The 72,089-nt window shown below is 34.6% G+C and overlaps 3 protein-coding genes and 2 non-coding genes across 5 annotated transcripts; 1 reads left to right on the top strand and 4 right to left on the bottom strand.

The window, feature by feature from the left end:
• Positions 1-22,988: 22,988 nt before the first annotated feature.
• TRNAR-ACG (transfer RNA arginine (anticodon ACG)) lies at positions 22,989-23,061 on the bottom strand. Its single transcript has one exon. It is a non-coding gene; the product is annotated as a tRNA-Arg (tRNA).
• Positions 23,062-36,159: 13,098 nt separating this feature from the next.
• Positions 36,160-36,232, bottom strand: TRNAR-ACG (transfer RNA arginine (anticodon ACG)). The gene has a single exon. It is a non-coding gene; the product is annotated as a tRNA-Arg (tRNA).
• A 7,888-nt stretch (positions 36,233-44,120) lies between these two features.
• Positions 44,121-46,962, top strand: LOC127098187 (pentatricopeptide repeat-containing protein At5g27110). The gene is made up of 2 exons (XM_051036701.1): positions 44,121-44,384; positions 44,507-46,962. Exon 2 carries the CDS (start codon positions 44,511-44,513, stop codon positions 46,602-46,604), a length of 2,094 nt encoding a protein of 697 aa, XP_050892658.1. The 5' UTR covers positions 44,121-44,384; positions 44,507-44,510; the 3' UTR covers positions 46,605-46,962.
• Positions 46,963-52,738: 5,776 nt separating this feature from the next.
• LOC127093793 (uncharacterized) lies at positions 52,739-53,572 on the bottom strand. The gene has a single exon (XM_051032694.1). It carries the CDS (start codon positions 53,570-53,572, stop codon positions 52,739-52,741), a length of 834 nt encoding a protein of 277 aa, XP_050888651.1.
• Positions 53,573-54,661: 1,089 nt separating this feature from the next.
• LOC127093791 (uncharacterized) lies at positions 54,662-55,561 on the bottom strand. Its single transcript, XM_051032693.1, has one exon. It carries the CDS (start codon positions 55,559-55,561, stop codon positions 54,662-54,664), a length of 900 nt encoding a protein of 299 aa, XP_050888650.1.
• Between the last annotated feature and the right edge of the window lie 16,528 nt (positions 55,562-72,089).

Below are 72,089 nucleotides of genomic sequence, written 5' to 3'. Positions count from 1 at the left end.
GAAACTAGCCGAAGAGAGGAACCGGAGAGAAGAAGCATCTACTTCCGCACTTGTTCAAATCGAAGAAGTGGTTGTAGAGGCTTGTAAAGGAAACATGGCGGATGACAATCGTACCGAAATGTCCGCTAATAGTCCAAGAAGGAATGCTCAATTTGCCCGTGGAGGAAGAAATACGGAGATGAAGACCGGAATCCTCCAACTTCTCTATGCAAATCCATTCACCGGAATGGATCATGAAGATCCGTACTCCCATCTCATCAAATTCTATGAGATTGCGGGTTCGACGGGAATTGATGAAGCGGGTGAAGAAGCATTATTCAAGAGGATGTTCCCACACTCCTTAGTGGGAAAGGCAAAAGAGTGGTACCTTGATCAAGCAGCAAGAGTTATGACGGATTGGAATTTGTTAGAAGAAAAGTTCTTAGAAAGATATTTCCCTCAATCCCGATTCATGGAAGCCAAAACGGCTATTGCGGTATTCACTCAAGGAAGCAACGAGTCTTTAAATGAGGCTTGGGAAAGATTCAAGTCAATGTTGAGAAAATGCAAGGGTCATGGTTTTGATGAGCTCACTCAAATCCATATTTTTCTAAATGGGCTCCAATCAACTCACAGAACACTTTTGGATGCTACCGCGGGTGGCTCTCTTATGTCAAAAACTGCGGAAGAAGCTAACGTTATTATTGACCGGATGGCACTCAATGATCGTCAAAGTCAACATGACCATAGTCCTTCACAACGTAAACCGGGAGTTCTTGAATTAAATACCAATGATGCCATCCTTGCTCAAAACAAGCTACTCTCTCAACAAGTGGAGCTTCTCACTCAACAAATGGCCAAGCTTCCACAGCAAATGAAGGAGATTCAAAGTTCTCAAGTTCGACATCAAGTAGCATGTTGCGAGTTATGCCAAGGAGATCATCCTACTGGTTTTTGACCTCCACTAGAAGAAGTGAGCTATGTGAACAATCAAAATCAAGGCTATCAAAGGAACAATCAAGGTTACCAACCAACAAGGTTCAACAATCAAAATTTTCAGCAGCAAAGTCCTTATCAACACCCCAATTCTCAAAGCCAACAATCGCAAGGAGGAAGTTCCAAGTTAGAGGATACTCTTCAACAATTCATGCAAGCTTCCATGGCAAATCAGAAGAGTAATGAAGCAGCAATCAAGAATTTGGAAAATCAAATAGGTCAACTTGCGAAACAGCTGTCGGAACAAACTGCAGGATCTTCTTTCTCCGCTAATACTCAAACTAATCCAAAGGAGCATTGCAAAGCAATTTTTACTAGAAGCGGTAGAGAGTTGACAAGTAAAAAAGGTGAGGAAATTACAGTTGAGAATGATATGGATGCTGTGCTGGAAAATGAGGATGTGGCTTGTGGGAAGAAGAAAGTGGTAGAAACTGCTCAGTTCGCGCCGCGATCTCCCTTCGCGCCGCGAAAACAGCAGAACCAACAACTGATGGAAGAGCAGCGGTGTGAAGCGGAAATGAATAAGGAAATCGAACCAAGAAATAAGAAAAAAGGAGACAAAGGAGTGAATGTCATTCCAGTTCAACATCTACCATATCCGCACGCACCATCAAAGAAGGATAACGCTAGACACTATGCACGGTTTATGGACATCTTCAAGCAGCTTCAAATCAACATTCCATTTGCTGATGCATTAGAACAAATGCCACGGTATGCCAAGTTCATGAAGGACATTCTTACAAAGAAAAGGAGACACGTGGAAGACGAGACCATACTGCTTGATGCACGGTGTAGTGCTATCATCCAAAAGACTCTCCCAAGGAAGGAGTCCGATCCGGGCCGGGTTGTTCTACCGGTGACCATTGGAAGCACATACACTGGAAATGGTTTGATTGACTTGGGCTCTAGTATAAATTTAATCCCTCTCTCCATTGTTAAAAGATTAGGGAATGTTGAGATTAAATCGACGAGAATGACTTTACAACTAGCCGACAAGTCTACCACTTTACCATACGGAATTGCTAAAGACATGTTAGTGAAGGTGGACAAATTCTTGTTTCCGGTAGATTTCGTAATAGTGGAGATGGATGAGGACCGTGATGTGCCCCTAATTCTTGGAAGACCTTTTATGAAAACAGCTCGGATGATGATTGACGTAGATGATGGACTAATGAAGGTGAGAGTGCAAGACGAAGAGGTGACCTTTAATCTTTTTAAAGCTATGAAGCATCCACATGACAAACATGATTCATTCCGAAATGATGCAATTGAAGAAAAATACCATGATGGAAAGGCCCGTCGCAAGGAGTTTCATGTCGGACAAATGGTACTGCTTTTCAAATCAAAGTTCAAGTTATTACCGGGTAAGCTGAAGCCAAAAGGGTCAGGACCGTTCGTTGTCAAGGAAGTACGGAATTATTGAGCCATTGTAATCGAGGATCCAAAGTCACAAGAGAGTTGGACCGTAAATGGTCAAAGACTCAAAGTTTACCATGGTGGCGACATAAATCGTGATGTGGATGTCGTGTCTCTATTTAAACCGGGCTAATCAGTGGACCGTCAAGCTTAAACGACGTTAAACAAAGCGCTTGTTGGGAGGCAACCCAACGTTGTAAGTTTGTATTTTAATTTTTTTCTGCTGTGTTAGTTTTTCCTGTGTTAAATTTTGAAAAAAATTGGGTTCTGGTTTTTACAGTTCGCCCCGCGAACACTGTTCGCCCCGCGAACTGAATTCACAGCTTCAGTTCGCGCCGCGAACAAAGTTCGCCCCGCGAACAGTAAATAACAGAACTAATTTTTTTTGAAATTTCCTTCAGTTCGCCCCGCGAACTGAAAAAAAAAAAACTTTTGTTTTATGTCATTTTCGTTTCATTCCTATTTTCACAAACTTAGGAGATTCTTTCAACAATCTCGTTGCTCCACTTCCAAACCTCTAAATTTCAAAACTTCTCCTCTCCATTCCATTCCTAGGAGGATTTTGTTGATTATGATAAGTGGCCTGAGGGCAGGCCAAAATTTTGGGGGGGTGCAGGAGGTGGTGTAAACCATGGCGATGAGTTGAAGGAAGATTGAGGAGTTTGTTGAATTTTAGAGTGTGTCTTGATAATTGCATGAATACTTTTTGAAATTTAAGTGTGTTTTAATCAAATATTGGTTTGCCAACATTTTTGTTTAATTGTTCTTACTCATAAGTCAAGCTTTAAGCAACCGAGAAATGATCGCAAAGAAAGAAGCATAGGACACTTCGAGTGGTGATGATAAGAATTAGTGTCGGCATTTCAAGGTACACTTTATCGCTTTTTAGGTTTAACATGAGTAGTTTGATGGTGTGTGCAAATTCCATGTCATAAATTCATTGAAGTATATGTCATTTTTGAATCAAAATAGGACTTAGCCAGTTGTGAGGAGACTTTCCATTGTACACTAAAAAGCGGGAAACCGAGCATTGTTTTAACTCATTCTTATCATGCTAAATCATGCATCAATCCATTTTTGTGTGAAATTTTTGAAAATGATAGAGGCATTGTTTGTGAGAAAAACCACTTGACCAAAAAGTTTGAATCAACTAACCTTGTGAGGAATAATCCTTAGTTAACCCCCTTTGAGCTTAATTTAGGATTCATTTGATTGATCATTGTAAAATCAATTGAAAATTATGGAATAAATGAATCCTAATTTCTTTCGTATCAGTTGAAACCTCAAACCGAGTTGTTTGCAAAATTTTGCCTTTTGCTTATGTCTAAGTAGGGAGCATTATTGAATAAATTTGGTTTTGGAATCTAAAGTTGGGGAGAGTAAAGTGAAAAGTTGATTAGAAACTTGGAAAAGTGAGTTTCTATGAAAGGGTAAAAATATGAAAAGAAACAAGAAAAAGAAATCACCCTTGAAACCATAGAGCATAGAAAAAATTAGAAAAAGAAAAGCAAAGGAAATGCTCATGGTTGTGTGGATTTGAAAAGAAAAAGAAAAAGAAAAAGATAGGGATCAAAGAAAGGGAAATTGTGTAGAGTGAATCTTTGGGAATGCTCCCTTAGGATAGGCAATTTGGTTGAATTGTCTTAATCATATCCTTTCTTGTAACCTAAGCCACATTACAACCTTTGAAAGACCTTTTGATTCTCATTTTTCACATGATTTGGTACTTGTTGTGATAACCGCATGATTTGAGTTGTTGTTGATTTAATTGCTTGGATGAGTGAAAGTAACCCTTCATGTTATTCATCATTATTATGATGTGTGTGTAAGCTTGATTCAATTTTGACATATACGGCTTTGAATTCCTTGGAATGATTTTTGCACTTTACCATTTCCCTTATTCATATTTTGTCTAGAATTGAGATAGGTGAATTGAGAAAATGCCAAACACTTTTGAACCATTTGAATGTTCTTGGTAAATCCTTGTTTCAATCTTTTGTGTCATTGCTTTGATTGTAAGGGTGGAAACTTTTGTTTAGGGACAAACAAAATGCTGAGTTGGGGAGAGTTGTTAGGGACCAATTAGTACTACTTTTTATACCATTTTATTGGTCCCTTTTACCAAGTTTTGATGTAATTACACACTTTTATTCTCACTATTTTGTATAAATGCAATTAGGTTTAATTTATTTTGTTTTGAATAGTTATTTCACATATTTGTTAGTTTTATAGAATTTTTGGATGAGAAAGCTTTGGATTGCAGCATCATAATATGGAAGATTTTGGATGAAGCTTGCAAAACAAGGAAACTGAGGCAGCTTCAGTTCGCCCCGCGAACAAAGTTCGCCCCGCGAACTGCATGACAGGACCAGTTCGCCCCGCGAACAAAGTTCGCCCCGCGAACCCTGCGAATCCAGCAAACTGATTTTTGGGTCAAAAGTGCTGTTTTGAAGGCCAGCTGGTTTTGCCATTTTGGGTCTGCCTTGGAATTGCTTTTCTACATTGGATGAGAATGACCAATTAAGGAAATGTCAACTCTTTTAGGAGAGAAAATACATTATTCTAGGGCATTCATTCATTATCATTCATAGATTGTTCTTGAGAGCTTTTGTAAGGGAGAAAAACAGAGTTTTTCTGCTTGAACTTTCTAATTTGTAACAATGATGATGAGGAGCTAAACTCCCTTTTGTCAAGATTGGAGGTAGTAGCTATTCTCATATGTTTATGTATTCCATTTGATTTATATATATGATAAAGATTGTTGATGTATTGAATACTGTTTTTGCCCTAAGTTGAAAACCAGATTTGAGTAGTTGTCGAGAGAGATTATTTGAGTCTTGACATAAAACAGATTTTCAAGTAGTGAATAAGTTGTAGAGATAGATTTATTCATTACTCTTCTTTGGTATTAAGCATTAAAGATTGCTATATTGATAGTTAGGTGGAGAGATCGTCTAAGGATTAATATAGTGATTATCACAATATCATTTAGACATAAATGACTTTGAGAGGATACTTGAACATCATCAATAATCTTGAATCTATTTATTTATCATAAGGAATCATAAGCATTTGAAATAGTGAACTCCAATCTTGCCAAGCTTTTATATTTGATTAAAACCATTTTTACTGTTTTAGTGATATTTACTCACAAGATAAATTTCCAACCAAAACAACCTTGTTACCTTCTAAACTTACAACATTTGGATTATAGAACGGCGGTAATATCAACCAATCTCTGTGGATACGATATAAAAATATTTGCCGAAGATATACTTTTCAACAATGAAGCATCTATATGGGAACTAGAATAAGAAATATCATGAGTTGGAACTGAAACAGGTTATGTGGAGTGCGGTAAGGGCTACACCAGTTGCAGGATGGGAGAGGGTAATGTTAAGGATGAAAAGCTTGAATGAAGTTTCTTGGAAGGAAATGAACGATATTCCTGCACAACATTGGAACAAGTCACATTTCAGGACTTATTCTAAATGTGACCTACAGGTAAATAACATGTGTGAGGCTTTTAACAGGGCAATTCTAGAGTATAGAGATAAATCAAATCATAACTATGTTAGAAGGGATTAAGCATTATTTAACTAAGAGGATAACTAGTCAGAAGGATGTATTGAGTAACTATAATGGTGATATTTGTCATAGAATACAGTTAGTGCTTGAAAAGAACAAGAAGATTATTGAAAGTTGGACACCTGTATGGCACGGTGATGATGAATTGGCCATATATGGTGTGACAAATAGAAACGAAACATATGTTGTTAATCTAAAACAAGAGACATGTACTTGTAGAAAATGGGATTTAATTGGAATACCATGTTGTCATGCCATCACTTGCATATGGCAAAACAAGAAACAACCAGAAGAATATGTCTCAGAATATTACAGGTTTGTGTCATAGTGTATTGGTTATTGTCATTTTGTGCATAAAATGTGTATTGATTATTGTCACTCTTTCTGCAGGAAGACTACTTTCCATAAGACATACTCACATATAATCTTCCCTGCCAATGGGCCATAATTGTGACCTCTTGATGATCAAGTAGCAACCAACCCACCAGTGATGAGAAGGCAATTATTTACCCCAAAAATATGCTCAACAAAGTCAATGATGAGCCTAGAAACCCATATGTTCTTCCTAGGAAATTATCAACTGTTATTTGCCATAAGTGTGGAGCAGTGGGTCATAATAAGAGAAGTTGTAAAGGAAAGAGGGTTGCTGACAGGGCTATCCCAAAAGGTGGAAATACAAAGAAAGCAAGGGGTGAAATGGATCAGAAGTTGGAAACTACAAGAAGGAAAAGGGTGGAAATAATAATAATAATAATAATAATAATAATAAGAAGAAGAATACATAGACAAATGCATCGGAAGTTGGAAGCTCGTCACAAGCACCTCAACCTACACAACCATCTCAACCATAATTATTTTTCACCTCATCCTGTTATGATAGTAGTTTATTTCATGTTATGATATTAGTTATCTTGATGTAATGGTTTGTACGACATTAGTTATTTTGTTGTAATGGTTGGTTTGATGTAATGGCAATGGTTATTTTGATGTATCAACAATGGTTATTTTGGGTGCATATTGGCCTGTCAAAATTATATTGGACTGTCAAATTTATATGTGCATATTGGCCTGTCAACTTTACATACTGCCTATTGGATTGTATGTGCATATTGCCTACAGGTTGTATGTTGCATAAAATTTGCTTGCTTATTGCATCCATATTGCACAAAATTTGCTTGCATGTTTCATATTGCCATTACACAAGTTTACTGTCACAATATTGGAACAAAATTTGGAAAAAATTGAAACAATATTTTTCCATTCATAATTTCTAGTTACATAGTTTACATCAGGGTTGTTTCAAAACCTCGTCAACTAAACAACAACAACACAACATGGTTGATTCAAAAACTAAAGAACATAGGGCATTCCTAATTCATTACACTTATGGTAACTAGTCATATTAACAACACAATGATCATCCCAATTATAAACTTCAACTGGATTTTCAGAAATTTGATCTTCATCTTCAATTCATCCTCTTTGTGCTTGCATTCATCGACTTTAATCTTCTCCAGACCTAATATTTCATTCAATGAAGAAATCAACTATTTTGATCTTTGAGTCATCTCCTCATCATACGAGACAAAATGATTGCACATTTTGTGTCCCTGAAGCTACAAAGAATGCAGAAGAAATAAAGTTTCAATGAATTTTGAATCTAACAAACATAAATTTGAATGAGATGAGTTGCATAACTTTAATACCTTATACATTCCACATCCATAGAAATGACTTCATGGATTAGCATCAGTCCATGATGTCATCAATGATGCATCGAGGCCACATCTACATTCGTCACTAATGAAATGAGATTTGCTGCAATTGTTTCCTTGAGAATATCAGGACATGGTTGAAGATTGAGAACGGTATGATGTAAACGATGAGGTTCTAATACATTTTTTAAGAAGGATTACGTAGAGATTTAGGATTTCATGATCTTTGCTACGAAAGAGGTGATGGAAACTTACTAAGGAAAAGGGATGAACGGATTATTTAGGATTTCATGTTCAATTTAATGTTACCATTTTTTTATAAATATATTTTATTATTTAACTTATTAAAAAACTTTTTCAAAATTAAAATAATTAACTTTATTAGTTTTTAAAATTTTATTAATGACTTCAACTATTGTGTGTCAACTCAGCTTTTTCACCTGTCAGATAGACCAAAGTCTGGAGAGATAAAAAAACTCAATCAAAATTGAATAGAGGACCAAAAGATTAAAAAATTAAATAAAAAACTAAAAAATTAAAAGAAAATATAAATTGAAAAACCAAAAATCATTTAAACCTATTTATTTTTTCTCAACGAAACGTTTAACTTTGAATGAGCGTTAGTAGTTTTCAGCATCTGATGATAGATTGGCAATTAAAATTTGCTTTATTGAGTAAAAAATCTGCAAAGGCAAAATAAAGGAAACACCTTTAATAGAAAGAAAAGGTTAAGATATGATGATTAATTGTAATCCCAACTACCACATTTTATAAACAATTTGTTATACAAACCCTACATCAGACGTGTGGTTTTAATTTGTTAATGTTGAGATACTGTCCTTAATCAGTGACTAGTGCTAGAGAAATGTACTTAACTTACCCTTCAATCATGCATATAACTTTGACATAAATGAAGTCTTGTTGTAAAAGTTTTTGAAGTTAACCAAGTTTCAATGCTAAAATGATACCGACATGACATAGAAACATTAAAATAACCCAAAAAGTTTGGTGTTTGTAATAAATATATGCGACACATTTCCTTTCAACCCAACCAAGATTTGACCAGTTGAAAACATTGAACTTTATTTCTTATGATTAATCAATCTTGTCGTTTTGTGTGTGAGGCCAACACCGATATATTATTGATACACATTCTCATGCAAAATCTGCTGGTATGATTCATTCAAATGAATGAGAATAGCCACCAACCCAAAGAATGTTATTACCTTCACAAACTAAAAGTGTGTATAAGGAATAAGCACAATAGTTGAAGGTGTTTGAACAAAAAAAATCAATTCTTAGAACCAAAATCAACAATCTCATAAAAAATTATGAGGCATTTGCACTTAAAATACTGTATAGTTTATAGTGTAATTTGATAGTAATTTATACTCCTGCTATAAAATTTAGACCAAGCTTTTTTTTGTAATATTCTGATATTTCAGTAAGTTGTGTTATTCTTTACCAAACTCTTGACCACAGTTTTGAGTGTTGTTGACACTATCTTTGCTAAGACTTGGTGGGTCAATTAGGATATTTTCACGATGACCCTACTTTTTCTTTTAGCATAATTGAAGACAAAGATATTGGAACTTGATCATATTTACATCATTCAAAATTTTCACTCTTATTTTATTCTTAATGGTAGCAAGAAAGAAAAGAAAAGGGAATTATGTACACCAAACTAAGATTTTAGAAATTTTAAGATAAAAAATATTTTAGAAAAAGTTTAAAGAGTTAAAAAATATAATTTTAAATAAATTTTTATATCGCAATATCTAGTTCTTTCGCATCAAATCAAACACTTTTTTTAAATTTTCATTCCTCTTCTTCAGTCTTTACTACCTTAGAAAAACTATATGTTACCATCTATTTAACTATGTTTTTTCTTTAATTTGCCTTCCTCTTCTTCTCTTTTCATTGTTGAATTGTAATTATTTGTGTCGAAGCAGGTTACTCAACAGAAGCAAGAAAGTGTCGAATCACCTAGTGTCTTGAGTTGTATTAGTGTGTCGAAGTGTCGAAACATATTGTTTCACACAGGATTTCAACCTAGGCATATTTTTAGCAGTGTTGACTATTTTGAGTTTTTATAGTTTTGGGTTTTGACTTAGTGATCAAGCTAACATAAATATATAAATAGAGGGAGTAACCCTTATTCTTATAATAGATTATTCATAACATTGTATTCACAAAATTTTGCAGTTGCAAAGTGAATAAGAAGTTTTTCCACGGGTTGTGGACTGAGAGAAACTCTGCAAAGTATATTCTTCTTCTCCATCATTTTTTCTTTTCTTTCTCCATTGTTCTTTTCTTTTATTGTCATTGTGTGAGTGATAACAATCTTGTTCATCAAGATTGATTGAAATTCTTCATAGGTTGTGGTGGACTTCCAACATCTGGTATCAAGAGCTCCGGCTTAAACGATTCGTGGAAAGAAAATCACCATGGTAATGAATCATCCAAACAAGTATTTTCCAGCAAATCTTTTGATTCTTAAGAACAACAATTATGAGAATCGGTGCAAGTAGATAAAGGTTGTGTTCTGTTATCAAGATCTTTGGGATCTTGTGAAGGAATGAGTAACAACGCTTGCAGAAAATGCGACAGATCAAGAAAATGCTGCACATAAAGAATTGAAGAAGAAAGATTAAAAAGCTCTCTTTATAATCCATCAATGTGTCGATGCAGATAACTTTGAAAATGTTAGTGATGTAGAGTCAGCGAAAGAAGCATGGGAAATTCTGGAGAAATCGTTTGGAGGCGCGAAGAAGGTGAAAGAGGTGAGGTTACAAACTCACAAAAGGACGTATAAATTGCTTCAGAAGAAAGACAAACAAAGCATAACTGATTTCTTCACCAAGGTTACGAAACTGGTGAATCAAATCAAGGTATGTGAAGAAGTGTTGACATCAAGATCTGTTGTTGGAAATATCTTGAGGTCGTTGGCTCAAAAGTTCAACCACGTGGTAGTAGCCATAAAAGAGTCGAAAGATTTGTCAAAACTAACTAAGGAAGAGCTTCAAGGGACGCTTGAATATCATGAACAAAGAATGGCTAAAAATGTTGCATGAAAGTTAAAGAGTGATATGACTTTGCAGGCGCAATCACCAAAAGAAAGGAAAGGCAAAAGAAGCTAGAATGATAACAAAGGAAGAGGAGGCTACAACAATTCAACTGGTCGAAATCAGCAAGAAGAAAATGGTTGAATCATAGAAAACCCTGGAACCAAGGCAACCAAAGAGATGGGGCTGCAGGTAGAGGAAGAGGTGGTGGTCAAAAGCCAGACAAGAGTCACATTCAGTGTTACAATTGTCAAAAGTATGGTCACCATTCTAGTGATTGTCTAGAAAAGAAGAAGAATCAAGAAACTTATGCAAAGCTGGTGAAACATGAAGAAGAAGATACGTTATTGATGGTTACAACAAGAGATGAAGAGAGATTCAAGGACTAGTGGTACTTGGACTCAAGATTCTCTTCACACATGTTTGAAAGGTAAGATTGGTTTGTCAACATAAAACACTCAATGAAGAACATGGTAAAATTCACAAATGACAAGACTCTAGCAGCTGAAGGTATTGGTAATGTTCTGATTATGAGGAAAGATGGAAAAAGGTCAGTAATTTCAGTTGTGTTATATATACCAGGCATGAAGAGCAATTTGCTCAGCATCGGGAAGTCAGTCGAAAAGAACTACAAGGTGTCAATCAAAGACAAGGTGATGAGAGTTCTCGACTCAAATGGAAGGTTGATCTTGAAGGCTCTAATGTCTATGAATAGAACCTTCAAGATTGAACTTAATATGATGGAGCATAAGTGCCTTGCAACAGCAGTCCATAAAGATGAATGGATATGGCATTATAGACTTGGCCATTTCAATTTCAAAGACATCAGAGATTTGAAGAGAAGAAATATGGTTTCAGGATTACCAAAAATCGACATTCCAAACGAAGTGTGTGAAGAATGTGTGCAGGTGAAGCAGCACAAGAATAACTTCAGTAAGGATGCAGGAAGCAGGTCGAAGGCAATTCTTAAAGTCATATACTCTGATGTATGTGGTCCTATCCAGGTGGACTCGATTGGAGGTAACAAATACTTTTTTTACATTCGTAGATAATTTGAGTCGAAAATTATGGGCTTACCTGATCAAGAAGAAAAATGGAGTGATCGAGGTATTTGCCAAGTTTAAATCTATGGTCGAAAGATAAAGCAGTCGAAAGATCAAGACTCTGAGGACTGGTGGTGGTGGAGAATATGTGTCGAAAGACTTCGATGCATTATGTGTGAAAGAAGGGATTATGCATGAGGTGGTGCCACCCTACACTCCACAACAGAATGGAGTCGCAGAAAGGAAGAATAAAACCATCATGAATATGGTTAGAAGTATGTTGAAAGGAAACCATCTACCCAAAGAATTATGGGGAGAAGTTGTGTCGATTACAACATATATCCTGAATAGATGTCCGACGAAGAAGCTAGAAGGAATCACGCCAGAAGAATATTGGTCTGGTGTCAACCTTAACTTAAGCCATCTGAAGGTGTTTGGATCTATAACACATAGACATGTGCCAAATAAGTTGAGAAGAAACCTTGATGACAAGTCGAGTCAGATGATCCTGATAGGATATCATTTGACTGGAGGATACAAGTTGTTCGACCTAGTGAACAAGCAAGTGGTGATCAGCAGGGACATGATCATAGATGAGCTTAAGGAATGGGATTGGACTGAGAATGTTAAGAAGGATTTAGTGAGAATCTTATGTGATGAACCAGCTATTGAAGTTGAAAGAGAAGTTCGACAATAAGTTAGAGGTGAAGTAGGCCCAAGCAGACCTCAAAGGACAAGACACATGCCTGAAAGGTTGCATAAATGTATGATTACATCAGATGATATGGTCAATGAAGAAGGTGAGCTGGTACATTATGTTTTCTATGCAGATGTCGAACCAGTCAATGCAGCGGAGGCATTGAAAGATTCTATGTGGATGAAAGCAATGAACAAAGATCTGAAGTCAATCGAAGTCAACAACACTTGGTCACTTATCGAATTGCCCCGAGACAAGAAAGCAATCAATGTAAAATGGTTATACAAGGTGAAGTTGAATCACAATGGAGAAGTGACTCGACACAAGGCGATACTTGTGGCGAAAGGATCTCTTCAGAAAGAAGGAATCGACTTCGACAAAGTTTTTGCACCTATTACTAGGATCAAAACAATCAGGTTGGTTATTGGTCTAGCAAATATAAACAATTGGCAGATGTGTCAGATGGATATGAAATATACATTCCTGAATAGCCCCTTAGAAGAAGAAGTTAATGTTACACAACCAGATGGATTTATGAAACAAGTTGAAGAAAGAAAGGTGTACATGCTGCATAAAGCCATGTATGGACTTAAACAAGCTCCAAGAGCTTGGAACAAGAAGATAGATGGTTTCTAAGGGAGAAGGAATTTGTGAAGTGAAAATCTGAACATGGAGTATATGTAAGAAGAAGAAAAAGTGAATTGCTTATTCTATGTCTCTATGTCGATGACTTGTTGATAACAGGTAGCTGCAAGAAGAAGATCGAAGACTTCAAAGGTGATCTCAATAAGGAATTCGAAATGTCAGATTTGGGTGACATTTCATATTTTCTTGGCATTGAATTCTACAAGAGTGGTAGAGGTTTGATAATGCATCAAAGAAGGCATGCAAGTGAAATACTCAAGAGATTTGAGATGCAAGATTGCAACCTAACTTCGACTCCAGTTAGGCCCAAATTACAATTGTCGAAAGATTCAGATGAAGATGATGTCGACCCAACCCAATATAGAAGACTTATTGGGTCACTTTGATACCTTTGTCACACAAGGCTCAACTTAGCATACAATGTAGGTATGGTGAGTATATTCATGCAGAAGCCAAAGGTATCACATCTAGCAGCGGCGAAGAGGATACTAAGGTATCTGAAAGGAACTTTCGACTATGGCATTTTATTTCCTGCAGCTGATGAAGGAAAAGAATACAAACTAGTGGGATACACCGACTCAAGTTGGTGTAGTGATGTTGAGGATCGAAAATCCACAGTTGGTTATGTGTTTATGCTAGATGGTGCACTAGTTGCTTGGAGTTCGAGAAAAGAGTCATTAGTGGCATTATCATCGTGTGAAGCAGAATACATAATTGCTTCCCTTTGTGCATGTCAAGCAACGTGGATGGTGAATTTGGTCGAAGAGATAACAGCGAAGAGTCATGGAGCAATTACCATGAAGATCGACAGCATGTCAGCTATCAATCTGGCGAAGAATCCGATAGCACATGGTCGAAGCAAACACATCAAAATGAGGTTCCATTATCTTCGAGAGCAGATAGAAGATGGGAAGATGAATGTGGAACATTGCCGAACTAAGAATCAGATTGCAGACATCATGACAAAGGGAGTGCAGGTTAAAGTGTTCAGAAGATTAAGAGTTATGATGGATGTAGATAGTTTAGACACAATGAATTAGGTGGTGTGTTAAATTGTAATTCCTTGTGTCGAAACAGGTTGTTCGACAGAAGCAAGGAAGTGTCGAATCACCTAGTGTCTTGAGTTGTATTAGTGTGTCGAAGTGTCGAAGCATGTTGCTTCACACATGATTTCGACTCAGGCCTATTTTTAGTAGTGTTAATTATTTTGGACTTTTATAGTTTTGGACTTTGGCTTAGTGATTAAGCTAACATAAATCTAGAAATAGAGGGAGTAACCCTTATTCTTACAATAGAGTATCCATAACATTATTCACATGATTTTGCAGTTGCAAAGTGAATAAGAAGTTTTTCCACAGATTGTGGACAGAGAGAAACTCTGCAGAATATATTCTTCTTCTCCATCGTTCTTTTTTTTCTTTCTCCATTGTTTTTTTCTTTTATTATCATTATGTGGGTGATAACAATCTTATTCATCAAGATTAATTGAAACTACTCATATGTTATAGTGGATTTTCAACATTCACTATGTTAAAAACGAGAAATGTCACTATCAATTTAAGAATGATTTTTTAAAGCATTGTTTAAAAAAATTGAAGGAGATTTAACAACGCTTTTATAAACAATGATATCGATATTTAGATGAAAATAATTTTAAAATAAATATTTTAAAAGATTTACATCGCTTTATAGAAAAAGCGTAAGTCTTATAACGGCCTTAGGTATGAAATTAGTTAGAATTACTATATAAATGAATGATCACAAGGGAAAAGGAGACACAATTTATACAATGGACATTCAATCAAGGGAGGACCGCAACTTTATTGGATCTCGTTAGACATTCAATCAAAGAACAACTGCAATTTTATCTGATCTCGCTAATAGAGTTATCATTAGTATATTTTTATGATTGCAATTTTCATCTCCCTTTCACCTAATATATATAGTCATAACACAAATGCGTTAACAAACATTTTAATTCATTGCAAAGACTTTAGAAATCAATTTTTATTGATATATCATAATTGTTATAAAAAATATGAATGTGAATTTTAAATGCAATATACTACTATTGTTTTGTACCGTGAGTGTTGATTCACATAAATCATATAAATCATAATGCTCGCTGATATACTTTGTTGATCTATAACGGGTGACCGGAAAATATATAGCTTAATTGTAATTTTGGTCGTTCTATTTTTTATTTTTTTTAATTTTTATTTTTTATTTTTTTATTTTAAAAATTATATTTTTGATCTCTCTTTTAAGTTTTAGGTTGAATTTTAATCCTCAAAAAAGATCAAAATTCTAACACAAAATTTAAAAAGGAATCAAAATCGTGATTTTTAAATTGAGGGACCAAAACCCAAAAAAATATAAAATAGGGGGACCAAAATTACAATTAAGCCAAAGTATATATATGTTTTATAGATAGTAGATAAATTAGTTGTGTGTTGTACTTAAAATATATTATTTAATAATTTATTAAAAATAATATTTTAATTTAGTGATTGAGTTTTTTTTATAAAATATGTTAATATGTTTATATTGAATTTTAATTTTATTTTAAATAAGAATATTATTTAAAACTATGAAAATTTATATTAGTGTAACTTGTAAATTTGATAAATATTTTTTGAAATTTTAATAATCTTTTGTGTCATATACAATTTAATATATTTGAAGATATATATATATATATATATATATATATATATATATATATATATATATATATATATATATATATATATATATATATATATATATATATATATATATTATCCCAACACATAAATTATATAATACTTTAATAAATTTCATGTACTAATATGAATTATTATGCTTTATTAAAAAAATCTATTATTTCTTTTGTAATTATTTCACATGACAATGACTCGATTATACTCCAATTATTTACATAATCTCATTTTTAGGATTATCCACAGTGTTACCTGTAAATCATCCACTAAAATTAGGTAAAGCAGCTATTTGTCGAGATAGCTGACCAATTTGCATCTCCAAAATTTTTATAGATGCATCATGCTTCTTACTCATTGGTCCATGCTATTTATTTACATGTTCAAAACTTCTCTAGGTGGCCTGGATGAATTTGTGGAGAGTCTCCTCAAGGGGTGAAGGTTTTCTTTGGATTGGAGCCTGTTGATTTTGCTGAACACCCTGATTAGTACTTGTATTTTGATTATTGCTCCATCTGAGGTTTGGGTGATCCTTCCATTCGGGATTGTAGATGTTAGAATACAAATTGTTTTTCTAGAATTTTTTAAATTGAGCTTCTTCACTCGAACCTTCAAAATAGAACATTCCATTTGCATATCCCTCTCCATAGAAATCACAGTTCAGTGCTTGTACCTGACTCATGTTATCTTGACTCAAGCTGCTTTCAGCTAGCCTTTTATTCAATAATTCAATTTAAGCTAAAAGTGTAGTATGAGTGTCAATAGCTAACATACTTTTTGGTGTGCTTGCAATTTCAGTTTTCAACTTATGAGGGTCTCCACAAATTCAAATCAATCAAACTAATCAGTATGAGTTTCCAACCTAAACTGAAGGAATCTCATGACAATGGAGTTTAAACTTATGAGGGTCTCCATAAATTCAAACTAATCAAATTAAGTTAGCTTACTAATGTCTTTTAAAATTGTACGATCTTGCATTTGATTCTGGTGATACAAAGTACTCTTTTCTTATGGTGTTGGTACCTGAAAGATGGTTTCATTTGGTCCAGTTCATCACATGTGTGAAAATCTAAAAAAAAGGAGAAGAATACAAGTATCTATGGGCATCAAAATTTGTTTCTAAATATGCCAAAAAGATTGATCAAGATGATACACAAAGCATGCATGCTTTTGAAGAAAAAGATTGAAGATGATATTGAAGAATTAGGGAAAATGTTCTATACAGTAAATCCTAAATAAATAAGTTTCAAATAAATATGTACTAGTGGAGCGTGTAACCGAAGAGACACAAGAGCCTCATGGAGAACGAAAGAGTTAGCATTGATGATTTTGACCTGAAAAAAGGTCCTTCTGAAATATATGATATGAAGTTATGCGAGAGGACAAGATTATGGAGAAAATAGAACTAACATGTTTTGTACGTGTTGCTTCAGATAAAATACAGACAGTATCTTGTGCTGGATTTCGTAAATGAGGATCATCTCTTCTTTCAGCTTTATCATTAGGGCATTTTTAGGTAAGTTTAGCTTGGAGTTGTCGTGTCTAATGTTTCAGTTTTTAGTTTGCAGCCATAGTGTCTGATTCTATTCTTTACCTTTGAATATCCAGAGAGGATAAATTTGTGAATTAAATAAGTGTTTAGTTGAAACCAAATGTTAGATGGTTTGGTCGAAACAAGGTTGCAGTGTGAATTTTGTTTCTCATTAAAGTCCCACATTGATTTTTTAATAAATGTAGTTAGTGTTTATATATCTCATTAATACTATTACTTACAAACTTGAATATTTGGCTAATGCAGATATGAGATTGGCTCAAGGTCCAAAGTACTTTTCAAAATTTTAATTAATTAATTTCTAAAAAGATTTAATAGTCAGTGATTCCATGTAATTAAAAATAGTTTTTAAATCCTAATCATCACTGCTATAATAGGGGACAAATTATTTAAAACGTTCAAACTAAGGTGACCAAAATTTCATTTAAACCTAATTTTTATTTGAGCACGCGAGGAATGCTATCAACACTCTCTTTTCAACACTCTAACACTCATTCTTTTATTGAATGAAATACATATGAGTTCTACCACTTTATGTGAGATCTATTTCTAAAGTGAGATATATATATATGTTTCATTCAATAAGAGAGTGAATGTTAGACAGAGTGTTAAAAAGAGAGTGTTACTAGCACTTCTCTTGAGCATATATGTCATAGAAATTAGTGTTTATTACTTTTATTTTTAACAATTGAGTGCAATAAATTGATTCACTCATAAAAATATATTTAATGACGAAAAAACAGAAGATTATATTAAAAATCTCTCTCTCTCTCTCTCTCTCTCTCTCTCTCTCTCTCTCTCTCTCTCTCTCTCTCTCTCTCTCTCTCTCTCTCTCTCTCTCTCTCTCTCTCTCTCTCTCTCTCTCTCTCTCTCTCTCTCTCTCTCTCTCTCTCTCTCTCTCTCTCTCTCTCTCTCTCTCTCTCTCTCTCTCTCTCTCTCTCTATATATATATATATATATATATATATATATATATATATATATATATATATAAAAATAAATTTCTTCGTATTTAAATCGATCACATATATTTGAAAATGCAAATATTACATATCTTCACATGTTATGTGAGCAAAAATAAACATTGTTATTCTTATTTTGATTTAAAAAAGAATTAATGTGAAACATTTAATAAAATTAAGAAATTAATATGATTATTTTTCAGTTAAGAGACTAATATAAATCCTATGTAAAAATAATGAATCAAAAGATAGTTTAGAGTAGATATTTTTCATATAAGCTAACATACTAGATAAACTCCACATACACTATCATTTACACACTCCCTTTATTGCCTACAAAATTATTCCATTTACTATTTTTTCAAAAATAAATTTAATAGGAATGAGATAAAAACAAAACAAAAAATAGTTGATAGCAAGCTCCATATCCTAAGAAAACTATCCAAAAACTTTTGTGGTTGAAATAATGTGTGTCTAAATAATAATGGTATCTTCATTATTATGATTATTATATTATTATTATTATATTATTATTATTATTATTATTGCAATTGTTAGTTAAATCACTTAAAATAATTAAATAGTTTTTAAGATCCATTAAGGATGAGTTGATATTTAAAGTGTCTTTTGTTATATATAATCTTATGGTTAAAATCTAATTTATTGGTAATTATGGAACCTTTCATCATTGGTATTTTCATCTCCTTTTTCAATGTCTCTTAAACACATAGATCGTACCTCCAAAATACATTGATAATGCCATTCAAGAAACAAACCAACATCTTGACGAACTCATTCTTAACCATAACTACAACCTTAAAATAACCATGAAAGTCAAAAATAAAAATATGGTTCAACAATTAGGTCGGTTGGATAACAATATTGATGAGCGTATGGATGTCAAATTTGTAGCACTCACATCCCTCCTGACTCAACAATTTTCAGTCATGGCGACATCTTCTTCACATAATATATTTTCAACATGTATATCTTCCTCATTATTGAACCCTCTTGGCTATGGAAATATTGTCATTAATACCTCGTTTCCATTTTTACATATACACTTACCCATACAAGAAGGTTAGCTCATTATTCTCTTAGTTACCCCACCACCACCATTCACCTACCCTCAACCCCCTCCATACCTCTCTACTCACTCAACCTTCAGAGTTGTTTTAACCACCCCTTTTTACCTACACCACCTTAATAAACTTGTGTATTCCTTATTTTCAACAAAATCATAACACCTCACATTCCTCATTTAGAACCCTGGAAATTGAGATAGATATTTTTTGAGTCTGACCCATTAGAATGGTTATGTCAACTTGAACAATTTTTTTCTTATCATAGTATATCCCTTTAGAAAATTGATTATCTATGGATACCTATTACATTAAATGGGATGCTCTTGGATGATATAAATGGATGTTTCAAAACCACCAACAATTAATGGATTGTAATACTTTTTAAAGGGTTCAAATTAAGATTTGGTCACTCAATGAAAATCAACAAGCTCAATTGTTCAAACTTTGACATAATGAGTATGTTTTAAAATACCAAACTAACTTTGAAAAATTGGATAATAAAGTATTGGGGTTACCACTAAATACAATCCTTAACTTTTTTATTCTTTGAATGAACCTAGAAATTTGAAATGATGAAAAAATTGAGGATAAGTTCTTATTCGTTGTGCTCCCTAATATCATAGCCCACCCAAGAGACTCTCTACGATATTCTAGAAAGGGTACTTATGGATTTAGAAGTTAAAGAGCATAACCCAGAATCTCTGATTTCGTAGACTAGCGCCTTATCCATTGGGCCCCAGAGTCTTCATGTTGTTTTGTATTTTTCCATACCAATATATAAGAACAAAAGTTAAATATTGAGCGGATGATTAGTTCTCAAAAATATATTTCATTTTTACTTTTTTATAAACATATTTTTGATGAAAATTCGTGCTTAAATATAATTCCTTTTCAAATGACTCTCTATATAAATATAAATATTATTTATTTGTTAAAACAATAGTGAAAGTTGAAAGGCAATTATCTTGAAGATTGAATCCAAAGTCCTTGGTTCCATAGGACCACTTATTACTCATTGTGCCACAAAGTCCTTAACAAAAAAATGCATTGTAATGGAGAATTGATGATAGGTTGACAATGACCACCATAAATGATCTTCTGGTACAGTTATGATAGTTCTTTGATGATCAGGAAGGGTACCTGCATAAAAGTTAATACTTCAACGCTCAAGTCTGTATGTGAATAATGTGGAACTTTTCAAGTATGAGTGAAAAATAGCACGGATGTGACTAATAATCACCATTATATTGAAGGGTCGGTAATAATGGTCCCAAATTTGTCTGACATGGAGCGCAAGCGATCAATGGGTGCATATAAATGATCTTGACAGAAGAAAGTGGTGTGCTTTTATGAGACACCCATAGATGGACGTCCACATGTATATTGATGATTGACATGTTTGTACCTGGAGCGATTTTATGAATTAGTCTAGTATTTATGGGTCGTTGGATAGCCCAGAAGAATTTACCATAAACTCTTTGCTATTAGCTTTGAAGCAAATATTTTTTATGTAACAACTAATGAGTCAGACCCACAAATGTGAAGTTGAGAGAAACTACACATAGAGAATGTGATTTGTGGTGCCGACACAGATGCTATGGGCGGCATTGAGGGGGAATAGTTAGCATGGTAAATTATACATAATAAATGCATATCATGTAAGTCAAATGGTTTATTGGCAATAGATTCCACATGTTACCACTTGAATGGGGGAGGAAGGCGACAATACTAGGCTAAATAAATTGTACTCAAGTGGAGTTATAGTTTAGAGAACCCATCTGATATTTTTTAAGTGAGTTGATCCTCTAATGGATCATGGATTATCAACTTGATGAATGTTGTGCTTGTAAATATGGAACTAGAAACTTATTTTCACTTTCAAAATATTACTTGTTTAACATGTTTTGAGAGAGAACTTCGCTAGGCACTTTATTTTTATTGTCAAGAGTTTTGGAATTTAGATCGCTTAGCTTGTACAACTTGCACTTTCATATGATTTCTTCAGACAACTCCCATTAAAATGCAAGTTATTGCTTTGTCATCCTTTGTTTGTCTATGAGTTTTTATTCACGTTGTAAAATGGAGAACCTAGGAAATTCATATGCAGGTATCCCTTTTATAGAATTAGTGATGGTGGTTCTAGTAGTGAATATATAATAACTAATCTTTGTAGGAAATCTCATGGATGATCCCCAAATACATAATGTTGTTAGGGTTATAGAGCTTCAACTCAAGCATAAATTATCAATGATGAAGTTAAATGGTGGCTCTGAAATTGGGTACCAATGCTGAAGAATATACTGGTCAAAATTATAAACAACTCTGTTAGGGATCAAACCCATAATATATGGTTCCATAGACCAGTGCCTTATCCATTGGGCCATAAAGTCTTCATATTGTATTGAGTTTTTATTTACGATACTATAAGAATAAAATTTAAATATTGGGAGAACAGTTAGTTCTCTAAAATATATTGTACCTGTATGTTTTTATAAACATAATTTTGATAAAACGTTGTGCTTAAATATAATTTCTTTTCAAATGACTCTATATATAAATATAAATATTTTTGTAAAACATTAGGGAAAGTTGAAAGACAATTATGTCAGAGATTGAATCCAAAGTCCTTGTTCCCATAGGCTCACTTATTATTCGTTGTGCCACAATGTCCTTAAAAAAAAGTATTGTAACAAATAATTTGTCATATGTTGATGATGGCCATCGTGAATGGTCTTGTGGTACGGTGGTGATAGTTTTTCGATGATCGAAGATGGCACCTGCATAAAAGTTAGCACTTCAATGCTTAAGTTAGTATGTGAATGATATGAGTAATGTTAACGTTCAGTGTGAGTATATGGCATGGTATATTGTCCATATTAAATGCACCTCATGTAAGTGAAATGTTATCGTGACAATATCTCCCACATTTTACCACTTGTGTGGGGGAGAAAGGCGACAACAATAGGCTAAATAAAGTATACTCAAGTGGAGTTACAATTTAGAAAATCCATCTGATATTTGAAGTGAGTTGAGCCTCTAATGTATCATGGTCGATGACCTAGCAGTTGGTGTGCCTGTGAAGATGAAACTAGAAACTTGTTTTCACTTTTAAAATATTGCTTGTTTCACATTTTTTAAGAGAGAACTTCGTTAGGCACTTTATTTTTATTATCAAGAGTTTTGGAATTTAGATCTCTTAGCCCGTACAACTTGCACTTTCATCTGATTTCTTCCGACAACTTACATTAAAATGCAAGTTATTAATTTTTCATCCTTTGTTTATTTATGAGTTTTCATTCACGTCGGAATATGGAGATCCTAGGAAATTCCTATATAGGTATCTCTTTTGTAGAATTAACAATGGTGGTTCTAGTAGTGAATCGATAGTAGCTAATCCTAGTAATAGACAACACAAATAGATATGAAATATGTGAGTGTAGGATTTAGTTTTGTCTCTTTGAACAATAAATAATATATGGTGAAAAAAAGCATCGTCATTGGCTTTGAAATTGGGTACCCAAAGAATATATTGGTTAAAATTACAAACGACTCTGCTGGGGATCGAACCCAGAGTCTCTAGTTCCGTAGACCAGCGCCTTATCCATTGGGCCACAAAGTCTTCATGTTGTATTGAGTTTTTATTTACGATACTATAAGAATAAAAGTTAAATATTGGGAAAATAATTAGCTCTCTAAAATATATTTTATCTGTACACTTTTATAAACATAATTTTGATAAAAAGTTGTGCTTAAATATAATTTATTTTCAAATGATTCTATATATAAATATAAATATTTTTTGTAAAACATTAGGGAAAGTTGAAAGACAATTATGTTGGAGATTGATTCCAAAGTCCTTGGTCTCATAGGATCGCTTATTATTCATTGTGCCACAATGTCCTTAATAAAAAATTGTATTGTAATAAATAATTTTGTCATATGTTGATGATGGACATCATGAATGGTCTTGTGGTACGGTGGTGATAGTTTTTCGGTGATCGAAGAGGGCACCTGCATAAAAGTTAACACTTCAATGCTTAAGTCAGTATGTGAATGATGTGAGAACTTTCAAGTATGAGTGAAATATAACATGGGTGTGACTTAGAGTCACCCTTGTATAGACCGGGCAATTACAAGGGTCCCTGACTTCTGCATCATGGAGCACGAGCGATTGTTGGATGCATATCAATGGTCTTAACATAAGGAACTGACATGCTTGTATGAGACACTTGTAGATGGATATTCACATGTACATCAATGATTGGCGTGTTTGTACCTATAGTGGGCTTATGGAATGGGCCAGTCTTTTTAGTTCGGTGACTTATAGTCACCCTTATATAGAAGAGAAAGTTACAACGATCCCTAATTGGTCCAACATGGAGCATGGGAAATCCCTAGATGCATACAAATGGTCTTGATGTAAGAAATGTGTGTGCTTATATGAAGTGTTTGTAGATGGATATTGTCGCTACGCAAAAAATATAGAGTCGCCACTGGATTTTATTTATTCCAAAGGAAAGGGAAAGTATCGATAAAACCCTAAAAAGGTGAAGAAAATGGTCTCGCAACCAAATCCAGGTTCAGAAGTCGGTTATGCGAGGTGAAGGTATTAACACCCCTCACATCCATTGTGCTCAATGGGAACCATCTAGGTTGTTTACGCTTGAATGAGTGTCATTATCTCAATGCTTATTCACTAAAGGGGGAAAATGATGTTTTTTATTAGTGTGCTCGCCAAGGTTTCAAACCTTTGTGCCTACGTATCCTCATCCGTGCAATAAGGAAGTCAGAGCTCTGTAGTTCATAGTAAAAATGATTGTGTGTTGGTTGTTTTTACCTTGAAAAGGGGCTTTCGAAATGATGCCTTAAGGCGCAAAAATAGTTTGATGAGTTGATATTGGTTTTTTAGGTTTTTGAGAGATATTATTTGACTTCGGATTGCACTAAAGACTATGAGTAGAGATGAATATTTCAAACTATCAAGTCAAGCATCTTATGTCCAAAATACTCATAATGAGGGTAGGAAAACTTCATTCTCGCTCCTTCTCCACCACTTAATGCTCGTGGTGCGTAATCCTAATTGCATTTTATTGTGTTTTAAATTTGATTGAGAAAATGATGCTTGACGTTGGATCAAGGGTTTGTTTTATTATTTAATACATATGGTGACTATCCTAGCTCTTAAGGTTGGCTAACAAGCAACAACGGGCAAAGGAAAGCGAGGAAAAAGTACACCAAAGTGGGTAAGGGGATACATGAGAAATATAAAGGGGTGATGCGAGAAATAAAGGGTCTCGTTGTAAGGTAGCCCAAGAGAAATCCTTGTGTGTGCATTGTGTCCTAAGCTAACAAATGGATAATGGAATTACAAAGCATGTCTCCTTAGGATAGTTCCATGAATGCTCTCTTGTAATAAAAGATTACAAGTCCATGATGCTCCAAATGCTGCATAGGCCAATCACAATAGTCCAAGGTCCAAGCAAAGGTCCTACCAAGTCCTCTACGTCCATCATCAAATCCCAAAGATTACTCTTTTTGGTCTTTTCCATTTTTTATCATGTTTTTGTTTATTTTTAGATTGGATAACAAGATAAGGCAATAACAAGAATGTATAAAGATGAGGTAAAAATGATAATGATGAAGTAAATGATAATGATGATGAATGATAGTTAGAGTTCACAAAGTAAAGAAACAAAAAGGGTTAAGATGCAATGATGTAAATGTTAGAAGTTAGCATTGCATAATGTAAGGGTTAGAAAATCAGTTAAAAAACAATCACTTAAGGATCATCCATCAACAAATCAAAGGACCCAAACACATGCTTCACCATGGGATAACATATCATCAATTCAAAGTGCCAAGAATGACTAATTAATCATTTATCTACAAGTTTGAATTGAAGAAGATTGAATCAACCAAAGGATATTCCTCTATGGATGATTTGGGATGATGAAGATTAATCAACCAAGCAATCACAAAATATGAATAAAAGTTGGAATAAAAAAAAAAGTTAGTAGGTAGAGGTTAATTTGCATTAGAGAGAGTAAGGTGCAAGCAATATTCAAATTATAATACTAAAATATAACAATAAGGTGAAATTAAAATAAAATCAACATGAAATAAATGCCAAATATATAATAATAATAATAAAATGTCAAAAATAAAATTGAAGTTAAAAGGTATGAAAAAACAAGAGTTGAAAAAATGGATAAAAGAAATTAAAATCAAACAATAAAAGAAAAGTGGAAAAAATAATAAAAATAGAACATAAAACAAACATGGGGTTGCAAAAATGGAAGGGGGGATTAAAAAGAATTTTTGCAGACCCAAGGGCGCTAGAGGCCCAAAGCCAGTGTGAGGTTATGTTGAGAACACAGATGGTCCTTCAACAGATTATATCCAATGGATCTAATATGAAAGGTCCATATGCGCTTGACCTCATACTCCTTACATCCCTCAGATCTAACTACTAAAAAATCAAACATAATGTATGGCCCATATTAAGAGGAGCACATGGTATTAGTCAACCGTGACCTCATCAAAATGGAGGGAGAAGCTCGTGAGTAACTCCGTCTTCAACCTCCCATTCCTGAAACTTCAACCTCTCCAACTCCCGGATTCACATGAAATCAAGCATGAATTTCATTCTATCCATGATCATCGTGGCAAACTCCACACTCATGAGCCATTGGTTGGCCATGGGTATGGAAAATTCAAGTCCAAATCAGATGAACATCCAACCCTAATTTGAAAATTAAATCCCAATGGTGCAATAATAGAGGTTCAAAGGTTAGGGGAAATTTTCAGCACACACGAGTAGTCTGGTAACTAGTTTTGATTGAATTGGTCACTAGTTTTGATGGAAGTTATGGAGTGATTTTTACAGGGTTTCTGTAGCTGCAAAGCTTGAAATGATGGGTGAAATAATGTTCTATTTATAGGAAAGCTCGGGGAATTTGATATGTGCCAAATTGAGTCGGGATTTGTATGAAGCATGCATGAAAAATGTGATTGCACTTGACTTGGATTGGTGAGCTGAAAATCTGAATTTCAGTGCAAATCTACTTAAAATGCATGCATATTCATTTTGAAATCCTCAGTGGTTCTCACTCTTCTATAAGATCTCTCAATTTTGTATTTTCCTCTGCATTTGTACATGTATCCGTATTACACTCAATATGTATCATTGATGAATTTATACTTTTGATGCACTTGCTTGCGCAGTTATTGGCTCAATTTGGCCTGCAGAATGACTGAAATCCATTGCTTTTAACACACACTCTCTTGATTTCATACTCATGCTTGAGCTTGGTAGCTTTACATGGCTTGGTTTCAAGTGATCAACTGATGGTTCTGCTACCGCAACTTTGATCATGGTGATCCAATCTTAGCCTTGCATCAATTCCTGACTTGGTTGGCTATGGTGTTATGCTTGCCTTAACATTACTATTCGTGTTTCCTGTTGCACCCGAGCTGCACCATTTTAACCTTCCCACGATGCTTACTTTTATGAACCACTTTTGCCTTGCCGATTTGTCTTGAAATGTTGCTTATTTGATGGCCATGATGTTCATGTTCTTTGGAATGGTGCTAATATTCTTAATGTAAGTACCATGATTAACCTTTGCTTGCATTTGAATCATAATGGTAAATTTGGATCATGCTAGATTGGACTTTGAACCATGGATGAATTTGAAATAAATGGTATGGTAGCTTAACTTGAACTTGAACCATGCCATCTTAAACCATACCTTATGAAAACTTGGGATCCATCTCATGTTGATGATGAAAGGTGAATGGCCTAACTTGAACTTACCAAAAGAGCACACTTGAATGATAATGATGCATACTTGTTCCACATTCATGACTTGAAAATGAATGATCCTTCATGACTTTAGACTTGATCCAAGAATCATACTTGAAATGGCTTTTGTATCCTCACCAAAACTAAGTTGGAAATGAATGATGTAATACTTGGCTCCATGTTAAGCAAGCTTGAATCAATCTTGGAATAAAATCTTGGCCATGGATGTATGCTTTGCCACTTTCCTGTCACTTAAGAAATGGTGAACATTTTGAATTTACTTTGACTTTTCTTTAGACCAAAGTGAATCTCTCATTCCATAATGAAAATGCTTTGATTATGAACCCATATTTAAGCACCATGACCCTTGAATTCTCATTTGGGATTGATGTAAAGAAAGTACCCCTTGATTCATCCTTTTAAACCTATATGTTTGAGCATAAAGAAAGGAAAATGCACATATTAGGTTCATAACGATTAGATGTTCAATAATACAACAAGAATGAATAAACCATAACCACATAGCAACACACAATGCTAGGTGACCTTGGTATAGCCCTTGGGAAAGCAAATCAAATAAACCTTAGTCCTCATCTTTAAATCAAACCAATGGGTAGCCATGCTTGAGGACCAATGTTAATTAAATTTCATTATGGATGGATGATAGGAATGCTATGGTAAAAATAAGGGTGTGACAACTGCCCCTATTTAATCTTCTTGGACCCGAAGGCATGAATAGCAACGACTTTCGTGTTTTTGAGGTAAAAGAGGATTAAATATTAGAATACCCGCCATTTTTAGCTGCAAAGAAAGGAATGGATGTACTGTAAGCGTATTATGGGGGTTTTGGTTCATTGTGGTGATGGAATGAAAAATAGGTTTTTGTTTATGGTTATCTGTTGGGGATTGGTTGAAGTATCTGTGGGGAATATAAGGCAATTGTGATGAAGATGTTATGATATGCAATGTATGTTATGCACCACTGAGTATTGCTTCCGCTGATAGGCTTTCCCTGCCTTAGTAATTGAGAGATTCACGTAGGATTTCAGAGATTCACAAATTTGCAAAAGGCAAACAACAAAGGTGTACCTGTAACTTGGATTCTTCTACAAAAGGCAAAGCGATGTCTTGCAAAATTCAAGCATGACTTAGTTGGGGAATAAGGTCCTTCTCATGCAAAAGGAAACTAGAACTCATTAGAAATGGGTTAAGGATAAAAGATGACCAACGACTTTACTGTGGATATGGTTTTCTCGTACAAAAGATGACAATGGCTCCTTAGCAAGAGAAATGGGAACTTCCTAACCAAAGGTTAAGAAGAAAAGATGGGCAGGTTTCTCACACAAACGGTTATGAGAACTCCTTAATAAAAGGTCAAGAATAAGGACGAAATTGAACTTCTCATACAAAAGGTTATGATAACTCCGTAACAAAAGGTCAAGAAGAAAGATGGGGATAACATTAGGGAAAGTTGAAAGACAATTATGTTGGAGATTGAATCCAAAGTCCTTGGTCCCATAGGCTCGCTTATTATTCTATGTTCCACAATGTCCTTAATAAAAATATCGTATTGTAACAAATAATTTGTCATATATTGATGATGACCGTCATGAATGGTCTTGTGGTACGGTGGTGATAGTTTTTCGGTGATCAAAGAGAGCACCTGCATAAAAGTTAATACCTCAATGCTTAAGTCAGTATGTGAATGATGTGAGAATTTTCAAGTATGAGTGAAATATAACATGGGTGTGACCTAGAGTCACCCTTGTATAGAAGGGGCAATTACAAGGGTCCCTGATTTCTCCATCATGAAGCACGAGTGATTGTTGGATTCATGTCAATGGTCTTAGCATAAGGAATTGACATGCTTGTATGAGGAACTTGTAGATGGATGTTCACATGTACATCAGTGACTGGGATGTTTGTACCTAGAGTGGGCTTATGGAATGGGCCAGTCATTTTAGTTCGGTGACTTATAGTCACCCTTATATAGAAGAGGCAGTTACAACGATCCCTAATTGGTCCAACATGGAGCATGGGAAATCCCTAGATGCATATAAATAGTCTTGATGGAAGAAATATGTGTGCTTATATGAAGTGTTTGTAGATGGATGTATGTGTGTACATCAGTGATTCATGTGCTTGTACATGGAGTGGGCTTATGGATTGGGCCAGTCTTCTGGTTCGTTAGCCAACCTAGAATAATTGTTATCTAAGTCCTTAATGTCATCTTTGAAATGATGATTGTTGATGTAAGAATTAATAAGGTGGATCCAAGAATGTAAAATTTAGAGAAACTTCTAGTTCAGATTGTGCTATGTGATTCAAGCACTTTGGGTGATGTTTTGTGGGAGTACCTGGCGTGGGAAATTGTGCGCTTTAAATGAAACTCGTGCAAGTGAAACTTTGTTATAGAAATGGCTTCCATGTGCTACCATTTGTGTAAAGGAGGAAGGCAATGCTCCTAGGATAAATCAAGTGTGCTCAAGTGGAGTTACAGTTTTGAGAATATGTCTTAGATTTGTGAAGTGAGTTTCGATCCTGTAATGGACCATGGCTGATGAACTTGGAGGTTTGCTGTGCTTTTAATGATGGAACTTGAAACACATTATCACTTTCAAAAACATATTTGTTAAATGTGGTTTGAGAGATAATTTTTCTAGGCACTTTATTTTTATTTTTGAAATTTTGGAATTTATATCGCTTAGGTTATACAACTTGCACATTCATCTAATTTCTTCAAACAACATGCATTAAAACGCAAGTTATTACATTTTTCATCCTTTTATTTATTTCTGAGTTTTCATTCACGTTGGAATATGGAGAACATAGGAAACTCATATGTAGGTATCCCTTTTGTATATTTAGTGAAGGTGGATTTAGTAATGAATCGATAATAGCTAATCCTATTGAATGACACCTTATCCAACACAAATAGATATGAAATATGTTAGGGTGGGATTTGAGTTTTTCCCATGACTTTGTATCCTCTCAAATATTGATTACCTGGGAAAAACACAATCCCTTTGAGTCAACTTGCACCACTCAATCAATCAAACATACTAAATTAAGTCATGTGTCAACCTTAATATTCTTTAAAAAAAAATTAATACGAACAAAAATTAATTTAATCTCTTCACACAAAACTCCATCAAGCCCCTCCACACAACCATGTTCATGCAATCAACATGTCGCCCTTCACACATGCATGTTTCTGCTACTAATATTTCGTCATCCTTGCCATCGTTAATCTTTGTTGCTGGTTTGTTTTTGTTCGTCATCATCAACCTGTTACATACTGCCATGGGAGTTCCTAGTATTTTTCCATGGCGAGAGTAAGGAATGAACCTCAAAGAAAGAAAGGAGTGTATTATGATATTAATAATGGATTCAAAAGTTCTTTAAGTTTGTTATGGGGTTGAAATGGGAGTGATTGAATTTATATTTTCTCTCTTTTCCATAAAAAAGTCTACAACAACACAAACTCTATTTTTTCGGTGATATTTCTATTTTGGTGTTTCCACTCTTCCTATTTTCACCATCTTCTTTATTTAAGAAATTAATTACATCTATGGTTTTTTAATCCATCAGTGTTGATTTAGATTTTTTTTTAATTTAATGTAAGAAACGGTGGATGAAGCAACAAATCAGAGAAAAAAATAGAACAATGAAGTTAGGTGGAAAAGTGGTAGCAATCATGGCGGCAATGGTGACACAAAACGACGATTGTTTGCAATGGTAAAGACAATAATTCTTTCCTAAGTTACAAAAATTTTATTTTTGTGAACTGAAAATGTATAATTTGTGTTTTTTTAATTAAAAAAAAAGAAGATAAAGACGTGACTTGATGCGAAGTGTTTGATTGATCAAATGGTGGAGGCTGACTCAAAGGTGTGGCGCCTTTTCTGGATAAAAGTTACATAAGCTTGATTCGTACAAAAGAAATCAAGTCAGTAATAATAACCTCCAATTTGATAATGAATTACTAACCCGTCAAAATTTTCCATCATAATCTTAAATAATATTCTTCTATCAAATTAGTTGACTAGAATTTAAAAATTGTTTTTAATTACGTGGAATCATTTACTAGGATAACTTATTTTTTAATACTTTTAAATATGATTTGGATGATTTATTATTTAATATTTTTTAAAAAATTAATTCATTATTTTAATTAATTATTTTTAGAAATTAATTAATTAAAATTTTGAAAAATACTTTGGGCCTTAAGCCCATCTCATTTCAGCATTAGTCTAATATTCAAGTTTATAAAGTCCATTCAAGTTTATAAGTAGTAGTATTAATGAGATATATAAACACTAATTACATTATTAAAACATTAATATGGAAATTTAATGAGAAACAAAACTCACACTACCCCTGCAACCTTATTTCAACCAAACCATGTAACATTTGGTTTCAACTAAACACTTATCTAATTCACAAATTTAACATCTTAGAGTGTCATTAGCTAAAGCCTTGCATGTGTAACAAAACTCCAACCTAAATTGAAGAAATCTCATGACAATGGAGTTTAAATTTATTAGGGTCTCCACAAATTCAGACCAATCAAATTCAATGACCTTACCGATGTCTTTTAAAATTTTATGATTTTTGTATTTGATTCCGGTGATACAAAGTACTCTCTTCTTGTGATGTCGATGTCATACCCCAATTTTGTCTGGGCATTTTAAATTTTCATAAGTTCGATTTCATTTTCAGTTTGCATTAGTTGTAGAGCATAACATGCGTTTCATCATAAATAATATCTAAAAATATCAGTCGAAATAAATTCCTGAAAATACATACAAATTGGTTAAAACATCTCTCAAGTACGTGCAAAATCAGCGGGTAAAAGGTTTCGAAATTAAACTTGCAGACGCCAGTATTATTTACCTACGGTTCGCGTAGTTTAACCTGGTGTGCTCGTTATATTTTTCGACGACTTTTTCAGTTGCATTTTAATCCGTCTGAGCCTTTTAACCGATCAAAATTTATTTCAAAATTAAAATAAACGATGTATTTTTCCAATAAGTATATTTCGTGCTGATCATTTCAGTGCATCCGATTTAATTTTTCGAGCAAATTTTCACCTGACTTTTATTCATTTCTAGTCGTTTTAATTTTATTCTTTCGCCAAAATATTCAGATTAAATAAATAGAATTTTCCATGTCCTTATTTTATTTTTATCATATTTATTTAGAGAGTTATCAATTTTATTTGATTTAATTGATTTAAATTGTTTAAATCAATTAAATCATCTAGGAGGGACATTTTAGGCATTTTTAAAGGTGGTTACAATTTATGTTTCTTTGATTTGATCCCGACCATTAAATTGGAATTAATCAAGGGCCCATATTAATGATCCATGTGACTACCTTTCATCCAATTAAAAAATAGAATTTAAACAAATAAAGAAAGAAAGAAAAATAGAAAGTAAAGAAAATATCTCCATGTGACTCCATTATGGACACACGGAAGGGCTTTTTTCAATCCTGAATAAAAATAATATCTTATTATATCCATTCATAAGGCAACAGGTGTCCATTATCAAGTGGGAGTTTCACCCAGATTTAAAAAAGGAATCTATTCCTTCGGAGACAGTTGGCGGAAAGAGAGAAAGGAAAAATACAAAAAGAGAAAAAGAGTCAATAAATCTCTCTCTCTCTCTCTCTCTCTCTCTCTCCCAACGGTTACAAGAGGAAATAAAAAAGGAAAATATAGGTTCATTAGGGACTCTCAGAAGGACTCTCTCGATTCTCCCCAAAAAAAGGAAAAGAGAACAAAAATACCCTCTCTCTAAACAAACAAAGGAAAAATAAAAGTAAAAACTCCTCTTCTTCTTTCCAAAACAAAAACGAAAACTTTTCCTCAAATCTTCCGTCCGTCACCAACATCTGCCGAAAACCACCCACGCACCATCTCCATTATCTCCACAAAACATTACCGTCTCCTTCACGAACACAACTTCCTCACCCGCCGGAAATCTCCCCAACTCACATCGCCTCCGTCCGCCGTCGCACCCTCTTCATTGTCGCATCGTCCACCGCCAAACTCACCTGACAATCACCAAACCTCCATACCACCGTCCTCCATCAAAACGCGAACAACCACACGCCTCCGTCGTGCTTCCACCACGCGCCCTTCATTCCACTCACCGTCATCTTTAAACACCCTCTCCTTCCTTTACCTTCACGGTCTGTTTTTTCAACACTCACCACTTCCGTTGCCGACGACATGATTCCGACTGTTCGCACTTCCAACCGAGGGTGGTTCTCACTAAGAGTAAAGCTTTGCATCGAGTCACTTCATTCCATCGTTTGTGCTAAGTGTGTTCCTTCCACAATGACGATTGCATCGCTACGGAATTTCTTGGCATTTGGTAATGATTTTTTGAATGGATTTTCATTCTTTGCGGTTACTGTGTCATTTTTGGGCGTTGATTATTTTGAGTAAATTAGGAATGTAAATATTAGATTTGCTTTGATAACACACTCGTTTTATTATTGTTTTTGTATATAATCAAATTGTGTTGTGTGATGACTTTATGAAACCATGAGAGAGTCAAAGAGAGGGATAAGATAAATGATGAATGTTTGATATTTGTTTTCTTTCTTTCTTCCTGCGGATTATCAAGAGTCGTTCTTGTCTGCTTCGAGTTTGTTTTGGCCATGTCTCTCCATTGTTTATATGTTAATAGATGAATTTTATGAAGAGGGATAATAAGAGAGGAAGTGAAGGAGGTAATTGTTTCCTCTAATTTTCTCTTGTATGGCTTTGGTTAATTTTTTTTTACTGTATTTCACTTTCTCTCAAGATTTTAGGTTTCCACATGTAGCTGTATCTTTGATATTTTATCATTTGAAGAGTCAAATGAGTATAAATATTGCTTAAGCCTACGTCGAGAGTAGACAAACCAACGTTTAACCGCTAGGACGCGATCTAAGCACTTGTTCATTAAAACACATCCAACTTATCAAACCTCTTTCATCTCCCCCGTGCGATCGAAACTCTTTTAAAAAAGAACATTGTTCAATCCTTTCTGACGCGCATAACAAACTAGTGCTTAAGCCTCTGTCGAGAGTAAACAAGTCAATGTTTAGCCTTTAGAACGCGATCTAAACGGTTGTTCATTAAAAGACACCAACAAACCGTAGTCTCCGAACTACGAATACTCTGATTTCCTTATTGCACTATAAGGATACGTAGGCACGAGATTGCAAGATCTTGGCGAGCAAACTAATAAAAAACCTCCCTTTTCCCCTTTTTGAAGTTTCCATCCATCTCTATTTTCAATCTTTATTCACTCTATGAAATATTAATAACAAATTTCTTCGCATTTAAATCGAACACATGTATTTAAAAATACAAATATTACATATCTTCACATGTTACGTGAGCAAAAATAAACATTGTTATTCTTATTTTGATTAAAAAAAGAATTAATGTGAAACATTTAATAAAATAAAGAAATTAATATGATTATTTTTTATTTAAGAGACTAATATAAACTCTTATGTAAAAATAATGAATCAAATGGTAGTTTATAGTAGATATTTTTTATATAAGCTAACATAGTAAACTCCAGATACACTACCATTTACACACTCCTCTTATTTCCTACAAAATTCTTCCATTTTACTATTTTCTCAAAAATAAATTTAATAGGAATGATAAAAAAAAAATAATAATAATTGATAGCAAGCTCCATATTCTAAGAAAACTATTCAAAAACCTTTGTGGTTGAAATATTGTGTGTCTAAATAATAATTGTATCTTTATTATTATTATTATTATTATTATTATTATTATTATTATTATTATTATTATTTTTATATTATATTATATTATATTATATATTATTATTATTATTATTATTATTATTATTATTATTATTATTATCATCGTTATTATTATTATTATTGCAACTGTTAGTTAAATCACTCAAAATAACTAAATAATTTTAAAAATCCATTAAGAATGACTTGATATTTAAAGTGTATTTCGTTTCATTAATGACTATGAATATTTAGAATGTTATATATATATATATATATATATATATATATATATATATATATATATATATATATATATATATATATATATATATATATATATATATATATATATATATATATATATATATATATATAATCTTATGGTTAAAAGCTAATTTATTGGTAATTGTGGAACCTTTCACCATTGGTATTTTCATCTCCTTTTTCAATGTTTCTTAAACACATAAATCGTACCCCAAAATATATTGATGATGCCATTCAAGAAACAAACAGCGTCTTGACGAACTCATTCTTAACCATAACTACAACCTTAAAATAACCATGAAAATCAAGAATAAAAATATGGTTCAACAATTAGGTCGGTTGGATAATAATAGTGATGAGCGTATGGATGTCAAATTTATAGCACTCACATCCCTCATGACTCAACAATTTTCAGTCATGGCGACATCTTCTTCACATAATATATTTTCAATATGTATATCTTCCTCGTTATTGAACCCTCTTGGTTATGGAAATATTGTCATTAATACCTCTTTTCCATAGCCTTATCTATACAAGAAGTTTAACTTATTATTCTTTTAGTTACCTCACCACCACCGTTCAGCTAACCTCAACCCTCTCCATACCGCTTTACTCACTCAACCTTAAGAGTTTTTCTAACCACCCCTTTTCACCTATACCACCTTAATAAACTCATGTATTCCCTATTTTCAACAAAATCATAACACCTCACATCCCTCACTTAGAACCTTAGAAATTGAGATCCCTTTAGAAAATCGATTATCCATGGATGCCTATTACATTAAATGGGATGCTCTTGGATGGATATAAATGGATGTTTCAAAACGTGAAAGGGTTTAAATTAAGTTTATGTGTTAAAACAATAAACGACTCTGCTGGGGATCGAACCCAGAATCTCTGGTTCCGTAGACCAACGCCTTATCCATTGGGCCACAGAGTCTTCATGTTTTTTTGAATTTTTTCATACCAATATATAAGAACAAAAGTTAAATATTGAGGGAATGATTAGTTCTCTAAAATATATTTCATTTTTACTTTTTATAAAAAAAATATTTTATGAAAAGGCGTGCTTAAATATAACTCCTTTTCAAATATCTATATATAAATATAAATATATATTTTTGTTAAAACATTAATGAAAGTTGAAAGACAACTATGTCGAATATTGAATCCAAAGTCCTTGGTTTCATAGGATGACTTATTATTCATTATGCCACAGTCCTTAATAAAAAAATTGTATTGTAATGGAGAATTGATGATAGGTTGACAATGACCACCATGAATGGTCTTCTGGTACAGTTATGATAGTTCTTCGATGATTGGGGAGAGCACCTGCATAAAAGTTAATACTTCAATGCTCAAGTCTGTATGTGAATAATGTGGAACTTTTCAAGTATGAGTGAAAAGTAGCATGGGTGTGACTAATAGTCGTCGTTATATAGAAGGGTCGGTTATAATGGTCCCATATTTGTCTGACATGGAGCGCAAGCGATCAATGGATGCATATAAATGGTCTTGACAGAAGAAACTTGTGTGCTTTTATGAGACGCCCGTAGATGGAGGTCCACATGTATATCAATGATTGATGTGTTTGTACCTGGAGCGCGTTTATGAATTAGTCCAGAATTTATGGGTCGTTGGCCAACCCAAAAGAATTTACCCTAAAGTATTTGTTATTAGCTTTGAAGCAAATATTTTTTATGTAGCAACTAATGGTTCAGACCCACAGGCACAACAGCGGGGATGAAGTTTTCGAACAATGGCTACCCAAATCTTGAGACTCACCAAACCTACATTAAGTGTTTCAAAAAAAAGTGATGCAAAGTTATGACAGGGGTACCATTCTCGTGCAAAAGGCAAAGAGGGGACTTACAACAAGTAAGCACCGTTACGTGATTTCGTGCACAAGGTAATGAAATAAACTTATAAAACGTAAGTTGTCTCAATAAAATCTTCTCCATGCAGAAGGCAGGGAGATTGGCATAAAGCAAAAAGGGGCCTACAAAAGGTAAGTGGATGAAGAAAGGTCAAAAGGTACTTGCAAAAGGCAACACGAATAGGAGATATTTCGGGAAACCTGTCGGGAATACCACTCAATAGTTTCATGATAATATTCTCCGCTGGGGAGGAAGAATGTCTCAACGGAGAATTATTTATTGCTTTCGAGAAATACGTTCATGCAGTTATGTATGTTTATTTTGCATGGCGTAATGCTCCATCTTGATGGAATATGCTATGCTTTTCATGATGCAATAATATGCAATTATTATGTATGCAAAGGTCGAGGTATGCTCGGATTTTGGGGGTTGACAAGTACGATTGGACTTTTGGTTTGGGTTTTTAGGGCAAGGATCTGACTTCCCGATGTCATGATTTTTCCAGACACTACGATGATGATCTAGCAAGATCTGGATCTTTGGGAGCGTTCAAGCTGGATTGGAGCCAACAAGCTAATTGTTGCCTATCTTGGGAGACCTCCTGGTTAGGCTGAGTCCAAGAACTCCTATGATTTTCATGACATTCCCGTGTACTAAATACATTGTTCGAAAGTCGTGGTTATCCTTCAAACACTTTTAAAAGAAGAGTAATTTCATGTTCTCTTTAAATACTTTTATTGTTGTTCCCCAAAGTTCTTAAAGCATTGTTTATTAAAAAAATTAACTCACATCTTTGCAAACAAGCAGACAAAGTAAAAATTATTGAGCATATTTGAGGAAAGTACTTTTATTGATGAAGAACCCGTAAATGGGTGATTTACAAAAGGAAGTAATTCCTTAAAGAAGTGATTGTGAAAAAATGAAAAATACAATTGCAATGACTCAAATATCCATTAAGTTCCCACTCTTCTATAATCCATATGTCCTTGGAGATCCTCTTTCTTTACCTCTAAAGAAGGTGATTAGACTAATTCTTCCCATTAGGGGTTTCCGTTGTTGTAGTGATGGATGTACAAATCCTTTGTAGATTGCAGTCTCTTGCCTTTCGAATCTCTAACTTTTGCCTAGACCACCCTTTCGGGTTTTCAATCTACCGGGATACCCAGTTTTGCCTAAGTTGCCCCTCAGGGTGATTAACTTAGCAGGTTCTTTATTTATTTTGATTTTATCCCTAATTTTTGCCTGGACCCTTCTTTTTCTAGTCCACCGGGATGCCCATTTTTTCCTAAGTCGCCCCTCAGGGTCCTCGACTTAGCAGGTCTATTAGGCGAAGTATTTTTTAACTACATCTGCATTTACCAGGGATGGGAGATCTTCACCATCCATAATTGATTGGATTAAAGCTCCTATAAAGAAGACCTTTTCACCACGTATGGACCTTCATTATTAGGTATCCATTTTCCCCATGAATCTGCATGAATCGGCAGAATCTTTCTTAATTAGGAGCACATTTTCCCCGCGCCTCTGATATAACTAACCATGGAAAATGGATGTTGAGCACTTTTCATCAATGAGATTAAGCTGATATAATCTTGCTTGTATCGACTAAGCTTCATCCAATTTGACATATGTTAATATACTTTAATAAGCAGTATTGCGTCCATGCCATACACAAGAGAGAACGAAGTTTCCCCATTGGAAGTGCGTACCCTAAAGTACGATAGCCATGAAAAGAAAAATGGAAGCATTTCATGTCAATCCTTGTAATTCTCTACCATATTTTGAACGATCTTTTTTATGTTCTTGTTGGCTGCCTCAAAAACACCATTCATCTGCGGACGATATGACGATGAATTATGGTGCTCAATCTTGAAATCTTTACACAATTCATTCATCATTTTTGTTATATGAACCAAAATAATCTCCAAAGACCAAGTCCGACATGAGAGCTTCCTAAGTCGGTCCCAGCCACGAAACAAGAGAAACCGACAAAGGTAAGCGGCCGTATATCGCTACCTTCACCAGTGGCGCACCTCCGGGAAAACCTACCCACCAAAGGTACAATCAAAAGTAAAATTTCTAAAAAGATGACTGTTTACAGAAACGAGGGTACCTCATCATCCAAAATCCTCGATCGATCGGTGCTAGGGTTTCGATACTCTAAAAATGTTAGGGGTATTTCTAACAAATTATTCCCCCTGATAATCACAACTATCGTATGACTGTTTGATGTCTCACGGATTTTGATTGATTGAGGAAGTTCATGTGACATTCTCTACTCGTCTCTATTTGAAGGGAAGAAACCGAAAATAAGAGACAGAAAAACTGTTCGATTATGTTTCATCTTTCGCATTCATATGCATATATACATATATATATGTAAAGTGTTATATAGCATATACGAATAATTACTCATTATGAATGAAATTACACAAAGTCTTGTTCCTTTGTGATTATATTTGAGTAATACAAAATCGAGGTACAACCAACATAGTTGATGCCCAAGCTAAAGATTTCAGGGATGTTGTCGAAGACGCTTTGCACGTTTGACTAAAGCAATCAATTCCCTTTGGCGTCGAGCATGCCTAAGGATTTAAAGGGTGTTGTCGATGACGCTTTACACGTCCGACTAAAGAAATAAATTTCCCTGAGCCCCGAGTGTACCTAAAGATTTCAGGGGTGATGTCGGAGACGCTTTTCACTTACAACTAAAGCAATTAATTTCCCTCAGCGTCGAGTCTGCCTAAAGATTTCAGGGGTGTTGTCAAAGACGCTTTGCACGTTCGATTAAAGGAACCAAACCCCCACAACGCCTAGCACATCTTTCGAGTTCAAGGGAGCTATTGGAAATGCTTTACACACCCGACTACAACAACCAATTCCCTCAGGGGTGCTATCGAAGACATTTTACACATCTGAATACAACATTAAAATATCCCATTGTCAAAGAACTATACGCAATCCTGTGTAGCTGGTGCCCCCCTTTGGATCAAGCCCATCCAAAGGACGTGAGTGGTGGAGTCTGAAGACGTCCACCCAGATTCGAGCTTTACCTCGGGGATATGGACGAGGATCCTCTACCTTTCGCCATGGAATGATCATCTATGATACATAACCCAGTTCAAAGCATGGATGCATCTAGTAGGTTTTATGCCACTCACATATAAGTATGATTCAAAGCATAGTTGTATTTAGTCAGGATCATGCCATATTCTTATTAATAAAATTCAAAGCACAACCACATCTAGAAGGTTCTATGCAAAATCATTACATGTGAAGTTCAAAGTGCAAACACTCGTAGTTGAACTCGTGTCTCACCATTGCGGATCCAACGTACAAACACATTCAGTTGAGCCAACACATTACTTATGAAAACATGTTTTATTATGGTTGTGACCAGTCGACCCGACGTCTTATTAAGACAACACGTACATCTTAATACAACATGCTAACAAACAAAGCAGCTAAACAGGGCCTAACAAAAACCTTATGGTTATTTACACTTTAAGAAAATATTATTTACCACTCTTTACAGCGACAAATTATAAAAACTGAAGGGTTAAAAGCAAACCCTAGTGCTCCTTGGCTTTCAGACAGATAAAAATTATGATTGATAGGGGCACAATATAAAACCAAAGCATAAGCATGCAAAAGGTAATGATAAAGATAAGTATTGTTTATAAGTCGAGGCTCAAAAGCCCGACAAAACCTTACACACACAAAAAAAAGGGGAAAGGAATATAAGGCTATTCGAAAATAGAGACGATCCTTCCATCTTAAAGTGTCTGACCCTTCTGGAACTGCTCCCTCGAAACAACTAGTGGGCGGTGTAAATGCTCCACATGTTGTAGTGCACTTTTAAACATTCTATAACCGCCCCAAGACTCGTATAAGTGAACTCTTTCAATTTTTGAGTCAGAGAGGCATTTTGAATGCGCAGGAACTTCAACTCCTTTTGGGCAGAATCAAGAGCTTTTGTCTTCCTCTCCATCTCCATCATTCTCGCCATATGCATCACCTGACTACCCACAGTACCAGGGAAGTTGAGCGAAGCCAAAACCTTGTTTACCTCTTGTAAAGAAACGGAAGCCTTTTACAGTTCTCTCAAATACGTGTCTCATTGGAAACTCAAGTTGCTCACGCTCCTCTCCAACCGACTCTTTTTGTCACGTGCTCGGTTCATCCAAAGAGCTTCCCAATGGCCAGATCCACATAGTGTTAGAGCGACGGAGGCCCTCCTAGCAGACTGTTTATTACCTCTACACATAAAAACGATTATTACTCATATAAGCGCCCAAAAAGTGGGGCAAACTAATAACAAAAGAATACAAGGAATTTTAAACTTACCAAAGGAAATTCGGCGATCCTCGCAAAAGCGAGCCCTATCAGCAATCAAACATCTATCAGACGCTTCAAACATTTTTTGTCAGCTTCAGTCAAGGGAACTACACCACTAAGATAAACTAGAAGGTTAACAAAGTCCACTAATTTCTTCTTTTGATATGAATCCTCAACACAAATATCTTCCTCTTTGTAAACGCATGTGTCTTTCTCCAACAATTAGGAGCACAAAGGTTTACACTTACCCTCTACCTCTGGCTCGGCCCCATAAATAATCGCATGAGCTAGAGATGATGAGAGGTAACCAAGAAGAACCGGTCCACAAAGGATGGTAATTCTTAAAATCCTTAAAAACTTGCATCGTCGGCACCAAGGAAACTAACTCTCGTTTCTTTGGTCGGACCGGAGTGTCGCGACGGCAGTGAAAAAGATGAAAAAACAAGGTGACATAAGGGTTCCCCTTAAGATATTCACACCAGATCTAATAGACCTTTATGTACGCCTAACCTAGTGAATTGAATTGTGAATAAGCCACCATCAAATAGTTAAAAATACCAACCTCAAATGCGCTGAAGGGTAGACGAATACCTAAGGTCGAGAAGAGGTATTGATACAGAGGGATGATATAATTACCATACTCACTGCATATTCTACCGTCTTCACCAGAGGTAGTGAGAACCCAAAATAATGATTCCCCCATATCAGAGAAAGCCCTATCCATGCTTCCCTCTTTAGTGAAAATAGAGACATATGAAGAATATATGGAACCTTCCCATAGAGACGATGGGTTCACCAAATTCCCTCTCACATTCTTCTGTGAATTCTTAGCCATGTCGCGCTAATGATCTCGAGTACAAGAAGATGAAGTTTTAGAGGGGAAAAGAGGTAATCGCTCAAGAATGAAGAGAAAATGAAGGTATAAAAGGGAAGTAACTCTAGTTATTCCTATACTTATGAACTGACACTATGGGGAAGAAATATGTCATATCAACAATTACATTTCTCGCATGTAACACGCAAGTGTTTCAGTTTCCAAGAATGATCATAATGACGCCTCCGAATAAACGTTTGACATTCCAAACAGCAGAAACATGGAAAAGGGTGACCGGTAGCCGAGGAAAAAAATTCTCCAAACCCTCACCTTAACACTCAAGCATGAGGGCTTGGGGGACAACTGTTATAGGCCAACCATATCTCCCTCGAACTGACCACCCTAAGATGAATTACCCTAGGCTAAAGCTTACCAACTGACTACACAGTCGAGTTTCCGTTGTGTCTCGTTACAGGAGATCCACACCTAAGGCGCATCTAACGATCATCCACGTTCCACGCCGGAAAGATAGCAAGGTTGTTATCCTTCTCCCTTATATATAGGGAATGACGTCATTTCAGGTAATTAGTTTCAAACGCAATTTGAATATTCTATACTCTTTCACATACTTATTTGAGCGCAAGAGTGCTAACCTTGCATGTACACTCCCGCTCCGCGGTATTTAAAACTCTACTCCGCCATAACTTCCTCATCTCACTTTATTTCTAGTTCCAGAACGGAACACTTTTGAAGAAAAAAAACCTAACTACCAATTTTTCTATGAACATCAAATTATGTGTCAATCACATTTTTTTTTAAATACTCTTAATTAAAAAATTTATAAGTCAATTTCAAAATCCAAACATGTTCATAAAAATGAGACTTAGTTGGTTTTTTACTCGATTTGAGAATTATTTTTCATTAAAATTTAACAAAATAAAAAAATTGTAAAATTCCTATTTTTTTGTTGTATGTAAATGATATGGTAATAACCACTTAAATCTAAGACATGGTATCACACCTAAGGCCTCATATTCAAACCTAAGACATGGTATCACACCTAAGGCCTCATATTCAAACCTAAGACATGGTATCACACCTAATAATTTCAGCATTTGCAAGTTGAGGCAGAACTTGTGAATAAAATTTCCATTCTTTCTAAAGTTAAGTCACTACCACCATTCTAATCACTCATTTGATATCCTAAACCACAACTGAGACCACCATTACGACACACATTTAACATTTACAATCATTATTATTAAAACACAAAATTATATCAAAGTTCTTTTGAGCTATTTTTTTAATAGGTTAATCCTTTAAAAAAAATTAACAATTAGATCATTTAAATTACCAAACATATACATTGTTATCTTTTAAAAAAAGTGAACATGCTAAATATTGATACAATTAAGTAGTATAAAAATGATGAAGTACACCTAGAAATATAATAATCACATTTTTTTAAATATTTAAATTGTGAAAATAAAAATATAAAAATCACATTAAAGGATAAAATTATTTCTAAAAAAAACTTAAAAGATCAATCTTTTAAGAAAAATAATTTAAAAGATCTCAGATGGAAATTTGACTTATTAATTATGTTATAAATTTTGATTAAGATGTATTTATTATACATATATATTTTATATATTTATATTTAAAATTAATTTTGATTTTCTTAAAAAATTCACGTTTTAAAGTAAAACTAGTTTAAAATTTTAAAATTTTAAAAATGTAAAAAACAGAAATTAATTTTAATTTTAAAAAAATTCAATGAAAATAAAAAATCCCCCAAACATAAACATATCAAAAACGAATTGCATCGCCACTGCATCCGCCGCTCAGGGCGGAAACCTAAGTAAACGCCGGTGACCAGAAGAGCTACAATCACATCCTTCCACCAATGAAACTTTCACAATAGAAACCAAATCAAGCCTTTCACAATCCATCCGATTATAAAAACCCAATTTTGAGTCTAAAACATCAAAATTCAGAAAAAGTAGAAGGATGAATGAATCTTCTATCACACTGAAATGAAAATAATTTTGCAGTTTTTAAAGGTTCAAGCTTTAAGCAGTTGTTGTGCTTTCATTGCCTACACTTGTTGAACTCCATTTCCACCTTTTGATTCTGCTACCCTTTATCCCTTCTGTATTTATTTACTGTTTCCTTTGTTGTGTAGTTGAATGGACACAAGAAAACTAATACCCCTTTTAAGGGCTTGTGTGAATTCCAAGTCACTGAAGCAAGGCAAGCTCATCCATCACAAAGTTGTAACTTTTGGTTTGCAGAATGATATTTTTGTGAGCAAGAACTTGATTAACTTATATGTTTCCTGCCATTTGCTTGATTATGCACAGAGTGTGTTTGATGCCGTTGAAAACCCTTGCGAGATATCTTTATGGAATGGCCTTATGGCAGGTTACACTAAGAATTACATGTATGTGGAAGCCTTAGGACTTTTTGATAAGTTGATGTGTTTTCCTTATCTGAAACCTGATAGTTATACTTACCCTAGTGTTCTTAAAGCCTGCGGCGGGCTTTGTAGAGTTGTCTTGGGTCAAATGGTACATACTTGTTTGATAAAAACTGGTTTGATGGTGGATATTGTAGTTGGAAGTTCTCTTGTGGGTATGTACGCCAAATGTAATTTGTTTGAGTATGCTATACAACTGTTTGATGAAATGCCTGATAAGGATGTGGCGTGCTGGAATACGGTTATTTCTTGTTATTATCAAAGCGGGAAGTTTGATGAAGCTCTAAGATACTTTGGCATGATGAGAAGATATGGATTTGAGCCGGATTCGGTTACAATCACAACTGCTATTTCATCGTGTGCTAGGCTTTTTGATTTGGAAAGAGGGAGGGAAATTCATATGGAGTTGATTAATAGTGGGTTTCAGCTGGACTCTTTTGTTAGCTCTGCTCTTGTTGACATGTATGGAAAATGCGGTCACTTAGAAATGGCTATAGAAGTTTTTGAGCAAATGCCTAAAAAGTCTGTTGTTGCTTGGAATTCCATGATTGCGGGATATGGTTTCAAAGGTGACTGCTTTTCATGCATTCAACTTTTTAAGAGAATGTACAATGAAGGAGTCAAACCCACTTTGACTACTTTGAGCAGTATAATAATGGCTTCTTCACGATCAGTGCAACTACTAGAGGGAAAGTTTGTTCATGGATATATAATACGCAACAGAATACAACCTGATATTTTTATTAACAGCTCCCTCATGGATCTATACTTCAAATGTGGAAAGGTTGAGTCAGCTGAAAACATCTTTAAATTGATACCGAAGACAACGACGGTTTCTTGGAATGTTATGATTTCTGGATATGTAACCAAAGGGAAACTTTTTGAAGCACTTGGCCTCTTCAGTGAAATGAGACAATCATCTGTTGAACCAGATGCTATTACTTTCACCAGTGTTTTAGCAGCTTGTTCGCAACTAGCAGCACTAGAAAAGGGTAGAGAGATCCACAATCTGATTGTTGAGAGAAATTTGGGAAACAATGAAGTGGTTATGGGGGCTCTCCTTGATATGTATGCAAAGTGTGGTGCTGTAGATGAAGCATTTGGTGTTTTCAAATGTTTGCCAGAAAGAGATCTGGTGTCCTGGACTTCCATGATTACCGCTTATGGGTCTCATGGTCGGGTCTATGAAGCTTTGGAGCTTTTTGCTAAAATGCTGCTGTCAAATGTGAAACCCGATAGAGTTACTTTTCTTGCCATATTGTCTGCATGTAGCCATGCTGGATTGGTTGATGATGGATTATATCATTTCAATCAAATGATCAATGTTTATGGTATTGCGGCTAGAGTTGAGCATTATTCATGCTTGATTGCTCTTCTTGGACGTGCTGGAAGATTGCACGAAGCATATGAGGTTCTACAAAGAAACCCTGAAATCAGGGATGATGTTCAGCTGTTAAGCACCTTATTTTCTGCATGCCGTTTACACAGAAATCTTGACTTAGGGGTTGAAATTGCAGGAAAGCTTATTGACAAGGATCCTGATGATTCATCAACATATATTATCTTATCGAATATATATGCTTCTTTCGGTAAATGGGATGAGGTACGGACGGTGCGATCAAAGATGAAAGAGCTTGGATTAAAGAAGAACCCGGGGTGTAGTTGGATTGAGATTAACCAGAAGATCGTGCCTTTCTTTGTTGAAGACAATTCAAACTATCACGTAGAAGTGATTAATAAGTGCCTTTCATATCTCACTAGTCACATGGAAGATGAGTGTAAACCAATTTATCTATCACATTGATGTTAAAAAGCACAACAACTTTACTATCTCAATTGAGCAAAACAGGATAAGATTTAGAAGATGGGCATGATGAGGATCTTGAGACAATGATTTTTGGTGTGTGCATTCATCAAGGGTTATCCGCTCAATGGATGATTGAATTGAGGCTATCATTCATAACATGTGGAAGAGAATGCACTTCATTCATAACATATGATATGTTCATTCATCATATATGAATTTGTTTTTCTAAAAGAGCAGGTGTGTCTACTCATTCAAATACATGCACAGACAGCACTTGACATAAAGACTTTCTCAGTCTATATCGTCTATCTGGTACAAATGCAATTGCTAAACAGAAGTTTGAACCATAGCTGTATATTCCTGCACATAACAAATTAAATTTATGGCAACGAGTACCTAGATGAGTTATGCAGGAAACAAAATGACCAGTTACATGATCCATATGGTATATGATCAGTATCGAAAACAAGAGACATTGGTACGTATAATAGTGTGAGATTAAAGCCTCTCCTCTTGATCTCCACTTGGATAAGAAATGCAGTGTTTCTGATCTGTAGATTGAAGAAAAATTCATCAGAGTAGCAGCTATCTTTCTATTTCCACAAATGCTCAAATGAGCAGCATCTTGAAGGAATAGAAGTAAATATCTGTATCTGTTGGGATGCAGCTTGGGGCTAGTGAGCCAACAAGATTTACTAGACACAAATCTAGACTCATTCCAGCTGCGCCTAATGAAAAATGAGGAGTTGGAGGTAGTTCTGAACTAGAAAAAATCTTGTTATAAATAGACATTTGTGACTTTATTTGAAATAAATTGAAATTTTTCTTAAAAAGAATAATGACTGAACAATGACTATTTGATTTTTGGAGTGGACTTCTAATTGAATATTATCAATGAAATTCTTATTATTGTGACGATTTTTCTTGATTTATTAATTTATTTTTTTTGCGGCGTCTTTCTTTTTCGTCTTTCCAACTTTATTCATCTTTTTTTTTTGTTTTATTTGTCACTTTGTTTAAAAAATCACCTAGTTGAATCATTTCTTATATGTAGAAGCATTTTCATCCACATCTTAGCTAAAAGGACAAGAATTTGAATAAAATGATTATCAATATAATTTTGATGTGGGCGAATTCAGATGTGAAGATAAGACAGGTGCAACAACTTAATTTTGATTATTTCTAGAATTTAATTTTATTGGGTTGTTATTTTGATTACACTTAGTTGTTTTAATAGTAAGTTAAGTTATATTGGTTTTAAATTTTCAATGTTAGGGACAGATGACCAAAATTACTTACAATTATTAATTATGACCTTTTGATTTTTTCTATGTGCTATTTTGGAGTATTTATAGTATTTGGTTAGGATATCCTTCGATATTGGTGCTGATTTAATAACAATTCTGTAATACTAGCATCTCTAAAAATGATGTGTAACATCTACAACTTTAAAAAAGGTTTGTCTTTGTGTTCGTGTGAGAGATCAACACAACATTTATGATTATTTTCAAATTTTTTTCTTTCTAATTATTGTATCAATATTAACATGTTTGGTGTCTTTGTCATACTTCGTAGATATCAATTGATCTTCGTCTAGAACAATTATTTATAAAGGATGGAGGAGTGACATAACCTTGACTAGAGTTTTTGGTGGTTGGAAAGAACTATCGAAAAACTTTGTTGTCAAAATCCGTAGTTGAAAAGAACTACCTGAAAACTTTGTGTTGTTAAAACCCAATTTGTTACATGACGTGAATTGGTTTTGTGATGGATAGATATATAAGTTTGGTGTTTCATTCGTGGGGAAGTAGTGGTCGGTTTATAGATATGTGGTTGTTGTTGGATGTTAACAAAATGAGGGTTAGAGTAGAATCATAATGGTGAAAATATTAGTAAAGATCAAGAAATTATTGATAAAATAAATTGTAAGAGTAAAATAATATGCGGAAGACATGTTGAAAATATTAAAAGACTTGCTTTTATTTATGAAAATACTTACAAATGATGGCAATCAAGAATTCCAAGTTTTAAGACTGAAAACTCGAATGCCTTTCACAACACACAAATGATCCTTTTATAGGCAAGAATCCACACGGACTTCAAACTAAATTAAACTAAACATAAACTTTATAAAAAGTAATGACCCACATGGTCTGAATAATTGAAATAAAACAAAAAACTTTAATAAAGTAGAGTCAATAATTCAAAAGTAATTCTGAGTGGAAGGTAATTGAGGCCAACAAAGGGGGCCGCCGTTGTTGTCTTTAACTTTTTATCTTCACCATAATTGATTTTATCTTCAAAATAATTCTGACAAGAGGAATCTTCAAAATCTTATCTTCATCATAATTGAACTTATCTTCAACATAATTTAGAGATCTATGATTCCATAACAATCATCTTCATTATTATTTTTAGAAGTGCTAGAAACACTATCACTTTCAGATAAAGCAGTCATAGCTTCTTTAATTCTATTCAAGAATTCTTTATGGCTGGAAGTAGCAGATAAAGAGGCAAATAATTTTGATTTATCTAATAAGAACGATGTATCTTCTGGAGAAATGGCATTTTCTTTGTAAAGACCCGGATGAGACTTGAACCAAGAATCTAATCTTGACGGAGAAAGCAAATCTGGATTAAACTTTGACCTCCATTTAATAGAAAATTTCTTGACTAATTGAGTAGAAGAGGACTCTTCCCATAATGGATAAGTTGAAAAGGTCCAAGATGAAATCCATGTAATTCCAAAAATAGAACAAAAACATAATAAAGATTTGCAATCAGGACAGGTAGTTTTTGCTGTAAAATTGTTAAAAGCTTTTGAGGCATAATCAGGAAATATTTCTAAAATTGGTCCAACAATTATGAACCACTGGATAAACCAATTAGGAAAGCTAAGTGAAATATCCTTGTTGAACCATATAAACCAAGTGTGGTTGAAAGGTTCGACCGACAAAAAATTGAACCAAGCATCCATGTAATCAAAGTACGAATAGTATTGTGGAGTAAAGGCTCTGGAAAAAGATTTTAATTCTGATGGAGGTTGATTCCAATCAGAAGGAGATAATACCTTATTAACTTTGAATTTATAGAACTTTATTTTAGAAGACTTTTTTGGTCTTGGTTTGGTCTTTAGGAATGAAGAAGGGGGGGGGGGGGGGGGGGGGGGGGGGGGGGGGAATTCTTGAAATATTTTGTAATAAAGAGGAGTTTGGAGGACAGTAAAGTGTTTCTAAAGGTAATATTGGTATAGACAAATCTTTGGTAATAAAGGTCGATTTTGGTAAAGAAGAAGGAGGTATATAGTAGGCTAGTTTAGACAAGTGATTTTTCTGGATAGATAATGGACTGGTAATTTGAGATGTAAAAGCTAATGGAGTTAATAATGTAGGCTTAATAGTTGTCAGGGGAGTAGCGGTAATAGGAGAGGTAACTTTGAAAATAAAAGATGGAGAACCTAAAATTATTTCCTTATCTTTTTTATCTTTAATGGGAGGACCATAATCATCTCTGGGGTCAATTGATTTTTTACTCATGTTTTCCCTGTAAAAATTCTCTGGTTAGAAAATCTGGTAATGAATTTTTAATTCCTTGAATATGCTCGATTTCAAAATCAAAACAAGAAAGTAATGCTTGCCACCTAGCAAATATATGTTTTGAAACTAAATTTTTAACATTCTTTTGTAAAACACTTTGTGCAGCTTTGCAATCTGTTCTTAATAAAAATGTTTTTGAAAACAAGTCATCTTGAAATTTTGTAATACACAAAACAATAGATAAAATTTCTTTTTTAATAGTACTATAGTTTAATTGAGTTGGGTTCCAAGTTCCAGAATAATATCTGACCACTTGTTCCTTTTCCATGCCCGAAAGTATTTGTTTTAGAACTCCCCCAAAGTCTATGTCTGAGGCATCGGTTTCAACAATAAGGTTGGCACTAGGATCAGGTATTCCTAAACAGGGTAATTTTTTAACTATTTTCTTTAATTGCAAAATACTTTGGGTCATTGAATCATCCCAAGGAGGAGGATTCTTCCTAAGTCTCTTGAATAATGGTATACAAATGGTTCTTAAGTTGGGTATGAAGTCAGCCACATATTTATACAACCTAAGAATCTTTGCAACTGGGTTTTATCCTTTAGTTCATCTAGAAATTTATTAATAAATTCTAAAGATCTACTAATGGGGGTATACATACCTTGGGAAATATCAAAACAAAAAAATCTTACTTTAGATTGAAATATTTTAAGTTTCTTTTCAGACAAGACTAACTCATTCTCTTTAATTATCTCATAAAATAGGTTCATATGTTGTATATGCTGATTTATAGAATATGAAAATACTAATATGTCATCTAAATAGACTATGGTGAAGTGCGAGTAATCATTAAATATAGTATTCATAATATTTTGGAACTCGGAAGGAGCATTTTTTAATCCTAAAGGCATGACATTCCATTCATAGTGACCAAAGGGCACCACAAAAGCGGTTTTATATTTATCTTCTTCCTTTAATTGTATTTGATAATATCCAGATTTAAGATCAAACTTTGAAAATATACTTTTATTATGTAATATGTTTATCAAATCCTTTTTATTAGGTATGGGATACCTAATCCATTGTAATGCTTTATTTAAGGGTTTGTAATTTATTACTAACCGAGGACTTCCTCTTTCTAGCTCAGAAGCATTGGTAACATAGAAAGCGGAGCAACTCCAAGGAGATTTACTGGGCCTAATCAATCCCTTGTCTAAGAAATCTTTTATTTCTTTTTTACAATAGTCTAAATTTTGTTTATTCATTTGTATTGGGTTTGGCTTTAGTGGGGATATTTGCTTCCTTAAAGTCAGGTTCATAGGGTAATGAGATAGTATGCACTTTTCTTTTCCAGAAAGCATTAGGTTGTTCTGAGCAAAGATCTTTAATGAATTTATTTTGTATACCTTTAATTTTTTCTTGAATACTTGGAGATTGCAGTTGATCATCTATCTTTTTATAATGTATTTCTTTATTAATGAAATTAATTTGTTTTCTTTTATTATTAATTTGATTAATAAATGATATAACCTTACTCTGGACAGAGTTAAGATCCCTAATCTTAGGTGGTTCTAAGAATTCAAATTTAATTTCACGCCCTAAAGCATTAGTGGTTATAGCTGCATTATTAACTGTGAAAGGGTAGAGTAAAGTTAGAAAAGGGGTTCCTAGAATAATGGACTCATGAATACTTCTTACTAAAAAAAAGAGGTTCTATAACAAATCTGATCTTTACAAATTTTAGCACTTGATAATTTGTAAGAAACTTGCAATCTATTACCATTGGCCCCTCTTAAAGATTATTTGGTTTTTTCATAATATTGGGTTGGGATCAACCCTTCTTGGATGCAATTTAAATCTGCTCCTGAATCAATCAAAGCAATTAATTCATAAGTTTTATCTTTAACAATGAGATTTATTTTACTATATCATTTATGAGATATTAATTTTTCTATTTTGTTAATATACCCATCTTCATTATTCAGAATAATAGTTTCCTCATTATTTTTGGTTAAGCTAGATGAGGCTAAATTTTTATTGGATTGATTCTGAATAATCATGTTTCCTTGTAACTCTAAAAGTTTAATTTCTATCTCATCATCCCTGGTTTTTAGAATTCTAATTTCATTTTTTAAATTACTAATTTCTTCTTGTAAATCTTTAATAGAAACAGTTTTTTCAACCGGTTTCTTAAATAAATCCATAACATTTTTAAATTCTACTTTGTGAATATTCTTTTTGGAAATATCATTTTCATCTATAATATTTTTAATTTGTCTCATGAAAGCATTCTTACTTTCTGAATTTTCTATTTTGTCTAATATTCCTATCAAAGTATTAGCTTGATTATTTGTTAAAACATTAATTATTTTGTTGCAATTGTCACAATTACAGAAATCTAGGCCTAAACATTCATCAGAATCATCATCCGATTTTTCAGAATTTTCAATTTGATGTATTTCTTCGTAAGAAGATTCTTCGGATGTTGACGACTCTTCTTCCTCCGAGTTTAACAAGATGTTATTTAAAGTAGTTATTAAGCTTTCTTTTAACTCTTCTGAAATGTCTAAGTTACTCAGTTGATTAATTTTTTCTTAAACCTTACATTTATTAGCATAATGGCCAAAACAACCACACTTATAGCATTTAACATCTTTATCCTTGGGTTTAGATTTATTATTATATTTTTTGTAAGGTTTCTTACCATAATTTTTCTTGTAAGGTTTTTTATAAAATTCTGGCTTGTCTTTGTAAAATTGCTTCTTATGATAATGGAAGTTATTTCTTCCTTTACTAGCAGGTTTTTTATTCTTGGGGTTACTCGGAGCTCTTAAAGGAGTAGCTCCATATTGCTCGCAAAATGATCCCATTTCACGCCTATTACTAGCCTTTTCATTCTTAATCTTATTTTGTAATTTATAATCTGTACAAATTTGTATACCAGTTTCAATTACATAATTAGATAATTCTCCAATGGTTAATGACTGATAGGGGATCGTTCCATTAAAGTTTTGCTTAATATTAATTTTTAACTTTTCTGCAAATAACCTAGGTAAACCACTAATAAATATTTCTTTCCAATAATTTGCCGCACCATCCGACCTAAGGCATAGTTTAGATAAGAACATATCTCTATACCACCTATACTCAGACATGGTTGGACAATAAAGGTTTAGCAATTGGTCAGCCGCTCTTTGTTGGAGTTTAAGGGGTTCTCCTACAAAGAACTTAGTAATAGCATATATGAGGGTTATAACACAAATCTCTTCGTTAGATTCTATTTTTACGGCTGAATCTATTTGGTATTTATCTTTTGAACTAAGGAGGTTGTCCCACCATCCTTTTAATTGTCCGGTAAATCCCATAACTAATATCTCTTTAGTATGTTTATCCGTATTTCCTTTAAGTTTGAAGGCAGTAACATCCATGGTCATGTTTTTTATTGTATCAAAAACTTGTTATTCAAACGCACCATCGATATTCCACTTAACAATGGATTCTCCTGAATAATTATTTTCTATAAAACTACTTCTTTCTTCAAATTGCACATCAGCAAATGAAGGCCTAGGATAATAGTTTCGGGTTTTAGGTCTTGGGGCTCTTCCGCCTAATTTGCTCACCATATTGTCGTATTCTTCGTCTCGAGATAAAGTATTTATCTCTCCTGAAGAAGTTTCTATGTTTAAGGTTTTTAATTTAGTAACTAATTCCTCTATTTTATGAGTAGTATCACGACCTAAACTCATTCCTTTCAACTCTTGGTTAGAAGGAGTATGGTATTGATAAGTAGGTCGGGTAGGATCCAATTTATAGTCTTTAACATCCTTAGGTTGAGGAATAGAGGCTTCTATTCTATCTAATTGTTGGGATATAGTGTGAAGTATTTGGTTTGAATAGTTAATCTGACTATGCATATTATTAATGTCTTTTCTCTGATCTATAGGATTAGCTATCGATTTAAATGGTGAAGCTTATATTTCTATGTTCTCTTTAGAATGGGTAATTCTAATAGCTTCCAATGGTGGATGAACCGACTCTATAATTTCTTTCCTAGAAGTTTTCCATCTGGTACTTATCCTAACATTAGCATCTAAGTACATCTTAACAGCAAAAGGGTTTTCTATCTCTTCTTCTAGACAGAGTAATTCAAACCATGCAAAGAAATAGATATTAATTTCATGTGTTTCTAGAAACCTATGAAATTTTTGCAAATACATTTGAGTCTGATCTTTAGAGAAATTTGAGAAATATAAATTTCTCTTTTCTAAATTATAAATGGCCTCAAAGTCAGCTCTAATCCAAGCTTTGTCTATGACAAAGGGTTTGTCATTTGTAATTACACCTAGTATTTGGGATTCAGTTGGAGAGGGTGACCTAGAGGTCCTCTCAGAGTATAGCGGTTGGGGAATTGTAGGAGCAAAGTTTACTCCTGCAAGATTTACCCTAATTGTTGAATCAACTGAATGTCTAGCACTAGATGTTGACCCAATACTACTACATTGATGATAGCGATAGGATTAGCTTCTATTCATCCTGATCTTGACAGATCCATCAATATCTTGAATAACATCTTTAATAGTTATGGCCTCAATCTTTTCAGATTTAACCACATCTTGTAATATCCATTCTTGAGAGAATTTTTCTATAATATCCGAAGCAGTCAGTATTTTTGGGGTCATAACATTGGACCTGCTAAGATTTGCTTCAATAATACAAGTTTCATTTCTTGGAGTAGTTTTGAGTGATTTAAAATCATAATTAACATTAGAGACTTTGTAGGTAATTCTACTAATAACGTCAATATTGGAAACTCCAGGATTAAAATTATCACTTAGACCTTGGACGTATATAACTAATGAATTCTTAGTGAATTCATCAGCCACGCTCATAGAGTAATTGGGATGGCAGTTAAAGTAGACTGGACCATCGTTAAGATTTGATTCAACTATAGCAATAGTTGAATTATGAAAGTCTTTAATTCTAGTGTCTCGAAGAACTAGCAATATAGGGGTGTTTAACCATAGTTTATGTAATGGTTTTATAGTTATCTGAGTTAATCCTAGATGGATATGGCGATAACCTTCTCTATAATGCGTTTCTAATAATTTTTTATTTAACAAATTAATAGTTTCATGCTTGTTACTAACAGAAGTAGCGGATTCAATAGTATGAATAATCTTTTGACTTTTAAAATCAAAAGTACCAATTTTATATATTTCTTTAAATTTAATTTCTCGCATAGACCAGTTAACTAATCTATTTTCCATTTCCTGAATTTCTAATTCTTGGTTTTGGAAGGTATATTTATCTAATTCAATTTTATCATTATTTAAGGTAACAGGAACTAAGGTTCGGTTATTAAGTTTACTCAGTGAACTACATCCTAATTCGCTAAAAGCCTTGATGATTTGAGACATGGTTTCAAAATAATATTTATACAAATAGTTTTATTTAATCGAACTAGTTATTCTTCAGCTTTCTCACCCACTATCTGTCTCTATCCTCCCCCTTATTGGTTATTTTCTTAACGGTAACTACAGTGTGCTAAACCAACGGGTTTACTGCCTCACCTATTTGGACTTCCGACCTGGACCACACACTACCAACAGGTACCCTTAGAGAAATTCAAAGTTCAGGGTTACGGTTAAAAAAAACAGTGAAATAAGAAAACTTTTCAAATAACTTATATATATATATATATATATATATATATATATATATATATATATATATATATATATATATATATATATATATATATATATATATATATATATATATATATATATATATATATATATATATATATATATATATATATATATATATTACCAATTCTACCCATTCATTAATTTTCAACACATATTCAAATTCTTGGTTTTAATGTTTTTTCTCATTGAATTGATCAATTTTATTATTAAAAAAAATTGATACTAATATTATCTCCCTTTCATCGGTAACCCATTTTACTCTCTCGCGCGCGCACGGAATTTGTCTAGTTCTCTTTTCTCACCTCTTTTCCCTTCCCCTCTCATTTCTTCTCACTTTCTCCTACCATTCCATGTTGTCTTCCTCGCTATCTTTCAATTCACTATTCTCCTTCATCGTTCTCCTAATATTTTTATGTCATTCATTGTTCTTAAGTTATTCCCATTCTGCTCATTTTTGTTCTGATTTTTGCAGATCTTTCACAAGAGACTAAGTTGAGTCATCCTTAAACAACTTTAAGAGATCTACCATTTTTTCACCTTTAGATCTATCAATCTCAAGGTGAAAGAAAACGTAGAAACATAGATCTGAAGAGATACAAAGAAGAAAATATGGGAAAATGTACACACTTTTATGGTTTTCGTTTTCAGGTGTTTCATTTTTCTTATTTATTCATCTTCAATAACACAGCTTTTATGGTTTTCGTTTTATATAGGTTTCGAATCAATGAAAAATTGTGTTGTTCTTTTTGGATTGATTGCATTTTACAAAAGAATAATATGGAGAAATGTTCAAGTTTGCTCAGTTACTTCAAGATAATTTTCTGGTGTATAAGGGTCACATGTTGGACGCGACGTCATAACATATGGGTAACACATGTGAGCCTTGCTCAATAGGCCAGATTTATGCGTTTTGGAACGGATTTTCTGTTGAAGATTCAGTTAGACCAATTCATGTGAAGTCGATGAAGGTAAGAGTAACAGATATGTGGAGACCAATGAAGGATGTAACCATCAAACAGGCAAAGGAGGGCTTATTCTTATTCCATTTTGCTCACAATCTCGGTGGTGACACCGACTCCAACTCCGGGGTGTAGAGGTGCTAGTGGCGACTTGTAGGCGACACTTGAGCACTTAGGCACGACGCATCAGAGCAATCAGGCTACTTGTGGCGTTATGAGGCGGTCGGCCTTCGGCTGGCCTCACTATTGCTCTTGTTTTAGTCGATGCATGTGTTTGAATTTTTGAATTTGAAGAGAAGCAACAGTTCATGAAATGTTGTTGTGGAATGAAGATACGCAATGATCGGAAACAATGCAACTTTCAGTTAAAATATGTTGTTTCATCAAGGGTCGCAACCTTGTGAAACAACACATGCATGACCTATAAATACATCACTCCGAATTCAGAAAATAACAACAAATCTGAATATTCTCTTGCACAAATTCCAAACACTCTTTGCTACAAATCGAGTTTTTGTTGGTCTTGCGCAAATTTGATATAAGGCTGAATTATCATGGGTATTCCTGCTTCTAAGACATAAAGAGAGTGCTTGAAATACTTTTAAGAAAAATGATTTCATTCACGATTCAGTCATGGGTCTATTCAACTTTACAAATATTTCTAACACTTTTTTTATTATAAATTAATATGATAGTAATAGTTTATATGGAGGACTATTTATTAATATGATCCCAATACTTTTTTCTTATAAATTAATATGAGATTTTTTTTGAAATAACCATAATTTTCAAAATAAATTCCAAAATAATCATTTAAAAAAAATCCAAAATAACCACCTTTCAAAACAGATGCGTCAGATGAACTGGCGCATCCATTTTGAACCAAGAGGAGGCGCCAATGCATATGGTGCCTGCATTGATAGCCTCATGAAGAGGCGTCAATGCCTATGGCGTCTGCATTTGGCTTATGAAGAGGCGCCAATGCCTCTGGCGCCTACATGTCTTGACATGTCAGACGCCTAGCCTCTTGGCGCATGCATTTTCTATCTCTTCTATATAAATACCTCGTCATGTACGCAATATTTTTCACACCAATATTACCATACAACCATATTTTCTTTCATTCAACTTCACTCTCCTTCAAGTTTTTGAGTTTTAACCATGTCTGAATACCTTCACAAGCGAAATGACGACTTAATCTTTTCCGTCGTTGCATCTTCGGTAAAGATTCGACTTTAGAATATAGATTCGTTTGAACGTCTTAATTGGATGTTGAACAATTGGTTAGATGGAGAAATTGGGAATGATGAAAGGATTAGAAGAATCCAATGGCTTGTGTCCACGTTCAACCAAAATGGAGAAGTGCATAAATGGATGGATATTAAGACTGACCGAGACGTTCATAGGATGATGCATTACATGTTCAAAATTGTTTTGATGGTTGTAATTGCTTAGTTATTGTATTGTAGTTGTTTTAATTATTTGTGTTGTTGTTTATGTAATGATGTTTCCTCACAAACTTATAATATGAAATAAATTTAGTTTTTCATATATTACAACAGAGGTACATTTGAATTTATCTGGTTGTGCTTGTTCCAACACTAGGACAGTTAGTATGATTGTGACCTGGATGGCGGCATGAACTACATAATCTAACCATTTTGTTCGCCGTATCCATTTCTGTTCGAATGTGAGTGTTATTTTGGCGACCCTTTTTCTTCCTTCGCATAACTTCATTGTGCTAGACGATGTCCCCTTGATATTTTGGCCAGTAATCCTCTTTTGTCACCACGGAAAAACTGATTTTATAAACATTTGATAGGCTGATGACTTTGTAAACTTCAGATAGCAAATAGGATGGATCCCTTCGAACCTTTGAACATGCTGCAATGACAGGGAGCAGAGCGTACGAAAGGCTTGGAACTTTCCGCATTCGCACCAACCTCTATCTAGTTTGACTCTGTATTGTCCAATTGGCATGCCCTCATTGTGACTTATGAGCTCGGCAACACTATACCAACCTTTAGTGCGGTCAAATACCGTAACCACATGTGTGTTTGCTTTGACAGTTTCATGTCTAATGAATTTCATTGAAGCATCACTAACAACTGCCCAGATTGCAACACTGAACTCCATTTGGAACGTCTGGTCTCAAACAGCGGCCCTAGCCTGAAATATGTTGCCTGCACCAAAGTGGTTATAGGTAGGTTACGGATGCCTTTGAAGACAAAGTTCATTGATTCCACAAGATTTGTTTCATGTGACCCCAACATTGACCATTGTCGTATGCCCTAGTCCACTTCTCCAATGGAATACTATCGATCCACCATACGGCATCTGTGTTTGACAATCTTATTTCTTTGCGGTAGTGTTTGAAAGAAGGTTCTGATAATGTGTAACCTGCGTTGACAACCTTCTTCCGCAATGTCTTATCTTTGATTTCTCGCATGAAATTCTGAGTAATGTGTCTAATACATAAGACATGCGTCGAAGGAGGATCTTGCCAGTCATTATCAATGTTATTATATGCAGTGATGATTGAAAGGTGTCTGTCGGAGATCAAACATAAGTTAGGTTGAGGTGCAACATGAAATCAGAGATTTCTTAGGAAAAAACTCCATCCCTCAGCAGTCTCCCCTTCAACAAGGGCAAAGGCGATTGGAAAAATGTTATTGTTGCCATCTTGTGTCACTGCCACCAGTAACGTTCCTTTGTATTTCCCATATAACCATGTACCATCAACTTGTATAATAGGTTTACAGAAAGAAAAACATATGGCGCATGGTTGATACGCCCAAAAGAGATTGTGGAATATTCCATTTCCAATAGCACATGTCCCGTCTGGTGTATACGCGGGCAACGTTTCCAACTTGACAATAGTTCCTGGAGCATATTGTTTTAGATCCAACATGTATTTTGGAAGTTGTTTATATGACTCCTTCCAATTACCAAACACTTTTTCAACAACCTTTGTCCTAGCTATCCATGCCTTCCTATATGACGAAGTGTATTGGTATTGTGCTACAATATGCGAGATTATTGTACTCACCTTTAACGATGGATTGTCGCCAATGACAGAAATATTTTATTGCATATTAGTTGAGAGCTTAGTTTCCGATGATCTTGCATTAGGTTTATCAGCATACATGTGTGAATTGGACCCATGGATCAAATCTCCCAAGAATCGCTCCTCTTCCGGTATGAAGCTGACAACCTGAAACGGAAGTGCTCATTCGGATAATAAATTTTGTACCTTAATGCATTAGTTCTATCAACTATGAAATCAGCTGATAGTTCCATGTGAAAAATTTTAATGGCTTTTACACAATCCTCTTTTGTGTGAAATGTGTCTCCTTGTTTCAAAGATTCTTGCATTTGCACATAAGGATTGTACCATATATCTTATGAAGGTTCATCGGAACCCAAATTCAACCTTGTCATGTGTTGAGGTGGACAATATACATGACTAGCTGGTAATGGCTCATCTTCCTCATCAGCGTTCACCATTGAATCAACCAAGATCTCGGCTTCTTCTTCTTTGTCATCTGCAACATTCACCTTAGCTTGTTCGTCATCAATTTCACAAAACACTTGTGATTGATCAATGAACTGAGACACTTGTTGTTGTGGTGGTAATATATATAACTCTATATCATTGTGTATTTGCTACAAGCATGGGGTTGGTCAAAAATGTCGTCACTCGCCCTGGTAAACGAGAACTCATTCATGTTCCCGTTTGCAACAAAGTAAGTTTAACACTTTACCATTTAATTAATTATATTTTATATTACAATTAACTGTAAATAATATTTTTCAATTTTTTTTATCTAGGTGGTCAGTAAGGGGAATGAACTACAATAGGTGTCTAAAACACGCTATAGTAGTCTATCGCAATCTATTGGACCAAATTGGAGCAGACGATGTAATACTCCTACACAACTCTATTTTAATTTAAAAATACTTATCAAATTATTTATCATATAATCGTGTCGTATTATTGTACAGTTTATATGGAGACCATATCTGGGACTTGATCATCAGGTTAACCATGACGATGTTGTAGTTTGGACAGCAAAGACACCAATTATCCAGTTCACTATTGTGGAAATGCACCAGAGTGACCGGGTAAAACTGCAGTTCGGCATACAACAACAGATTCCAGAACCTCCGACGTGTTGGGGGAATTTGCATCAAAAAAAAGTTGATGCCCAATGGGATTATTCCGACTGGAGAGACTTTGCAAAGAGATGTGTCATCAATGGAGGAATCGACGATAACACATCTTAAACGAATCAGTCATCCATGGTGCAAGACCAACTCAATAATATATGGCATGGTTTAGGTCGGTGACAACGCAACAATTTGTGTCTGAGCCGCTGTATTTGATTGATCCACGCCAATTAGCTTCGTCATAATACGCCCAACAACAAGTCCCCGTCCAACACCAATGTCAAACCACCCAAACCCAACAACCAACCTCACACCATCAACCTACCACATACACCCAACAACCAAACACCCAACTTCACAACTCATTCATGTCATCCACCCAACAACCAAACACCCGACGTGCAATTCATTCATGCCACTCACCCAACCAGAAAACCAAGAATCAAACCTTACCCACCAACAACCACACGCTTCAACCACAATCGTCTATAGCCCAGATGATTCATATGGGTCACTTCATCGTAGCCCCCCACCAATGATCACTCAAACATCTCATCACCAAAATACATAACCATTGTTTAACTATAGTACACCTCAGGAATCATTGCTTCATTTCCAAAACGATTCAATGTCCCAATTCGGGCAACTATGCAGTCCATAATCCATCCAACCCCATCGATCTAACTACGATGACATGGGCACCGAACTCCATTACGGAAGCGCCATTGGCTAGAGCCCCCCGGATATTGGGAACAAATGATGACACATCTGTCAAATACCGCTGGAACTTCCGTCGGACCTTCACACCAACCATCATTCGATTAGGTCAGCACGCAAAGACCCCAAACCCCTCAGGAAAATCATGGGAGACCTCGAAGACAAACTAACGCACTTGGATGTGGAACAAAGGGACGTTTTGATCGGGCCGATCATTAAATTTTTGTCAATCCCATGTAACATTAGCACCTCCTCTTGGAATTTATTTTAAAAATTATGATTATTTCAAAAAAAAAAATCTTAATATGAACCCCTAACATTAATTAATTATTTTTAATATATATATATATATATATATATATATATATATATATATATATATATATATATATATATATATATATATATATATATATATATATATATATATATATTCTCTACAATAAGATTAAACTCATACACAATCCACCTCATAATTATATCAATTTATTCAATTCTTTTAATATAATTTTCAAGATTTTTTTATAGTTTTCATAAGTTAATATGATTTTCTATTTTTGTTATCTCTATTTATTTTATGATTAAGGTAATAATATTTTGTTTTAATGGATCAAATATGTTGTTTATATATATTTTTGTTTCTTTTTTTAATTAAATTAGTAAATAATCAATTTTAACTTAATCATTTAAAAAACAATAATGAGCGAAAACTCGCGAGCCTATACAGATATACGAGTAAGTTACTAGTTAAGATGGTTGTGTAATTTGGTGGAGAGGTATGACCTAAAATAAGGTTGTATAATTTATTTATTTTTCAAATTGGTTATCTTGTTTTTTAAATATAGTTGTATATAATACTTTTAGTTTGAGTTTAATTGATGATATTCACAATTTTACATTTTTATTCAACAGAAAAATAATAATTTATCACGTCATTAAAATGACTTTTAAATTTAAATGATCGATGATTAATTAACTATGTAAAATTATTTTACAATGTATGTCCTATTTTTGTAATTTAATTTTATGCAAAATATTTTAATTGTTTATTTTTATGTTGAGGTTTATATTGATTCTCTAACTAAAAGATATGCATATTTATCCTTTAATTTTATTAAAGGGTTTCATATAAATCATTTTTATTAATTCTTTTCGAACAACGTTAAAAAAAAGCTTGTGCTAGCTTTTTTTTTCTCCTTTAACTTAATTTCAGAGTTTATTTTAATCTCGGAATGAAATTTATTAGCATGTTTCGACATTTAATTTTATTTCAAATTTTTTTGGTCTCTTAATATGGATGAAAAGAACTAATGTAAAATATTTTAGTAAAATTAATGAAACAATATACATCTTTTTTTAGAAATCTATATTTTATTCTATTGGGTCATTGAATTGTTACATTCCTATTTATGACCGTTTAATTTGACATCTCTTACCTGAACATGACACCTCTTATTTTTAGTAAATACATTCTTGGGAAAAAAATTAAAATTTACAGAATTTTTTCGAAAATTTTGAGTTTGCGCCGAAAAATTTGTAAAATTACAAATTTTTACGGTTCCAGTGAGACATGCAACACATAAATGTTGGAAATCCACCTAAATCTATGGAGAATTTCAATCAATCTTGATGAACAAGATTGTTATCACCCACACAATAACAATGAAAAGAGAAGAACAATGGAGAAAGAAAGAAAGTAAAGAACGATGAAGAAAAAGAAGAATTAAATTCTGCAGAGTTTCTCTCTGCCCACAAACTGTGAAAAACTTCTTAGTCACTTTGCAACTACAAAATACTGTGAATTACAATGTTATGAATACTTTATTCACTTCATTACAAAAATAAGGGTTACTCCCTTTATTTATAGATTTAGGTTAACTTGGACCTAAAGCCAAAGCCCAAAACTATAAAAGCCCAAAATAGCTAACACTACTAAAATAGGCCTAAGTCGAAATCTTGTGTGAAGCAACATGTTTTGATACTTCGACACACTAACATAACTTAACACACTAGGTGATTCGACACTTCCTTGTTCTGTTGAGCAATCTACTTCGACACAAGGAATTACAATTCAACACACCACCTAATTTATTGTGTCTAAGCTATCTACATTCATCATAGCTCTTAGTCTTCTGAACACTTTGACCTGCACTCCTTTCGTCATGATGTCTGCAATCTGATTTTCAGTTATGCAGTGTTCCACATTTATCTTCCAATCTGCTACCTGCTCTCGAAGATAATGGAACCTCATCTCGATGTTCTTGCTTCGACCATGTGCTATCGGATTCTTTGCCAAATTGATAACTGACATGTTGTCGATCTTCATGGTAATTACTCCATGACTCTTCGTTGTTATCTCTTCAACCAGATTCACCATCCACGTTGCTTGACATGCACAAAGAGAAGCAATTATGTATTCTGCTTCATACGATGATAATGCCATTACTGGCTCCTTTCTCAAAATCCAAGCAACTGGTGCACCACCTAGCATAAACACATAACCCACTATGGATTTTCGATCCTCAACATCACTACACCAACTTGAGTTAGTATCCCACTAATTTGCATTCTTTTCCTTCATCAGTTGCAGGAAATAAAATGCCATAGTCGAGAGTTCTTTTCAGATACCTTAGTATCCTCTTCGTTGCTGCTAGATGTGATACATTTGGCTTTTGCATGAACCTGCTCACCATACCTACATTGTATGCTAAGTCAGTCCTTGTATGACAAAGGTATTGAAGTGACCCAATAAATCTTCTATATTGGGTTGGGTCGACATCATCTTCATCTAAATCTTTCGACAGTTGTAATTTGGGCTCAGTTGGAGTCGAAGTTGGGTTGCAATCTTGCATCTCAAATCTCTTAAGTATTTCGCCCGCATACCTTCTTTGGTTCATCATCAAACCTCTACCAATCTTGTAGAATTTGATGCCAAGGAAATATGAAATGTCACCCAAATATAACATTTCGAATTCCTTCTTGAGATCACCTTTGAAGTCTTCGATCTCCTTCTTGCAGCTACCTGTTATCAACAAGTAATCGACATAGAGACATAGTATAAGCAATTCACTATTGCTTCTTCTTACATATACTCCATGTTCAAATTTGCACTTCACAAATTCCTTCTCCCTTATAAAGCCATTTATCTTCTTGTTCCAAGCTCTTGAAGCTTGTTTAAGTCTGTATATGGCTTTATGCAGCTTGTACACCTTTCTTTCTTCGCCTTGTTTCACAAACCCAGCCGGTTATGCAACATAAACTACTTATTCTAAGGGGTCATTCAGGAATGCACATTTCCCATCCATCTGACACATTTGTCAGTTGTTCATGTTTGCTAAACCAACAACCGACCCGATTGTTTCGATCCTAGTAACAGGTACAAAAACTTCATCAAAGTCGATTCCTTCTTTCTAAAGAAATCCTTTCACCACAAGTCTCACCTTGTTTCGAGTCACTTCTCCTTTGGGATTTAAAGTCACCTTTTATACCCACTTCACATTGATTTCCTTCTTATCTTAGGGCAATTCGACAAGTGACCAAGTGTTGCTGACTTCAATTGACTTCAGTTCTTCACCTATTGATTTCATCCACTTCGAATCTTTTAGTGCCTCATTTACATTGACTGGTTTGATATCTGCGTAGAATGCATAATGTACCAGCTCGCCTTCTTCATTGACCATATCATCTGATGTAATCATACATTCTTGCAACGTTGCAGGAATGTGTCATGTTCTTTGGGGTCTACTTGGGCCTGCTTCACCTTTGACTTCTTTCTGTCAAACTTCTCTTTCGACTTAACTAGTTGGTTCATCACAAAAGATTCTCACTGAATCTTTCTTGATATTCTCAATCCAATCCCACTCCTTAAGCTCATCTATGATCACATCCCTGCTGACCACCACTTGCTTATTCACTGTGTCAAACAACTTGTATCCTCCAGTTGAATGATATCCTATCAGGATCATCTGACTCGACTTGTCATCAAGTTTTCTTCTCAACTGATCTGGCACATGTCTATATGCTATATATCCAAACACCCTCAGATGACTCAAGCTAGGCTTGACACCATACCAACATTCCACTGGCGTGATTCCTTCTAGCTTCTTCATCTGACATCTGTTCAGGATATATGTCGCAGTCGACACAATTTCTCCCCATAATTCTTTGGGTTGATGCTTACCTTTCAACATACTTCTAACCATATTCATGATGGTTCTATTCTTCCTTTCTGCGATTCCATTCCGATGTGGAGTGTAGGGTGACACTACCTCATGCACAATACCTTCTTTCGCACATAATGCGTCGAAGTCTTTCGACACATATTCTCCATCACCGTCAGTCCTTAAAATCTTGATCTTTCAACTGCTCTGTATTTCAACCATACGTTTAAACTTAGAAAATACCTCGATCACTTCACTTTTCTTCTTAATCAGGTAAGACCACAACTTTCGACTGAAATTGTCTATGAATGTAACAAAGTATTTGTTACCTCTAATCGAATCCACCTGGAGAGGACCACATACATCAGAGTATATGACTTCAAGAATTGCCTTTGACCTGCTTCCTACATCCTTACTGAAGTTGTTCTTATGTTGCTTCGCCTGCACGCATTCTTCATACATTTCGTTTGGAATGTAGATTTTTGGTAATCCTGAAACCATATTTCTTCTCTTCAAATCTCTGATGTCTTTGAAACCAAGTCTACAATGCCATGTCCATTCATCTTTGCTGGTTGTTGTTGTAAGGCACTTATGCTCCATCACATTTAGTTCAATCTTGAAGGTTCCATTCTGAGACATTTGAGCCTTCAAGATCAACCTTCCATTTGAGTCGAGAATTTTCATCATCTTGTCTTTGATCGACACTCTATAGTTCTTTTCGAATAATTACCCTATGCTAAGCAAATTTCTCTTCATGCATGGTATGTATAACACATTTGAAATTACTTACCTCTTGCGATCTTTCCTCATAATCAGAACATCACCAACACCTTCAGCTGCTAAAGTGTTGTCATTTTCAAATTTCACCATGTTTTTCATTGAGGGTTTTATGTTGACAAACCAATCTTTCCTTCCAGACATGTATAACACATTTGAAATTACTGACCGATTGCGATCTTTCCTCATAATCAGAACATCACCAACACCTTCAGCTGCTAAAGTGTTGTCATTTGCAAATTTCACCATGTTCTTCATTGAGGGCTTTATGTTGACAACCCAATCTTTCCTTCCATACATGTGTGATGATCATCCTGAGTCCAAGTACGATTGGTCCTTGAATCTCTCTCCATATCTTGTTGAAACCATCAGCAACGTCTCTTCTTCTTCATGTTTCTCCAGCTTTGCATAAGTTTCTTGATTCTTCTGCTTTTCTGGACAATCACTAGAATAGTGAACATACTTCTGACAATTGTAACACTAAATGTGACTCTTGTCTGGTTTTTGACCACCACATCTTCCTCTATCTGCAGCACCACCTCTTTTGTTGCCTTGGTTCCAGGGTTTTCTCTGCTTTGACCAATTTCCTTCTTAACACACTAGGTGATTCGACATGTTTCGACACTTCGACACACTAACATAACTGAACACACTAGGTGATTCGACACTTCCTTGTTCTGTCGAGCAATCTACTTCAACACAAGGAATTATAATTCAACACACCACCTAATTCATTGTGTCTAAGCTATCTACATTTATCATAGCTCTTAGTCTTCTAAACACTTTGACTTGCACTCCCTTCGTCATGATGTTTGCAATCTGATTCTCAGTTATGCAGTGTTCCACATTTATCTTCCCATCTGCTACCTGCTCTCGAAGATAATGGAACCTCATCTCGATGTTCTTGCTTCGACCATGTGCTATCGGATTCTTCGCCAAATTGATAGCTGACATGTTATCGATCTTCATGGTAATTACTCCATGACTCTTCGTTGTTATCTCTTCGACCAGATTCACCATCCACGTTGCTTGACATGCACAAAGAGAAGCAATTATGTATTCTGCTTCATACGATGATAATGCCATTACTGGCTCCTTTCTCAAAATCCAAGCAACTGGTGCACCACCTAGCATAAACACATAACCCACTATGGATTTTAGATCCTCAACATCACTACACCAACTTGAGTCAGTATCACACTAGTTTGCATTATTTTCCTTCATCAGTTGCGGGAAATAAAATGCCATAGTCGAGAGTTCTTTTCAGATACCTTAGTATCCTCTTCGTTGCTGCTAGATGTGATACATTTGGCTTTTGCATGAACCTGCTCACCATACCTACATTGTATGCTAAGTCAGTCCTTGTATGACAAAGGTATCGAAGTGACCCAATAAATCTTCCATATTGGGTTGGGTCAACATCATCTTCATCTAAATCTTTCGACAGTTGTAATTTGGGCTAAGTTGGAGTCAAAGTTGGGTTGCAATCTTGCATCTCAAATCTCTTAAGTATTTCATCCGTATACCTTCTTTGGTTCATCATCAAACCTCTACCAATCTTGTAGAATTTGATGCCAAGGAAATATGAAATGTCACCCAAATATGACATTTCAAATTCCTTCTTGAGATCACCTTTGAAGTCTTCGATCTCTTTCTTGCAGCTACCTGTTATCAACAAGTAATCGACATAGAGACATAGTATAAGCAATTCACTATTGCTTCTTCTTACATATACTCCATGTTCAGATTTGCACTTCACAAATTCCTTCTCCCTTATAAATCCATTTATCTTCTTGTTCCAAGCTCTTGAAGATTGTTTAAGCCCGTATAGGGCTTTATGCAGCTTGTACACCTTTCTTTCTTCGCCTTGTTTCACAAACCCAGCCGGTTATGCAACATAAACTACTTCTTCTAAGGGGTCATTCAGGAATGCACATTTCCCATCCATCTGACACATTTGTCAGTTGTTCATGTTTGCTAAACCAACAACCGACCCGATTGTTTCGATCCTAGTAACAGGTACAAAAACTTCATCAAAGTCGATTCCTTCTTTCTAAAGAAATCCTTTCGCCACAAGTCTCACCTTGTTCCGAGTCACTTCTCCTTTGGGATTTAAAGTCACCTTTTATACCCACTTCACATTGTTTTCCTTCTTATCTTAGGGCAATTCGACAGGTGACCAAGTGTTGTTGACTTCAATTGACTTCAGTTCTTCACCCATTGATTTCATCCACTTCGAATCTTTTAGTGCCTCATTTACATTGACTGGTTTGACATCTGCGTAGAATGCATAATGTACCAGCTCGCCTTCTTCATTGACCATATCATCTGATGTAATCATACATTCTTGCAACGTTGCAGGAATGTGTCATGTTCTTTGAGGTCTACTTGGGTCTGCTTCACCTTTGACTTCTTTCTGTCAAACTTCTCTTTCGACTTAACTAGTTGGTTCATCACAAAAGATTCTCATTGAATCTTTCTTGATATTCTCAATCCAATCCCACTCCTTAAGCTCATCTATGATCACATCCCTGCTGACCACCACTTGCTTATTCACTGTGTCAAACAACTTGTATCCTCCAGTTGAATGATATCCTATCAGGATCATCTGACTCGACTTGTCATCAAGTTTTCTTCTCAACTGATATGGCACATGTCTATATGCTATATATCCAAACACCCTCAGATGACTCAAGCTAGGCTTGACACCATACCAACATTCCACTGGCGTGATTCCTTCTAGCTTCTTCGTCTGACATCTGTTCAGGATATATGTCGCAGTCGACACAGCTTCTCCCCATAATTCTTTGGGTTGATGCTTGCCTTTCAACATACTTCTAACCATATTCATGATGGTTCTATTCTTCCTTTCTACGATTCCATTCCGATGTGGAGTGTAGGGTGACACTACCTCATGCACAATACCTTATTTCGCACATAATGCGTCGAAGTCTTTCGACACATATTCTCCATCACCGTCAGTCCTTAAAATCTTAATCTTTTAACTGCTATGTATTTCAACCATACATTTAAACTTGGAAAATACCTCGATCACTTCACTTTTCTTCTTGATCAGGTAAGACCACAACTTTCGACTGAAATCGTCTATGAATGTAACAAAGTATTTGTTACCTCTAATCGAATCCACCTGGAGAAGACCACATACATCAGAGTATATGACTTCAAGAATTGCCTTTGAGCTGCTTCCTGCATCCTTACTGAAGTTGTTCTTATGCTGCTTCGCCTGCACGCATTCTTCATACACTTCATTTGGAATGTAGATTTCTGGTAATCCTGAAACCATATTTCTTCTCTTCAAATCTCTGATGTCTTTGAAAACAAGTTTACAATGCCATGTCCATTCATCTTTGCTGGTTGTTGTTGCAAGGCACTTATCCTCCATCACATTTAGTTCAATTTTGAAGGTTCCATTATGAGACATTTGAGCCTTCAAGATCAACCTTCCATTTGAGTCGAGAATTTTCATCATCTTGTCTTTGATCGACACTCTATAGTTCTTTTCGAATAATTACCCTATGCTAAGCAAATTGCTCTTCATGCATGGTATGCATAACACATTTGAAATTACTTACCTCTTGCGAACTTTCCTTATAATCAGAACATCACCAACACCTTCAGCTGCTAAAGTGTTGTCATTTGCAAATTTCACCATGTTTTTCATTGAGGGTTTTATGTTGACAAACCAATCTTTCCTTCCAGACATGTATAACACATTTGAAATTACTGACCGATTGCGATCTTTCCTCATAATCAGAACATCACCAACACCTTCAGCTGCTAAAGTGTTGTCATTTGCAAATTTCACCATGTTCTTCATTGAGGGCTTTATGTTGACAACCCAATCTTTCCTTCCATACATGTGTGATGATCATCCTGAGTCCAAGTACGATTGGTCCTTGAATCTCTCTCCATATCTTGTTGAAACCATCAGCAACGTCTCTTCTTCTTCATGTTTCTCCAGCTTTGCATAAGTTTCTTGATTCTTCTGCTTTTCTGGACAATCACTAGAATAGTGAACATACTTCTGACAATTGTAACACTAAATGTGACTCTTGTCTGGTTTTTGACCACCACATCTTCCTCTATCTGCAGCACCACCTCTTTTGTTGCCTTGGTTCCAGGGTTTTATCTGATTCGACCAGTTTCCTTCTTGCTGATTTCGACCAGTCGAATTGTTGTAGCCTCCTCTGCTTTTGTTGCCATTCCAGCTTCCTTTTCTTTTCCTTTCTTTTGCTGATTGGGCCTGCAAAGCCATATCACTCTTCAACTTTCCTACAACTCTTTCAGTCATTCTTTGTTCATGAGATTCAAGCGTCCCTTGAAGCTCTTCCTTTGTTAGTTTTGACAAATCTTTCGACTCTTCTATGGCTACTACCACGTGGTTGAACTTTGGAGCCAACGACCTCAAGATCTTTCCAACAACAGATCTTGATGTCAACATTTCTCCACATACCTTCATTTGATTCACCAGTTTCGTAACCTTGGTTAAGAAATCATTTATGCTTTAATTGTCATCCATATGAAGCAATTCATACGTCCTTTTGTGAGTTTGTAACCTCACCTCTTTCACCTTCTCTGTGCCTCAAAACGATTTTTCCATAATTTCCCATGCTTCTTTCGCTGACTCTGCATCACTAACCTTTTCAAAGTTATCTGCATCAACACATTGATAGATTATAAATAGAGCTTTATAATCTTTCTTCTTCAATTCTTTATGTGCATCCTTTTCTTGATTTATTGTGTCTTCTACAAGCGTTGTTACTCTTTCCTTCACAAGATCCCAAAGATCTTGATAACAAAACACAACTTTTATCTGCTTGTACCAATTCTCATAATTGTTGTTCTTGAGAATCAGAAGATTTGCTGGAAAATGCCTGTTTGGATGATTCGTTGCCATGGTGATTTTCTTCCCACAAATCGTTTAACTGGAGGTCTGATACCAAATGTTGGAAATCTACCTAAACCTATGGAGAATTTCAATCAATCTTGATGAACACAATTGTTATCACCCACACAATAACAATGAAAAGAGAAGAACAATGGAGAAAGAAATAAAGTAAAGAACGATGAAGGAAAAGAAGAATTAAGTTCTGTAGAGTTTATTTATGCCCACAAACTGTGGAAAACTTCTTATTCACCTTGCAACTGCAAAATACAGTGAATTACAATGTTATGAATACATTATTCACCTCATTACAAAAATAAGGGTTACTTCCTCTATTTATATATTTAGGTTAACTTGGACCTCAAGCCAAAACCTAAAACTATAAAAACCCAAAATAGCTAACACTACTAAAATAGGCCTAAGTCGAAATCCTGTGTGAAGCAACATGCTTCGACACTTCGACACACTAACACAACTTAACACACTAGGTGATTCGACACTTCCTTGTTTTGTCGAGCAACCTGCTTCGACTCGAGGAATTACAA

The sequence above is a fragment of the Lathyrus oleraceus genome, chromosome 6 (assembly GCF_024323335.1).
Source record: "Lathyrus oleraceus cultivar Zhongwan6 chromosome 6, CAAS_Psat_ZW6_1.0, whole genome shotgun sequence".
Lineage (NCBI taxonomy): Eukaryota > Viridiplantae > Streptophyta > Magnoliopsida > Fabales > Fabaceae > Lathyrus > Lathyrus oleraceus.
This window is presented reverse-complemented; position numbering and strand designations above follow the sequence as displayed.

Excerpts from the sequence above, each read along its gene's own strand:
- LOC127098187 (XM_051036701.1), top strand. The coding sequence starts at position 44,511 with ATGGACACAAGAAAACTAATACCCCTTTTAAGGGCTTGTGTGAATTCC.
- LOC127093793 (XM_051032694.1), bottom strand. The coding sequence starts at position 53,572 with ATGGATGTTACTGCCTTCAAACTTAAAGGAAATACGGATAAACATACT.
- LOC127093791 (XM_051032693.1), bottom strand. The coding sequence starts at position 55,561 with ATGTCTCAAATCATCAAGGCTTTTAGCGAATTAGGATGTAGTTCACTG.